The sequence below is a fragment of the Octopus sinensis genome, linkage group LG21 (assembly GCF_006345805.1).
Source record: "Octopus sinensis linkage group LG21, ASM634580v1, whole genome shotgun sequence".
NCBI lineage: Eukaryota > Metazoa > Mollusca > Cephalopoda > Octopoda > Octopodidae > Octopus > Octopus sinensis.
In genome coordinates, this window is record NC_043017.1 from 16589671 (window position 1) to 16661759 (window position 72089).

General features: G+C 40.3%; 2 protein-coding genes across 3 annotated transcripts; one reads left to right on the forward strand and one right to left on the reverse strand.

Moving 5' to 3' along the window:
- Positions 1-6035: 6035 nt before the first annotated feature.
- On the reverse strand, positions 6036-6936 carry LOC115222886. The gene has a single exon (XM_029793269.2). It carries the CDS (start codon positions 6901-6903, stop codon positions 6226-6228), a length of 678 nt encoding a protein of 225 aa, XP_029649129.1. The 5' UTR covers positions 6904-6936; the 3' UTR covers positions 6036-6225.
- On the forward strand, positions 6901-35077 carry LOC115222885 (queuine tRNA-ribosyltransferase accessory subunit 2). Of its 2 annotated transcripts, XM_029793268.2 has the most exons (12): positions 6901-7028; positions 8831-8973; positions 11612-11693; positions 13416-13479; positions 16112-16216; positions 17392-17562; positions 24640-24739; positions 26359-26447; positions 28323-28423; positions 30733-30858; positions 33937-34062; positions 34914-35077. In XM_029793268.2, exons 2-12 carry the CDS (start codon positions 8850-8852, stop codon positions 35032-35034), a joined length of 1209 nt encoding a protein of 402 aa, XP_029649128.1. In that variant the 5' UTR covers positions 6901-7028; positions 8831-8849; the 3' UTR covers positions 35035-35077. The 2 variants fall into 2 exon arrangements, with proteins under 2 accessions (XP_029649128.1, XP_036367769.1); XM_036511876.1 differs by lacking the exon at positions 11612-11693.
- The last annotated feature ends 37012 nt before the right edge of the window (positions 35078-72089 follow it).

A 72089-nucleotide genomic window follows, 5' to 3' on the forward strand; every position in this document is an offset into this window, starting at 1 on the left:
GCTTACGCATATCCTCAGCAGTCACGGCCCAAGTTTCACTACCATGTAGCATGGCTGTTCGTACACATGCATCATACAGTCTGCTTTTATTCTGAGCGAGAGGCCTTTTGTCACCAGCAGAGGTAAGAGCTCTCTGAACTTTGCCCAGGCTATTCTTACTCTAGCAGTTACACTTTCAGCACCACCCACCCCCCGCTACTGACTTGGTCACCTAGGTAACAGAAGCTATCAACTACTTCTAGTTTTTCTCCCTGGAATGTGGTAGAAGTTGGTCTCTGCACATTTTCAGTGTTTATTGCTCCTGAGCATCTGCCACAAACAAGGACTATTTTCCTAGTTAGCCTTCCTTTGACATTGCTGCACCTCTTATGTGTCCATAGCTTACACTTGGTGCATCTTATAGAGTTTCTAAAAAACGAAAAATTTTATCATATGCACAATGGTGTTCTGGAAGAAGTTTAGGCTCATGTTCATTCACAAATGCAACCAACTCTGTAATGTCATAATTTGTCTCTCTTGCTATGTCACTAATTTGACAGTTTCTTTTTGGCAGTCCAGAGCCAGACTCTTGCAAGATTTTGCCTCCCACAGCCAAAACCTGATCCTCAATTTCAATCAGTGCTTAGTTAAAAAGTATTTCAGAGAACTGAATATTGATATCTGGGTTTGCCTGTTGAATTGCATACTTTAAGTCCTCAGCCATCTCCTCACGATATTTCATCCAAAGCTGTAGGGGACTGCCAAGTTGACACACGTTCAGTATAATTGCTAAAAGGTTTCGGAGTTTCCTTGGAGAATCTGATACTGATGCTTCAGTCAATGCAAGGTCCCATTGCTCATCATTTTCTAAATAAAAAAACCTTGTTGATAGCATGCTTCCCTATAACTTTCACACACGCAACCGTTTACCCTCCTCGAATCTTGGAATGGTTTGGGACCACATACTTCATGCAAAAGGAGCCGTAAGTAGTAGCATTCTGCTTGGCTCTTGCAAGAGCATCAGCTCCACATTTCCTCTTGTGCCTTTTATTGTTTCTCCAGGTGTAATACTTGGGTAATTGTGGGTAAAGGAGTTTTCTTGCATCTTCATCTTCTTGACACAACTTTAAAAATGACAGTAAGGGTAGTTTCCTTTGGTGAAGGTGCTCGTTGCAAGGCTGTTTGTTTTGTGAAGATAACCCTGTGGCCATTCTTTAGATGGACACCCAGATGAATGATGGCTGGGTGCCTCTCAAGAATGGGAAAATCGAAGATGCGCCAAAAAGGCCTCATTGGTACTCATTGGTATCTTCCTCTGTCATACTGCACAAGATTGTATGTTGCAGCATCTAAACCTTTGTTTATATATTTGCAAACATTAACTCAGGCTACCTGAACTCGTCTTCACTTCCCTGTAGAATACTGATCATCTACATTTACCTCGACTCCTCTTGTAAAATGTGAGAAAAATGTCTTAGGAAACTTTTTCGAAAATTAAAATGGGGATTAAATGAAAAATGAGTTCCGTGAATATCTTCACAGGAGTGATTGAAATAAATGGCAATTGTGGAACGCACACAGTATCAAACATCAGATGAAATGGATGTGTGTGTGTGAGAGAGAGAAAGAGAATGTCACTTAGACATTTCCCTTTTTCATACGCACACATACATACAAAACAGACGAATACATATGTATTTATGTATGTACGTATACATAACACACCCCTTCACTGACTGACTGACTCTCTCTCTCTCACAAACACACATTCATAAATGTATACAAACATACAAAAACACACGTGTGTGACAGAGACGGAGAGCGAGAAGGTTGCAAACAATGAATGGAAAACATTAAATGAAAAAATCGTATAAATCAAAGCTCTTGTACCGTATATTTAAATTTATGAACTTAGTCAATATTTCTTTCAGTAATTTATATTTCTTTACAAGGACAGACAAATGGATTGAATCGATTACATCGACCCCAGTAAATACCTGGTACTTAATTTATCGACCCCGAAAGGATGAAAGGCAAAGTCGACCTCAGCGGAATTCGAACTCACAACGTAACGACAGACGAAATACCGCTAAGCATTTCGCCCGGTGTGCTAACCACTCTGCCATTATGTATTTATCGTAGTTGTTTGCAAATAAATTAAAACTTGAAATAAAATCATCAAAATAGAGATTAAGAAACTTTACAAATGAAAACAGAAAATTTTGCTGTTGCTACGTCAATACCGGAAGTTGACACTGAGAAACCACTTTAAAGGAGCGAATCACATATAAAGCAATGCTATTTATTTTTACTAAAAAAAAAAACAACTGAAGACCCTATAATATATCCGAGGTCAAATCATTCAGGCGATCTTTCGTCTCTAGTAGTTTAGTTTTTACAGTATGTTCTATCTCTGTCTTTCCAGTACACACACACACAGTTTTTATTTTTACATAGACCTGTGTATATTCGCTTTTCACGCGAAAAGGGCTGCACGAATTGCTTCCATTCTTGGAATGAATGAATGATGGCAATCTTTCGTCTCTAGTAGACCTTTCCGTCGATTTCCGTAAATTTTTTTTTTTTTACACATGGGCTTGCGGGAACTTTTGAAGTAATGAGAGCGAAAGAGACTAAGAGAAAGCGATTTTATGACGAGGGAAGTTCTTTTGAAGTTACCGTCCAGGGGAAGCATTGATGTACATGTGCGTGTGTGTCTGTCTGTTTGATTGGGTGTGGGAGACAGACAGTATGTTGTGTAAGTGAAGTGCTTCTGTTAGTGTGTGTGTGAAGAGACAGAGTATTGTGTGAAAGAAAGAGATAACTGAAATTTTTTACTCGGTGTATGTGTATATGTATGTATATTACTTCAAAAGTTCCCGCAAGCCCATATGTAAAAAAAAATATTTTTTTAAAGAAATCGACGGAAAGGTCTACTAGAGACGAAAGATCGCCATAAAAGGCAAAGTAATTTTATAAATCGAAATTCACTTATTGTATCAAGTATTGGGGAATGAAGACTTTAGCTGAGGCTGCCTGTTGCAGTCGACTATGTCCGTGTGTTGCTAATAGAAGCTGGCTTCAGTCGCCGCGCCACTCTGCTACTAATAGCGCAGGTTCCCCCAAGACTTTAGCTGAGGCTGCCTGTTGCAGTCGACTATGTCCGTGTGTTGCTAATTGAAGCTGGCTTCAGTCGCCGCGCCACTCTGCTACTAATAGCGCAGGTTCCCCCCTAGTTTTGTGACCAAAGATGACAGACACTACCAACAACACGAAATCAATCAGAAGAAGCACACTAAAACACCCGAGGTACTCAGAAATGGTCATTGCTGCTATATCAAACCAAGACAAGAACAGGTGCTCCAGAAGGGAAATCATCAAATACATCGTATCGAACTACAACGTGGGAGACAAAATCCAGTTAATTAAACTCCACGTGAAGCGTGCCTTGAACGTTTGGGTGACGAAAGGGATACTTTCGGAAACCAGGCGATGCTCAGGCCATGTCAGCACCAACAAACGGAAACTGATGCACAAAATGAAGAAAACTGGGAAAGTGACGCCTTCAAAGTTGGATAATTTGAAAACAACAGAAACTTAATAAAATTTGATTATAACATAAAAAGGCCCTTTTAAGGGCCACCAACGCCATTTTGATTTTATACTCCTACAAAATGAATGCGATCTCTTGAATGTTGGACTCATTCTTTCCTCTGTGTATAAATGCTTAGAATTGAAGTCTTTGTAAAGTAATTTTTTTTATTTTGCTTTTAAATCTTCCCGTTTTTTTTTGTTTGTTTGGATAATATTTTATTTATCTATCTTCGTTGTATGAGTTCACTTTCTCAAGTTCGCATGGTGTAACATCTTCCAATTTCTGTGGGGAAACAATTTGAAAACATGTTTTTTTTAAATCTAGGTTGTTAAATTTGACATTTATTTTACTAGCAACAAAGATTTCAACAGTCATGAATTAGTTGACACGTTTCTTTTAGTGAAATACTAATAAAATTAATATTTGCCGATTTTGTTCTTAGACACATATCAACCGTGGATCTGCGGACCCATGTTTAAGGGCGTCCCAAATAATGACCATCCCTTTTTTTGGCATTCTTTCGATATAACTCGACAAAATCAAAACATTTCACTTGGGGTATTTCCGTGGAAGCAAATGACAGTTTGGTTCTGTTTTCTGATTGGAAATTTGCGGATTTTATAAACACACATGAAACAGACAAGAACAAATATGCAAGACTTTTTTTTTTCTTCAAGTTTAAAAATAAGACATTGCTGGCATAATTTCGTTATATCTCAACTCCACAACCCACGGAGATACCCAAAGTGAAATGTTTTGATTTTGTCGAGTTATATCGAAGGAATGCCTTCTCCCCCCCTTCCTACATCAGCCATATTATACGAAAGACTTAGATTATTCAATGGATCCTTGATTACACCATTATTATTAATTTATTTTGCTCGGGTCAAACCCTTTAGTTTGACCGATATGGTAATTAACTTTATCTTGTCCTGGACTACATATCTTCGCTTGTCTTTTTTTTCTAAGTCAGTAGCGTTCCGTTTGAGGGAGATTTGGGTGCTATTTCTAACAGGCTCAACGAGTGAGTACAGGTTGATGTCCGCCGATTCTTTTATTTTTTAGCTCGAAAGTAGCGTTGCTACTTATTCCAGGATAGCAGACATGCTGTAGACCAAAGGCTAAAACCTTCAGGAATCGTGTACTCCGCATATTATTTTGGTATATCCTCTCATAAAACGGTAGTGTGTGATTTGAGACATATGGCTGCTATTTCTAGCAGATTGAACGATCAAGTAGAAACACTTTGTCTAACAAGGTGACAGTGAAAGGTTGTGCAGCGAAAAAAGGTGTATGGGGGAGACGATCGACTGACATGCGGTATCTTGTGAACCCTATTGGCAAATGACCTCATATTTTCGAAATATTGTTTGGTTATCAATCACCCCATGTCCAACGAATAAGGGTACTTGGGTACTTGTTGATCAGAATTTTTTTTAGGGTAGTTGTGGAAATATTGGACAACCATATCTCGGCTGAGTTAGTTCCAAACATCAAAGTCGACAACTTTTTAGCAGAGTAACCCTGGCAGGATCGTTCGTACGCTGGATGAAATGCTTAGCGGTATTTCGCACGTCGCTACGTTCTGAGTTCAAATTCCGCCGAGGTCGACTTTGCCTTTCATCCTTCCGGGGTCGATGAAATCGAATATCCCGCTCCCCCAAATTTCAGGCCTTGAGCCCTATAGTAGAAAAGAAAGAGTGGCCGGTGCTCGTTGAAATAATTTCACTAAATAAAAGAAAAATAATAAAGATAATTCGGCGCACCTGCTAGGAATAACAGCCAAATCTCACAAACACTTTGTTTCCTTTTAACATTTAGAAAAATGGATATCTTTAGTATATATTCGACATATACGCTGCGATAAAATAATGAAATATGTAATCAATCTACTATCTACACATGTATATATACGTTTATATATATACGAAAGAATTCTAAATTGCTTATAACCATGTTCATCATCAACAGAGTAGTTGACATCATCACGTCATCATTAGCATTATCTGCAGTGGTTATTTTCGTGTTGTTATATTCAGGAACATCTTCACAAAAAATATATAAATCATCATCATCTAACATCCATGTACCTCGCAGAACTACAAATCCTGTAGAGAGGGAATGATCTGAGGAGGGGCGGTAGTGCAGGTTTTTGTAGAGGACCAGTGTGGTTACTAATATCTACTAAGGAAAAAGGGTAAAGATCCCTTTTGGTCATCATTAACCATGAGATTGCACCTAGAAAGTTCCGCTCCAAGGTACAAATCCGGGCAAATTTGTTTATGGAAAACCGACAGTCACCCATGCATACCACAAGTATAGTTTATTTCATACGTTTACTTAATAATTACAAATTAAGAAGCTTTTTTTTAAAATGAGTTCATAAAAGATAGAATTTAACAAGCCAGACTTCAGTTCAACTCTTAATCACTGCATTTCTGAAGCAAAAATACAATACAAATTGGAGTGTAACAATTGAATAGGTTTATTTAACAAGTTTTAAGGGAATAAAATGTTTTATGATATTCATTTTAAGTTTTGAATTACAATTCAAAATTGTCTTTTGATAGAAAAAGTGTTTATATTGAAATCACTGACCTTTTAAATAGGAAAAGAACAAGAGAAAATCACACCATGATTATATATGTAATTTAATACCAATGTGAATCCGATGTCCTATTCTTACTGTATCGATATTCTTTCCCATCCTGGTTATATTTGTAGACATATCTGGCAGGAAAATATTCCATGTTTAAGCGATAATGGCGAAGATGTAGAAGCATGTGTCTTTCAAGAGTCTTTTTGTCCATCACTATCCTCTGTTTCTCCGCTGGCACCGTTTCAGGTAGGACATTCTTCTCAATCGGTTGTATTTCTTTGCGAATTACGAACTCACCATTGTCTTTGAGTAAACAGTGTTCAAAGTCTTTCTCTTCAGGATAACCATTTGGGAAGGTTATCGGTGTTATCTTTATCAGATGTTTTACTTTACTTAACATTTGGTTAATGCTTGGTATGTTCTTCAGCACAACCTTTTCGTTTTGACGACCAGTGAGGTTGAGGGCGAACATCGTGGCCTTTTCCCTCTGGGGTCTGCCCTTCAAAGTCTTCACTCGACTCACCATGTGTAACATTGAAGGTTCTTCAAGAGCACCTGTTTCACACTTGTTCGACACCAGATCTTCTCGTAAAGGCTTTGCCCATTTCATGGCCTTGCTTGCCATTTTCTCCTTTTTGCCTACCAGCCTGAATCGAACTGAAGAATACATGACGGGGCTTTGATTCAAAAGACCGCATCGAAATATTGCAAAAAGATTCTGGGACGCCATTTCCGCAAATCAATTCAAGGGCAAATAACCCTGCTCTGATTATCTCCCCTGAATTAAATCGCACCCGCGTGGAAGGGTCACGCCTCGTTTCTAACAACCTTTAAATAAACTCATTCATTCTTTTGGTAAGTTCCAGCTGTTTTTATTTTTGCGATTCCTCTTGTTTGTACACAACCGATTTTCATCTATCTAAATTGTCCGATTCCTTTTGATATATCTGCTAGTAATGGACCAAACTTTACACAGCTCTTGTGATTCATTCCTGATCAAACATATCCGTTAGCTAAAGGTACTCCAGCATGGTCACCCTATCTTTTTTGCTTTTCAGGTACTAAAATCTTGTTTGCCAAGTGTCGTTTATATATGACGGTAGGGTGTGATTTTAAGGAGAATTGGTTAGCAATTCGCAGACCGAGCCGCTATTCCATTAGTTCGCGCCAAAGGTAAACATGAAGAATGTTGTGTACTACTTGAGAACAGTGATCCCGGTGCGCGTAGTCGCGCATCCGTGCTAGATAGTCTGGTCTAGTGGATCCTACAACGACTTACCTAGCAAAGTAAATAAAACAAAATAAATAATTTTTGTTAAACAAAGTAAATAAAACACAAAGTAAAGGATCTTTTCGGTTTGAACGGCAGATTTTTCTAGCGGTGTCATATGAAATTGTCACCCATAATTATGATCCTAGAATCGATCTATTGCATTTCAATGTTTTAGGGTTAGGGTTAGGGGTGGGGGAAGGGTATCTTTTTTCTTCAGAAATGTAAATAAACCCAATCTGTTTCTTAAACGAGGGACATATTCATACGGCACAGAATTTTTTCACCTCAATAGACGTCATTGATTGGTTGAAATTGCAGAAATTTCCAAACCATAGAATTTTCTCAATAAAGCCAAGGAAAAAAGATGTTTATTGAGAAAATTCTATAGTTTGTAAGATATTTGTTGTTTTTTTTCTTCAATTCCTTCGAAACTGGTATTCTATATTGTTGCTCCCTTATTAAACCATATTGATTATGTTCTAATCACTCTTATGGGGGCAAACCATCATTCATTATTGGTGAATAACCCCTTCAACACCCGAATAACTAATTAGCTAAGCTGGTCTCTGTAAAGTTTGCACACTGAGAATGATGCATTCAGTTTCTAGTGACCAAGTCCTTGCCTATGAAGCCTGTCTATATCCCTACAGTCTGAGGAACCAATGACTGAATTGAGGACACCCTATGCTATTCCTGTTTATTGGCACACAAAACACTCTATGCATCATTTGAAGTGTCAATGCATACATAAATGATTTCGATTACTATACTTTATTTCAGGAGTGGCTGTGTGGGCAAGTGTCTTCTCCTATAGCCTCGGGCCGACCAAAGCCTTGTGAATGGATTTGGTAGACAGAAACTGAAAGAAGCCCATCATGTATATATGTATATATATATATATATATATATATATATATATATATATATATATGTATATATGTATATATATATATATATATATATGTATATATGTATATATATATATATATATATATATATATATGTATATATGTATATATATATATATATATATATTTATATATATATATATATATATATATATATATATATGTATATATATATATATGTATGTATGTGTATGCTTGTGTGTCTGTGTTTGTCCCCCTAGCATTGCTTGACAACCGATGCTGGTGTGTTTATGTCCCCGTTACTTAGCGGTTTGGCAAAAGAGACCGATAGGATAAGTACTGGGCTTGAGTTGCTCGATTAAAGGCGGTGCTCCAGCATGGCCGCAGTCAAATGACTGAAACAAGTAAAAGAGTAAAAGAGAGTATTCTTAAATTAATTTTTTATTCAGAAATATGTATACAAATAATTTTTAAAATGCTTAACTTTCTTTAATATAATCAAATTTCTTTTTTAGATTTTTTTAAAATCAAAGAATGATGAAATTCGTTATTCAAAAAGTTTGTCATGGTTCAGCTCGATGTGGAGTTTTAAGTCAGTTTGGCCAAAATGCTGAACAAATTCTCGAAACCCCATTATGTATGTTGTATACTCGAGGAGGTAAGTTTAATTTTTAGGGGTCTTAATCAAACAACAAACGTTTTTACTCATGTGCAGTCAGTGAAGAACAGAGTTCTCTGAAGAGAGTCACAGAAGGTATTGAGAAGAGATATTGTTTGTTATGTGTTGTTTCTGATTGACGTTTGTATTGTTGTAACCTTGCTGCTCTAACCACATGGCCTAGTGGTTAGAGCAGAGGACTCGCAGTCGAGGGATCGCAGGTTCGAATCTCAGACCGGGTGATGTGTGTGGTTATGAGCAAAACACCTAAGCTCCACGCGGCTCCGGCAGAAGGTAATGGCGAAACTTCTGCTGACTCTTTCGCCACAACATTCTCTCAGTCTTTCCTCTTGCATCTTGCAGCTCACCTGTGATGGACCGGCGTCCCATCCAGGTGAGGATACTATATGCTAAGGAAACCGGGAAACCGGCCCTTATGAGCCAGGCATGGCTCAAGAAGGAACAAACAACAACATTGTTGTAACCTTGTTATAAGTCCGTGTTATAAAGTGGCATATACAGTGAGTTCAAAGAAGCAGATAATAGTGTCGACGAGACACATTTCCTATACATCAATAGCCTACTTGCTGTTACCTCCAACAATGCCAACTCATGTGCAGAAAATATCCCTTCATTCCTCTCTCTAACCTTCTGCATCCAAGTATTATCCACCTGCAACCAAGACACTTTATGCCAAACCTTCGATGTCTTCTCGAAGAGAAAAATCAAAAACGTTCTCCAGTGGATTCTTGTTAATCTTGTCCCATTTGACAGCACAGACACCATCAAAACATGCCAAAAACACAATATCGTGCCTCACCTCATAAACAACTTGCAGCTAGAATTCTCAAGGTACATTAAAAATACTAGGCTCCACCATTGTTAGCAATCTCTCCCTGGCCATCACAAAGACCAACCTTCTTCACTGTCAGAATTTACTTCATTTCACTGTAATCTGTACAATATTTTTTGTCATGGGTTTCTAATAGGCTGGTCCCTGGTTAACCCTAACCCTAATGCAGTGCAGAATGATTACAAATGATTTTTGTTTGAAGAGCACTTTTTAAAAAATTGTTTCAATCTTGTTTACATCCTTTATCAACATACATTAGTGAAAGATGTATGCAAGTATGTATACACACACTTACAACAATCTTTCACACAGTTCTTACCTACTGAATTCCACTTGTCAGGTACAGGTCAGTCCAAGGCTGTGGTAAGAAATGCCCAAAATGTCCTGCTGTAGGATTGAATCCTGAACCAGTCGTGCCATTTTCTACATTTTGTCATCTGCACTTGAAGACTCCTTCAAAAGTGACACAATTACAAAACCACTTACATATTATCTGCACTTGTTTTTTTTTTATTTTCTTTGATGTTTGCTCATTATTTTATTCCTAATATTTGAAGTCATGGCTGCTGGAACTTGTAGTCAGTATGAAGTTGGTTAAAAAAAATTATTCTTATAATGGAAATTGTAGTTGTGATACCAGTGCCAGTGGCATGTAAAAGAACCATTCGAACATGGCCATTGCCAGCGCTGCCTTGACTGGCTTCCATGGCATGTAAAAAGCACCAACCCATCGTGGCCGTTGCCAGCCCCGCCTGGCACCTGTGCCGGTGGTACGTAAAAAGCACCCACTACACTCATGGAGTGGTTGGCGTTAGGAAGGGCATCAAGCTGTAGAAACACTGCCAGATCAGACTGGGCCTGGTGCAGCCTTCTGGCTTCCCAGACCCTGGTCGAATTGTCCAACCCATGCTAGCATGGAAAGCGGATGTTAAATGATGATGATGATGATGATGATGATGATGCTAAAAATAAAAAAATAAAAATTAGAATCCAAGAAAATAATGTTTTAGAAAATGAGTCAATGGTTGAGCAGGCTGCTAGAAGTTGCAGCAAAGTTTTCCTCAAATCATTCCCTTCTGTAATGATACATAAAATATGTAATACTAGATATACATTGTCAGAAAAATACACGGTCAATGTCTTTTGATCATAAAGTTGCTTGATGGTGGTAAACAGCAACAATAGTTAAGAAAATCTGTAAAATGTGATAAGATTTTGTGCTGTGAAGTTGGGGGTCTAACATTTTAAACAGGGCCCATCTTTCAAGAAGAAAATCTATCAGTAGGCGCAGGAGTGGCTGTGAGGTAAGTAGCTTGCTAACCAACCACATGGTTCCGGGTTCAGTCCTACTGTGTGGCATCTTGGGCAAGTGTCTTCTGCTATAGCCCCGGGCTGACCAATGCCTTGTGAGTGGATTTGGTAGACGGAAACTGAAAGAAGCCTGTCGTATATATGTATATATATATATGTATGTGTGCATGTGTTTGTGTGTCTGCGTTTGTCCCCCTAGCATTGCTTGACAACCGATGCTGGTGTGTTTACGTCCCCGTCACTTAGCGGTTCGGCAAAAGAGACCGATAGAATAAGTACTGGCTTACAAAGAATAAGTCCCGGGGTCGATTTGCTTGACTAAAGGCGGTGCTCCAGCATGGCCGCAGTCAAATGACTGAAACAAGTAAAAGAGTAAAAGAGAGAGAGTATAGTGTAATATTTTTTTTTTTGCTATAAATATTTTTCCTTCAGCTTGTTGTCTTTTAAAATGGTTTAGAAATTATTTTTTTAAAGGTAGCACACCTCACATTTCTGGAGATATTTTAAATCACATGAAGAACATTCCTGGATTAATCCAAGTCCCTTTCAGTCACTTGTAAGTTTTTGCCTCGTTTTCCAAACCACTGTTTTTTTCTTTTCCATACTTATGCTGTGAGTGTGTCATCAGATGTAAATAATTTTGTTTCCCCAATACAAAATATTGAAGAGATTAAACAGAGTATATCAAACTTGATATGTAAATAGTAGGCAAATTTCATCTTCTATGTTTATGAATTTTGTTCTGTTTTTAAGTTACTGATACAGATTCAGTGCAGTAGCGACTAATGCTACAGGCTGTATGGCAAGGATGCGAATTTACCTCTGAATTAAACCCTTTAGTGTTTAAAGTGGCCAAATCCGGCCCAATATATTTCACATGTTTCATATTCAAACTTGCCATATCCAGCCTCTCACACCTAACCTACATTGACATTCTAAAAATAAACAATCACATCATTGAAACCTCAAAGCTATAAGGTAATGCATGATTAATTCAAAACAATTTAAATAAAAAAGCATTACATTTAACAGTGTAATCTGAACACTAAAGGGTTAAGATGTCCCTGTAACATAGTAGTTTAGCAAAAGCGAATAAGTACTGGGCTTAAAAAAAGTCTTTGGATTGATCTGTTCACCTAAAACCCTTCAAGGCAATGCTCCAGCATGGCCACAATCAGATGACTGAAACAAGTAAAAAGTGAAAAAAAAATTTTTCAGTAATTAGTCCAGTAGTTGTGAATAAGTAATATGGAGAAAGATACACATCTCTAATGTGAATAGTGGGAGCACTATATAATTGCCGAGTATTCTATTAGCTTGCTGTGCTGCCCTCAGCTTAATAAAAAGACTCAAACGTTATACAGTTACAGGGTGTTCTGGTTAAATATGATGGTTTTTTTAATGCTTTCCTTTTGTCAGGAACAGTTTGATATATTGGTGAACAGTCAAGAGTGTTGGAAAACCTAAAGACTAAAGTTGTAGTTGAAAAAAAAAATTAGCAGACATGGAAGACTGGAAGCCATGTGAATACTGGAGAAGAGTTGCCTGTATCAAGATGATTCACAAAATGTCAACATTATGACTGCTGCTCAGTACTCTGTGAACCCTGTAAAGGTTGTAAGATGTGATATAAAGAGCTGCAATGGAAACTATGAAGCTGTGGCCAGCAGGAAGGGACACAGTAAGCATTCTGACTGTGTCCACATACCTAAATCTATCCCCACATCTTTGAACAGGGCCTCAGTCTCAATTCAGATATTTATGTGAAGCTGCTGGAGACTGTGGTCAATCCCCAGTTGGAGAGGGTTGTGTGGAAGCAGGATGCAGCTCCTTGCAATACTTCTGGAAAGAGTCAAAGGGGGTTGTCAGGGAATCTCTACAACTTCATCAGCCCCAATTTCCAGCCCCCTAATTCCCTGAATTGTTATCCCATGGATTACTTTGTGTGGGGCACAGTTGAGAAAGATACCAACTGCTCTGCCTGCAACACCAAGGCTGAGCTGGTGGCCAAGATCAAGGAATTGTTCAAAGATCTTCCAAGGACACAGTGAGGAATGAATGCACCAAATTCTGGAGTCACCTTGAGGTCATAGTGAAACCGAGGATGGCTACTTTGAGTAAACTGTTATCTCCCAGCCATAATCTTGTTGATATTTTTGGATGGAATTTTGTGTTTTCTTTTCCTTTTATGCAAACTGTCAAATTTAGCCTGAAAACTGTCTTTTAGTTTATCACTAATAATTTTAACTTAATTTGTTATTTCTTTGTTTTGTATTAGTGTTGAACATCAGGAAACATTGGAATATTTTGGCAAAGGCATAAAACAGTTTGCTTCACTGAAAGTAAGTTTTTCCCACTTAATCTTTTTTTTTTTCTTAAAAGAAAAAAGAAAAAGATAAAAAATCAATCAGGAATTTAAATTTGTAAAAGTTTATAGTCTTGGTGGTTTGAAAGTTTTTTTTATTATTATTTAAAGAAAGATATTTTCAAATCTGTGTTGTTGAGGATATGGGAGTATGGGGGTTGTAAAATGTGCCTTAATACTGTAGCAACATTTATGATAAATGTATTTTTAATTAGTAATATAATGGTTCTATTTTTATTTATATACATTTTAAGTTAGTTTCAAAATTTGAAATTGACCAAACTAAAGAACCAACTAGAAGTTAGCTGGAGTTGGATTGTTGAGAGCTAAAGTCTTGGTCCTGAATAGAATATGGTGGCATTGATGAGTATAAACTACTGTTATTTTTGTTGGCCTTGCATTCTATGTTCATCCATCTGTAATCTCAGGAAAATTAGGATATGCTTTGTTGACTATGCTTAATTGTGGTAAATAAAAGGATCTGAGGAAACTAAGTAAGCATTCTGACTGTGTCCACATATCTAAATCTATCCCCATATCTTTGAACAGGGCCTTAGGCTCAATTCAGATATTTATGTGAAGCTGCTGGAGACTGTGGTGAATCCCCAGTTGTCATCAAAAATAAACTGCTGAAAAGTCGATTAAATTAATTTGGCATAACGAAGGCAGAAAGTCCAATATTTCATTAAGTACTGATTGTCAGCAGGTCCTGCCAAAATATTAGGGTTTTTTTTTCCTGTCGTTGCAAACCAATTTATGCTTAAACATGTTGACCCATCATACAGTGAATTTTGTTCACCAATATTCTTTATTAATTCTTGCATGATGGCTGTGAAGTTGCAATGCTGCTGTATTAATCATATAGTCATGAATTCACTACTGTCATTCTGTTGTAGCTCTGAACAAATTATCTACATTTGCTCACTTCATTTTACCTGACTGAATAAAAGCAGGTTCTACTCCTACTTTATGATTGAGTGACGGAGGCCATGAAGAATTTTCAGTCGTAGAAGCAGTTGCTCTTTCAAATGAAACATCCAGCCTCTGAGCCAGCAGATACCTCTGCTTGGTTGCTTAACATGATAAGAATAATTCTCAAGCCATATGCTCCTATTTTAAAAGCAGAAGGACACATTGGATATTGTAGTCCAAGATATATTATGGCCAAACTAAGACAGGATGGCTACGACTGGATCACCTGTAATTGTTGCTTGGCTGGAACAGGGCTGACTTTGAGTTAAACAACAACAGTCCACATATGCAACATGGAAAAATAGATGCAATACTAAGAAAGGAAATTCTTTATCTCTCTCTATATAAACGGCAGTTTGTCTGTCTGCGTGTCTGTGTGTCTGTTAGGTTGTACCCTCACCCTGACCACGGCTTTCAACCGATTCTGATGAAACTTGACACACACATAGCCCAATGTCATAATTCAAAACTAACGCAGCGAAAATTTTGAAAAGTTCCCCCAGTTCTGAAAAAAATCGATAAATTCGACATGGGGTCGAGAATCAGAAACACAAACCACAGACTGTCTAGGGGACGCAACTCGACCTTTTTAACTCTCAAAAAAATTTACCATAATTTTTTTTCCATTTTTTGCTATTTTTTGGCTATAACTCTCTAAAAATGCTTTATAGTTATTTCCCTTACAAACCTGAGCAACATCGGGCGATACTGCTAGTTTACAATAAATAGCAAGTAAAGTGATCTAAGTTTGTATACTGAAACTCAAGCAATTACACTGTTGAAAGAGCCATTTTAACAAACTAAAAAAAAAAAAAATTTCATCACACCACTGTGGCCTGATTATGATATGTGCAGCTGTGGAATCGTTTCGGTGAATAAGGTTGCTATAATGTAACAAATCTTTTGGATACTTCATAGAATAAATGGAAAGTGAATATAGTGGGTTTTGTGTAATTCTAAATGGTGAGAATAGTTTTTCTATATTTATATATTGTTACTCCTGAATAGAATTAGACTCAAGCTAAGCAAACTATAGAAACCCTTCAAAATCTCAGAATTATGTCTCATTCATTAATATAATTTGTGAATTAAAACAATTAATCTGTGCATTATTTACATAGTTTCATTCAAGCTAGAAGAATTCTTGGAGCATCGGAAAACTGCTGTACAGTATTTCTTTCACTTTTTTATGTGCTGAGTTCAAATCCCACCAAGACCAACTTTGCCTTTTATTCTTTTGGGTGGGATAACATAAAATAACTGTCAAGGCTTTAGGATCAATGATATTAACTAATCCCTCAAAATGCAGATTTCATGCCTGGATTAAAAACAATTACTTTATAATTATACTTATAAAAGGAACCACTCTTCTCTTCACTCCACTCCACTTGGTTATATTTGGCATTTTGGAAACATTTTTGTCATGTTCAGTTGCTATTCAATGTTGCTCTCCATTAGCAATTTGCCAAACAGAGCCCATAGCTAAATCTTGTCTTGTTTTTAGGTATTCTTCTGAGGATACTACAGTTTAAGGCCTTACCCTGCCAAAATCTAACCCTATTTAATGTGTATTACTTTTTTTTTACAAACTGAACAAAGCAAAGCATCATTCTTCCATCTCTTTTTTTGTTTTACAGAATGGTTTCATATACACTTCAGTTCAAGATCCTGCTGCAGAAGTTCCATCTGGTTACAATGATAAAAATGGTGTAGCAGTTTGGAGTAAAGGTGGAAAAACAATGGTATCCCATAACCAGATTTTTGTTATCTTCCTCTGAATCAGACTTAATTGCATCATTTGCTTTAATGCCACCACCTGGTCAGGACATTGAGAGTGATTGTGTGCAGGTAGGCATGTGAGGCCGAGCGGATGGCATTCAGCAGGTAGGGAATATGGGTGAGGGAAGATGGGTTGTAGGGAGTTTTGACTGAGGAAGACAGACAGATTGTGTGTTTGTGTTTCCAGTGGGTGGGGGTGGGGCATAGATTTAAAGGACATGGTTGTATGGCCATGATTCTACTTAGCTTGGCATGTCTTCTTAAGCAGAGTAAATTGCCAGATGCCTCAGTCATTTGTCACCTCCTCAATGAGGCTCAACATCTGAAGATCTTCTCACTACTTCATCCCAAGTCTTCCTCTTCCACAGGTTCCCTCCACAATCAGGGATCAACACTTCTTTATGCAGTTGTCCTCATCCACAAGCATTACCTGACCATACCAGATGCCTCTTACATGCATTTTTTTTCTTAAGACATTTATGCACACTGACATTCAGGAGAGCATGCTGGCTTCATTTCTTTCAAGCTTACACATGTCCTCTGTTGTCACAGCCCCTTTTTTCACTGCCATGTATCATAGCTGTCCATACAGTCATACAATCTGCTTTTCATTCAGAGGGCACATAAAAGCCAGTGGCACGTAAAAGCACCCACTACACTCTCGGAGTGGTTGGCGTTACGAAGGGCATCCAGCTGTAGAAACTGCCAGATCAAGATTGGAGCCTGGTGCAGCCATCTAGTTTGCCAGTCCTCAGTCGAATTATCCAACCCATGCTAGCATGGAAAGTGGACGTTAAATGATGATGATGATAAAATTTTCACATCTTTGAAACAAATGAATTTGTCTGTACAATGTTGCTCTTGTGTCAGGGCGAGATTTTATATAATCTAAAGAATCTTTACTTTATGACTTCAGTACTTCAAGGGACCTCTCTTAATATGTTAAAATTTATATCTTGTTCAGTCTACTAAAAATAGCAGCTAAATCATCTTCAATTTGTGAAACAGTTTCAATTCTCAGTTGAAATTTGGTTCACTTTAGTTGCACTACATATGCCCATATACTCTCTTGACTATTTGCCTCCTTAAAAACAACTGAAACAAATCAATAGTTAATGTGTTTATATTGTATTTACAGGCTGATGTTGAGCTTTTCATGAAATCAATGGAAGCTATGATGCCAGATTTTTACCAAGCCCTCAGTGATGGTGACACTGAACAGAGTAGCACAGCTAAGCGCACCAAGAAATCTGTGGATAGAACTTTGGATTTTTTAGATGAAATCTTACAAATACACAACAAGTCACCAGTAAGTGTTCACAGTTTCTTTTTCTGACACTTTTCTTTTTCTGTTATTTTATGAAAAATTCTCTGGCTGAAAGTAAATGTCTCTATATAGATCTGGTGGTGGAACTAAAGATATAGATGCAGGCATGATTGTGTAGTTGAGGAATTTGCTTAACAAATATATCATTCTAGATTTGGTTTGATATGGTTCTTTGTGCAAATGTTTATTACTATAATCTTATGTTAACCAATACTTTCTGAGTGGAATACATGTGTGTATGTTTGTGTAAACTGGAGGAAATGTATCCCTATAAATCTGCAAGTCATAAGGTGTACTTAGCTGTTTGACAGATAGAAATTGATAACTATTAGGATTAAGATTAACTAAGAGAAAAAAGATCCTGAAAGGCACTGCCTCAGCATGGCCAGAGCTCAGTAACTTAAACCAGTGTAAGGATAAGAGTAAAAGAAGGTAAGCATTAATGTGGATGAATATCATACAAAAAAAAGTAATTAATTAAAACAAACTGGCAGACATAGAAAGAAATTGTCTAAGGGTGACAGATAGGTGCAGGAGTGGCTGTGTGGTAAGTAGCTTGCTTACCAACCACATGGTTCCGGGTTCAGTCCCACTGCATGGCATCTTGGGCAAGTGTCTTCTGCTATAGCCCCGGGCCGACCAATACCTTGTGAGTGGATTTGGTAGACGGAAACTGAAAGAAGCCTGTCGTATATATGTATATATATTTGTGTGTCTGTGTTTGTCCCCCAACATCGCTTGACAACCGATGCTGGTGTGTTTACGTCCCCGTAACTTAGTGATTTGGCAAAAGACCTCAGAAATAATAGTCTCACTGTAACCACACTTTCAATAAGAACCAGAGCCCTTCAGATTGCTCCAAACTTGTGCAATTTAAATTCTCAGCAGGATGGTGTACCAGATTTATGAATAGATATGGATTGACAAATACGCTAAAAAACTCATATCACTCAAAAACTGCCAAAAAAATTTTGATGAAAAAATTCATAATTTTGCAAAGTTTGTTCTGAAGGAGCTTAAAATGTCTGAGTTCTCCCTAGAAAATATTGGAAATATGGATGAAACTCCCATGTATTTTGAAATGTCAGGAAAAACTGCTGTAGACAGAGTGGGAAACAAAACTGTTAAAGTAAAAACTTCAGGGCATGAGAAACAATGTTTTAGTGTTGTGCTGGTCTGTCAAGCTGATGGAAAAAGCTTTGTTCAATGGTTATCTTCAAAAGGAAGAATATGCCAAAGGATTCCTTTCCACCAGATGTTATTATGAAAGTACATCCTAAGGGACGAAAGCTTAACAAATGTTTGGTTGGATGAAGTTTGGATGTAAAGACCAGGGGCCTTACTCAAACCCAGAAGTCTTCTTACATGTTTAACTCACACTGCCGTGAGTCCATGAAGGTGTAAATTGAAGGAATATGAACAAGGCAAGCGGTCATTCCCGGTGGTTGCACTTCTCTTTGGCAGCCACTTGATGTTTCAGTGAATAAATTGTGGACGTCTTGGATGATATCTGGTGAAAAGGAATTTTCTAAAGGTGGCCTGGATTGAAAAGACCTGGATTGAGATCAGTAGTAGAATGGGTGAAGAAAACCTGGGACAGTATCCCTGAAGAAAAAATGTGGCATCTCAAATGCTATGGATGGCATTGAAGACGATGTGACGTATGAGGGTTTGGCTGAATCAAGCACAGAAAAAACAGAGAATGAGGATGGAGATGAACATACTACAACTGATGATGAGCTGAACGACTATTATGACCTGGCCACTGATGACCACCACACAGGAACTGATGGACAAACGAAAAGACTGTTTGACAGGGATAATGATAGAGAAGAAGTTTTGGGTTTCAATTTTGATAGCACCATCCGAGTGTGATCGTTGCCAGAGCGGCTATCTGGCCTCTGTGCCAGTGGCACATAAAAGACACCATCCGAGTGTGATCGTTGCCAGAGCGGCTATCTGGCCTCTGTGCCAGTGGCACATAAAAGACACCATCCGAGTGTGATCGTTGCCAGAGCGGCTATCTGGCCTCTGTGCCAGTGGCACATAAAAGACACCATCCGAGTGTGATCGTTGCCAGAGCGGCTATCTGGCCTCTGTGCCAGTGGCACATAAAAGACACCATCCGAGTGTGATCGTTGCCAGAGCGGCTATCTGGCCTCTGTGCTGGTGGCACGTAAAAGACACCATTCGAGTGTGATCGTTGCCAGAGCGGCTATCTGGCCTCTGTGCCAGTGGCACGTAAAAGACACCATCCGAGCGTGATCGTTGCCAGAGCGGCTATCTGGCCTCTGTGCCAGTGGCACATAAAAGACACCATCCGAGCGTGATCGTTGCCAGAGCGGCTATCTGGCCTCTGTGCTGGTGGCACGTAAAAGACACCATTCGAGTGTGATCGTTGCCAGAGCGGCTATCTGGCCTCTGTGCCAGTGGCACGTAAAAGACACCATCCGAGCGTGATCGTTGCCAGAGCGGCTATCTGGCCTCTGTGCCAGTGGCACATAAAAGACACCATCCGAGCGTGATCGTTGCCAGAGCGGCTATCTGGCCTCTGTGCTGGTGGCACGTAAAAGACACCATTCGAGTGTGATCGTTGCCAGAGCGGCTATCTGGCCTCCGTGCCAGTGGCACGTAAAAGACACCATCCGAGCGTGATCGTTGCCAGAGCGGCTATCTGGCCTCCGTGCCAGTGGCACGTAAAAGACACCATCCGAGCGTGATCGTTGCCAGAGCGGCTATCTGGCCTCCGTGCCAGTGGCACGTAAAAGACACCATCCGAGTGTGATCGTTGCCAGAGCGGCTATCTGGCCTCTGTGCCAGTGGCACATAAAAGACACCATCCGAGCGTGATCGTTGCCAGAGCGGCTATCTGGCCTCCGTGCCAGTGGCACGTAAAAGACACCATCCGAGTGTGATCGTTGCCAGAGCGGCTATCTGGCCTCTGTGCCAGTGGCACATAAAAGACACCATCCGAGTGTGATCGTTGCCAGAGCGGCTATCTGGCCTCTGTGCCAGTGGCACGTAAAAGACACCATCCGAGCGTGATCATTGCCAGAGCGGCTATCTGGCCTCTGTGCCAGTGGCACGTAAAAGACACCATCCGAGCGTGATCGTTGCCAGAGCGGCTATCTGGCCTCTGTGCCAGTGGCACGTAAAAGACACCATCCGAGCGTGATCGTTGCCAGAGCGGCTATCTGGCCTCTGTGCCAGTGGCACATAAAAGACACCATCCGAGTGTGATCGTTGCCAGAGCGGCTATCTGGCCTCTGTGCTGGTGGCACGTAAAAGACACCATCCGAGTGTGATCGTTGCCAGAGCGGCTATCTGGCCTCTGTGCTGGTGGCACGTAAAAGACACCATCCGAGCGTGATCGTTGCCAGAGCGGCTATCTGGCCTCTGTGCCAGTGGCACGTAAAAGACACCATTCGAGTGTGATCGTTGCCAGAGCGGCTATCTGGCCTCTGTGCCAGTGGCACGTAAAAGACACCATCCGAGCGTGATCGTTGCCAGAGCGGCTATCTGGCCTCTGTGCCAGTGGCACGTAAAAGACACCATTCGAGTGTGATCGTTGCCAGAGCGGCTATCTGGCCTCTGTGCCAGTGGCACGTAAAAGACACCATTCGAGTGTGATCGTTGCCAGAGCGGCTATCTGACCTCTGTGCCAGTGGCACGTAAAAGACACCATTCGAGTGTGATCGTTGCCAGAGCGGCTATCTGGCCTCTGTGCCAGTGGCACGTAAAAGACACCATTCGAGTGTGATCGTTGCCAGAGCGGCTATCTGGCCTCTGTGCTGGTGGCACGTAAAAGACACCATTCGAGTGTGATCGTTGCCAGAGCGGCTATCTGGCCTCTGTGCCAGTGGCACGTAAAAGACACCATTCGAGTGTGATCGTTGCCAGAGCGGCTATCTGGCCTCTGTGCTGGTGGCACGTAAAAGACACCATTCGAGTGTGATCGTTGCCAGAGCGGCTATCTGGCCTCTGTGCCAGTGGCACGTAAAAGACACCATTCGAGTGTGATCGTTGCCAGAGCGGCTATCTGACCTCTGTGCCAGTGGCACGTAAAAGACACCATCCGAGCGTGATCGTTGCCAGAGCGGCTATCTGGCCTCTGTGCCAGTGGAACGTAAAAGACACCATTCGAGTGTGATCGTTGCCAGAGCGGCTATCTGGCCTCTGTGCCAGTGGCACGTAAAAGACACCATTCGAGTGTGATCGTTGCCAGAGCGGCTATCTGACCTCTGTGCCAGTGGCACGTAAAAGACACCATCCGAGCGTGATCGTTGCCAGAGCGGCTATCTGGCCTCTGTGCCAGTGGCACGTAAAAGACACCATCCGAGCGTGATCGTTGCCAGAGCGGCTATCTGGCCTCTGTGCCAGTGGCACGTAAAAGACACCATTCGAGTGTGATCGTTGCCAGAGCGGCTATCTGACCTCTGTGCCAGTGGCACGTAAAAGACACCATTCGAGTGTGATCGTTGCCAGAGCGGCTATCTGGCCTCTGTGCCAGTGGCACGTAAAAGACACCATCCGAGCGTGATCGTTGCCAGAGCGGCTATCTGGCCTCTGTGCCAGTGGCACGTAAAAGACACCATTCGAGTGTGATCGTTGCCAGAGCGGCTATCTGGCCTCTGTGCCAGTGGCACATAAAAGGCACCATTCGAGTGTGATCGTTGCCAGAGCGGCTATCTGGCCTCTGTGCCAGTGGCACGTAAAAGACACCATTCGAGTGTGATCGTTGCCAGAGCGGCTATCTGGCCTCTGTGCCAGTGGCACATAAAAGACACCATCCGAGCGTGATCGTTGCCAGAGCGGCTATCTGGCCTCTGTGCCAGTGGCACGTAAAAGACACCATCCGAGCGTGATCGTTGCCAGAGCGGCTATCTGGCCTCTGTGCCAGTGGCACGTAAAAGACACCATTCGAGTGTGATCGTTGCCAGAGCGGCTATCTGGCCTCTGTGCCAGTGGCACATAAAAGGCACCATTCGAGTGTGATCGTTGCCAGAGCGGCTATCTGGCCTCTGTGCCAGTGGCACGTAAAAGACACCATTCGAGTGTGATCGTTGCCAGAGCGGCTATCTGGCCTCTGTGCCAGTGGCACATAAAAGACACCATCCGAGCGTGATCGTTGCCAGAGCGGCTATCTGGCCTCTGTGCCAGTGGCACGTAAAAGACACCATTCGAGTGTGATCGTTGCCAGAGCGGCTATCTGGCCTCTGTGCCAGTGGCACATAAAAGGCACCATTCGAGTGTGATCGTTGCCAGAGCGGCTATCTGGCCTCTGTGCCAGTGGCACGTAAAAGACACCATTCGAGTGTGATCGTTGCCAGAGCGGCTATCTGGCCTCTGTGCCAGTGGCACGTAAAAGACACCATTCGAGTGTGATCGTTCCCAGAGCGGCTATCTGGCCTCTGTGCCAGTGGCACATAAAAGGCACCATTCGAGTGTGATCGTTGCCAGAGCGGCTATCTGACCTCTGTGCCAGTGGCACGTAAAAGACACCATTCGAGTGTGATCGTTGCCAGAGCGGCTATCTGGCCTCTGTGCTGGTGGCACGTAAAAGACACCATCCGAGTGTGATCGTTGCCAGAGCGGCTATCTGGCCTCTGTGCTGGTGGCACGTAAAAGACACCATCCGAGTGTGATCGTTGCCAGAGCGGCTATCTGGCCTCTGTGCAGGTGGCACGTAAAAGACACCATCAGAGTGTGATCGTTGCCAGAGCGGCTATCTGGCCTCTGTGCCAGTGGCACGTAAAAGACACCATCCGAGCGTGATCGTTGCCAGAGCGGCTATCTGACCTCTGTGCCAGTGGCACGTAAAAGACACCATTCGAGTGTGATCGTTGCCAGAGCGGCTATCTGGCCTCTGTGCCAGTGGCACGTAAAAGACACCATCCGAGCGTGATCGTTGCCAGAGCGGCTATCTGGCCTCTGTGCCAGTGGCACGTAAAAGACACCATTCGAGTGTGATCGTTGCCAGAGCGGCTATCTGACCTCTGTGCTGGTGGCACGTAAAAGACACCATTCGAGTGTGATCGTTGCCAGAGCGGCTATCTGGCCTCTGTGCCAGTGGCACGTAAAAGACACCATTCGAGTGTGATCGTTGCCAGAGCGGCTATCTGGCCTCTGTGCTGGTGGCACGTAAAAGACACCATTCGAGCGTGATCGTTACCAGCATTGCCTTACTGGCACCTGTGCCAGTGGCATGTGTAAAAGATTCGAGCGAGGTCACTGCCAGTACCGCCTGACAGGCCCCTGTGCCAGTGGCACATAAAAGCACCCACTACACTCTCGGAGTGGTTGGCGTTAGGAAGGGCATCCAGCCGTAGAAACTCTGCCAGATCAGATTGGAGTCTGGTTCGCCAGTCCTCAGTCAATCGTCCAACCCATGCTAGCATGGAAAGCGGGCGTTAAACGATGATGATGAAACACTTTTCTTATGTAACGTATTTTTCTGTTCTGTTTGTAATTCTAGACATTTTTCTCGTTAAGTTGATACTTATTGATTTTTTTTGTGGATTTAATTTATCAATTAGACTACTTTCATGAAGTCACTTCCACAAAATGTTTTAATATTTGTAAGCAAAGTTTTGAAATAAAGGTTAATATTTGATAATATTTAACAAATATTAGTTATATTTGCATTAAAAAAGGGCAATAAAACTCGCCAGATTAGAGTTTTGCCTATTTGTGAGTCAACTGCAAATACCTACTTTGACAACCCAAACTAAGGGTGTAGCCTACCCACTGGTGTGACCTATTTGCAAGTATATACAGTACAGGAAATTAAGAAATGATCTCTTAAAGTTAATTTACCTTTTTAGAGGGAAAAAGCTGATCTTTTTGCAGGCCATAGTGAAATTTTCTATGGACATAGAAAATTAACAGAACCAAATCTAGTCTGAAGAGGATTATATTCTCTTTTTTGAGAATTTTTCAACTGTAGAATTTTTTTGCAACTCTTCACAAGATTTAATGTTTGAAAAAATACATAAAAGAAAAACAGCTTAATTAAGAAAATATATATACTAATGTATTTTAATCCTTATTCAATTTCAGAAATTGAAAAATACAGCTGTTTTTGGTGTAGTTGAGGGTGGCTTTTTGAAGAGGGAACGAGAAAGGTCAGCAAAAAATACAGCAGCCAGAGCTGTTCAAGGTAAGAAAAAGAATTAGCAGTAATGTGGTGGTGGTGGTGGTGGTAGCAGGGAAGGGTATCAGACTGCCGGAAGGGAAGCTTGGAGGCAGGTTTATTTAGCCAGAGGGGAAGCAGATAAGAAAAAATTTGCCAATGTTCTGTGTCATGAAGACCAAAGACTTGAGGTATTTCGTGTTGCAAGACAGTGTGTGAGAGAGAATCGTGACGTGGTAGGAGGGAAATGTGTTCGCATGGATGATGGTTCACTTGCGCTAAATGAGGATGCAAAGAGAGAAGTTTGGAGAAGCCACTATGAAAGGTTGCTAAATAAAGAAAATGAATGGGATAAAGAGAGTCTGCCGAATGTCGACCCAACAGAGGGAGCAGCTATCCGAGTTGACAGTACCTTGGTAGATAAGGCAATTAGAAGTATGAAGACAGGGAAAGCCCCACGTCCATCGGGAATCACTGCAGAGATGCTCAAAATATCTGGTAGTGTCAGCTATAGCCTAGTCACCTGTATAGTTAACCAGGTGATACACGAAGGAGTCATTCCCAATGACTGGTATAGCAGCATAATAGTCAACTGCTACAAAGGTAAAGGTGACGCTTTAGATACAAATAATTACAGAAGTATCAAGCTGTTGGATCAGGTAATGAAGGTTATGGAGAGGGTCATAGACCAACTGATTAGGGAGAGAGTCAGCTTGGATGAGATGCAGTTTGGTTTCGTGCCAGGGAAAAGCACCACTGATACCATATTTCTGGTAAGACAGCTGCAGGAGAAATACCTAGCCAAAGATAAGCCCCTGTACCTGGCTTTCGTTGGCATTGAGAAAGCCTTTGACAGGGTCCCCCGATCCTTTATCTGGTGGTCATTGAGGAAACTAGGGATAGATGAATGGTTAGTGAGAGCTGTGCAAGCCATGTACAGGGACGCTGTAAGTAAGGTGAGGGTTGGCAACGAGTACGCTGAAGAATTCAGGGTAGGGGTAGGGGTCCGCCAAGGTTCAGTCCTCAGCTCCCTCCTATTTATCATAGTCCTCCAGGCAATAGCAGTGGAATTCAAGACAGGATGCCCCTGAGAGCTCCTCTATGCTGATGACCTTGCTCTGATTGCTGAGTCGCTATCAGAACTAGAGGAGAAGTTTCAAGTGTGGAAACAAGGATTAGAATCGAAGGGCTTTAGAGTCAACCTAGCTAAAACCAAAGTCCTAATAAGTAGGAAGGCAGGCAAACCACAAATCCCTTCAGGGATTTGTTTAACCAAGTAATAATACACAATTACAACATATGAATAAATAATAGATAAAAAAAATGTGAAAACCACTAAAAAATATTCTCTAATGCCAATACATGACCATCTAAATTAAAAAAGTATGGAAGACCCTACATACAAAAAAAAAACAATTTTGTACATACAAAGAATTAGAAAATGCCTTGTACTATATATATTCTATAATCTTTCTTGCAAGGGAGGTCATTCAACTATTTGGCTGCATAGACCACTACAATAGCAACCATTGAGTTGTGCTGCCTTCCTTCTTTTCTTGAAAATAATCAAGAGTGTTGCTTTCCTCCTTTGCCGAAGCGAAGTAAATATATTTTTCTAATTGGATTTGTTGTATTTTCATTTACAGGTTTTGTGATCGAAGGGCTGCATCGCTCCGGTGTCACATCCGAAAGTGTTACAACCGAGAAAATGAACGAAGTGTTAAGTCATGTGATTGTGAGACCCTCATTTTTTGACCCTGTATATTAGGGGGTGGGTGGGGGTGGGGGGAAACCCCATCACTCATGCATGGAATTTCAGCCATATTCAAATTTGAAATCACCAACTGATGAGATTTAAAATACATAGGAAAAAAATAAGAAGAAAGATTTAAAACAATAAGAGTAATTTAACAGACGTTTGCACTTGTAATTGAATTCTCCTACTAAAATGGTTCCCCTACCTTTGCTTCTGTGGCTAGTGGTTGTTTTATCACCAGTTAGCTCCGATCAAGTAGATCTATGATTAGAATGTTCCACAAATGACTATTCTCTCTTTTATTTAGGCCAAATATGGTGTATCTAAAAGGGTAAAGGAAAACGGTGTATCTAGTACTTCATTATTCAATCTTTTATCTATTATTTGTTTCGGTCATTAGACTGTAGCCATGCTGAGGAATTGCTTTGAAGACTTTCATCATCATCATCATCATCATCATCATCGTTTAACGTCTGCTTTCCATGCTGGCATGGGTTGGACGATTTTGACTGAGGACTGGCGAACCAGATAACTGCACCAGGCTCCAATCTTGATCTGGCAGAGTTTCTACAGCTTGATGCCCTTCCTAACGCCAACCACTCCGAGAGTGTAGTGGGTGCTTTTTACGTGCCATTGGCACAGGGGCCAGTCAGGTGCTACTGGCAACGACCTCACTCAAATCTTTTTACACATGCCACTGGCACAGGTGCCAGTAAGGGGACGTTGGTAACGATCACGCTCGAATGGTGCGGGGGCCAGTCAGGCAGTACTAGCAATGACCTCGCTCGAATCTTTTTACACATGCCACCGGCACAGGTGCCAGTAAGGCAACGTTGGTAATGATCACGCTCGGATGGTGCCCTTTTACGTACCACCGGCATGGAAGGCCAAACTTTAGCGCTCATGTTATTTAAATGTCCTGGAAACTATGTCAAAGATGCAGAATAACATATTTTCTCAAATTATGAAAATGTGCCACCAGTGGCGCATACAGTGGTTGAGTGAAGATTGTGATGAACCACTGGTGGCACATGTGGCAGTTAACATCTTTATAATTTATTGGGATTGTTTTTTTTTTTTTTAAGAATAATTTTTCAACCATTTCCCTATGTTTGGATGGGTGTAGATATGTTCTGGATTTTTGTTGCCTAGCCTTTACTAATCTATGATTATAGGCAATCCAACCATGACTATCCCATGACTCTAGATTTTGTGCATCCATAAAGAGACCGATAGAATAAGTACTGGGCTTACAAAGAATAAGTCCCGGGGTCGAGTTGCTCGATTAAAGGCGGTGCTCCAGCATGGCCGCAGTCAAATGACTGAAACAAGTAAAAGAGTAAAAGAGAAAGATGTCATCTAGTGTGTCTTTCTTTTTTTTTTTTTAAGGTGGTATGGTATTATTTGAGGTGGTTATCCCTAATTAATTGAGTGATCACCCAAAGGGCCCCACAGCGGATCATTCTAATGTTTGTTATCCTGGGTTGTCATTTGTTTTATAAATAGATAGGACTGTACCCATTATTTTTATGGGCTGTCCCAGACTGGGGATGTGGTTGATCCCATTCTTGAATATCTACAGATCATGTCTGTATAAAAAAATACGAGATAGGGAGGGACGCAGAGCCTTAGTCCAGATGCTTGCTACAGAATGAACTCTGTCAAAGAACCTGATGACCAGGTTGTAATTGGTGCTCAGTGAAGCCTGCTATTTACTGGGCATGTCCTCAATATAACAGATTTCTGTTCTTTAGCTCCGTTAATTCATAAATTTTATTTTTCTTCCTATTGGTTTAAAAAAAAATTTATTGTAAATTATTTCAATGGTGTGTCTTTTTTTATGTCTTTTAACAGAGCAATTTACCTGAAGACAAACCTCGCCTAATGCAGTCATTGTGGACACCTGCGAAAGTGTTAGAAGCTGTTGAACAAGGAATTGATATATTCGACAGTTCATATCCTTTTTTTAACCTTATAAAGAATTATTCAGCTTCTGTGATCATTCTAATCTTTGTGTATTTTACATGGTTCTATAAATAGCTTTTGTCCAGTATCCACTGCCTTTACGCTTTTACACTTTTACTTGTTTCAGTCATTTGACTGTGGCCATGCTGGAGCACCGCCTTCATTTAAAAAAAAAATTATTTGGAAATATATTGTCTGTAAATTGAATGTCCTGGACTACAAACTGTATAATCATAAGTTCATATCTCACTACTGTCTTTGTGGTGTTATGCTGTTCTAGATATTTCTAGTTAGTTTTTTAATTTTCCCTGAATTAAATACGTACCATAATGTGTTAACTGTAGTTTTCATAAAGATGGCATCTCTAAATTATTTAATTTCTTAACAATTCTATTTTTTCTACATCAACAATCATACCATCTTATACTTAGTGAAGTTTATGTTTTGCTGATGAGGCTGTAATAAAGTATTTTCTAGAAAATGAAAACATTATTTATTGACTTATGTTTTTTTCCTTGCCATAGGTGCAAGAGTGTCTGTGCAGTAAGTAGCTTGCTTACCAACCATATGGTTCCAAGTTCAGTCCCACTGCATGGCACCTTGGGCAAGTATCTTCTACTATAGCCTCGGGCCGACCCAAAGCCTTGTGAGTGGATTTTTGATAGACAGAAACCTGTTGTATGTATATATATATATATATATATATGTATATATATATTACTGTGTGTCTGTGTTTGTCCCCCATCATTGCTTGACAACTGATGTTGGTGTGTTTATGTCCCTTTAAGTTAGCCGTTTGGCAAAGGAGACTGATAGAATAAGTACTAGGCTTACAAAGAATAAGTCCTGGGGTCAATTTGACTAAAAGCAGTGCTCCAGCATGGCTGCAGTCAAATGACTGAAACAAACAAATAAAGTCTATTTATTTCCATTTAGCTTTTTTTTAATGTTCCTAATTTCTGTTCCAACATCCAACAGGTTTTATTGCTACGTCATGGTTGAGTGGTCATCAATAAGAATGGCCCATCCATTACAGCAGAATCGATGTCCTAAAACCACTCAGTTATGCTTGGACATATGTAGCCCTGTCCCTTCCTCCTCTCTCCCCTGTCTCTAACACATTGGGCACATCCCCCACCCCACTTTTCACATTATCTACTCTTATTTTTCTTAATTTCTGAGGGTAATGTGTCATTTGATGAAGATCTGGCTGTTGTTTCTAGCAGGTCAAATAGTCACATAGAGGCTTCCTCAAAACTTTTTTATGCAGTAAAGAGCACAGAATGTGTGTGTGGTGTTGCAATCATTTAGTCCTAGATCAGTAGACCTGTGATTAAAGACATTCCAAACATGACGAGCCCATCTTTTCTTTTGACAACGTCTAGTATTATAGAAGGCAGCGTTAGCACGCTGGGCGAAATGCTTAGCTGTTATGTTCTGAGTTCAAATTCCGGCGAGGTCAACTTTGCCTTTCATCATTTCGGGGTCGATTAAATAAGTACCAGTTACACACTGGGGTCGATATAATCGACTTAATCCGTTTGTCTGTCCTTGTTTGTCTTCTCTGTGTTTAGCCCCTTGTGGATAGTAAAGAAATAAGTATTTTGTCTTTACATTAGGAGTTCAAATTCCGCCAAGGTTGACTTTGCCTTTTGGGGTTGATAAATTACGTACCAGTTGTGTACTGGTGTCAATCTAATCAACTGGCCCCCTCCCCCAAAATTTCAGGCCTTGTGCCTAGAGTAGAAAAGAATGTCTAGTATTATTATTATTATCTATTGTGTCCTTTTATTGGTAAAGATGGTAGGGAACAATTTGAAGGAGATTTGGCTAAAATTTGTTACAACTCAAGCAACCGCAAAGAGGTTCTTTTGCTGGTTTGTGTGTACAGAGTTGTTGCAAGAGGTACAACAAGTGGGTGTTTTGTGTTGGCATCTGCAGAGAAAGCTGTGTAGTTGTAATTCTATTATAATTATAGTTCTGGATCAATATCTTTTTTTTTTCAGTTAAAGAAATTTGAAATAATTTTTTTTTTTAACCCTTTAGCATTCAGGATCAATCTGTCAAATGTAAAGCCTGTTTAATCACATTGTTTTAAATTAATTGTACAGCATCTTGTAACTCTGAGATTTTGATGACGTCCCTGTTTATTTTTAGAATGACTTTGTAGGGTAAGTGTGAGAGGTCAGAGCTGGCTGGTTTGAGCATAAAACAGGAAAACAATTTTGGCCTGGTATGGCCGGTTTAAACACTAAAGGGTTAAAGCAAAAATTATAAATATTCCTTAATAGCCTCCCAGATATCCATATCTTGCCACAGAAAGGGGAGCAGCCTTGGTTTTCAGTTTTCAGTCTACTAAATCTTTGAAAGAGTCTAACAACAGAACTGGTTTGAGACCATTTGAAATAGCTCTTTCAGACCCAGAGTAAGTAAACCTATTTTTATTATTAAATTACTAGTGTGTTACTTGTTAAAGGACAAATAATTTTGGTAGTATACTGTTGCCATTATGGGTAATATCAGGAAATGACATGGAAATACAAAATGATGAAATGAATACTAATCTTCAACATAAAAATATTTATTGCTTTAAAATAAAATTTCTCATTTGTATAGTGGCCGTTGCTAGCCTTGCCTGGCACTTGTGCCTGTGGCACGTAAAAAGCACCCACTACACTCATGGAGTGGTTGGCGTTAGGAAGGGCATCCAGCTGTAGAAACACTGCCAGATCAGACTGGTGCCTGGTGCAGCCTCCTGGCTTCCCAGACCCTGGTCGAACTGTCCAACCCATGCTAGCATGGAAAACGGACGTTAAATGATGATGATGATGATGATGATGATGATGATGATGATGATGATGATGATGATGATATATTTGCAATTATGCTACTTTAAAATTTTTTTTATCCACATAATTGCAATCTATTTCCATGAAAAACCTGTCTCTGCTAAGTTTCATTTCGAAAGTGTGTATTTTTCAGAAAGTTATTAGAACTCTTATCTCTTATATTAATTCTCTCTACATGAGATAAAGCATGATTTAGGAAATAACCGATCAACAAACATGTATATTGGTTATTATGATAAAGGAATTGTCACTTTGGTTACAATCTAGTTTCCTAAGGAAGCTTCTATAGTTGTTGTTGTATAAGCTCATGTTGGCTTTGATCAAAAAGAACTACAATTAAAGGCATTCAAATTGTGACCAAACTCTTTTTTTTTCAGTCATAATGTACCTGGAAATACATTATTCAAAGCATCTGTTTAGGTGTGACTTCAGTGAGATTTGGCATGTCCAGCAACCAATGATCCCTCTGGATAGAGCTCTTACTGGTTTATGCAATTTACGTAACTGAACCCCAAAAGGATGAAAAACAAAATTTATGTTATTTGGACAAGGAAAAGTAACCAGATGGGGCGGACGCATATCTTTATGGCAGTTACACCAAATCTATTCTCACTACTAGCCAATGGGGGTGGGGTGGGGTAACACTTCAACAGATTCTCCTTGTTGAGTGCTAAGCAACAACTGTCAAATTCACTGCTTTAGTTCTTAGTAATGTTATTTGATTAGTGATTTAGTTTATTAATCAACAATGTCTACCCTTTTCATTAACATGCAAATTTTCTGTGCTGTTGAGTGAACCATTTTCCGCAGTCTTTGTCAAATTTTGGCTGAGTCATTCTCTACGCACATACATGTACTCACACACATACATACGCACATGCATACATGCGCATATACATACATACATACGCACATGCGTACGTACGTGCATACTCACATACATACATACATACACACACACATACGTATATATATATATATATATATATAACCTGAACTAACTAGATGTAAGGGAGAAAAGAAAAAAAAAAGTAATAGTAAAACAAAAGTTTTGTGATATAGAGATAAATGTCTGATAATAGGTTTTAGAGTTTTGTTTTGGGGGTGAGGGTCGTAAATCACTTCCTAGTTTCCACGGTGGGGAGGTTGAAATTTGATATTGTTGTGATGAGTGGTCAGTCTACATCTATCCATCACTACAGGTTTATAGCTTTAAGTTTATAGTGTGTGTGCGCGTGCATATACACACATACATACACATAGCGTACATACGTATATACATACATGCATGCATGCATTAGTGCGTGCATACACACACACATACGTACATATATATAACGAACTAACTGTTACTTTCTCAGATGCAGCACGGATTTTTGTCAGTGAATGAGAGTTCTAATAACTTTCTGAAAAATACACACTTTTGAAATGAAACTTAGCAGAGACAGGTTTTGATGGAATTAGATTGGCAAATATATCATCATCATCATCATCGTTTAACATCTATTTTCCATGCTAGCATAGGTTGGACGGTTCGACCAGTCTCAAAGCGATGAAAATATTTTGACAAATTAAACTTAAATGTTGAAGTGAATCTAACGGTTTTTGTGTGTTTCTTAAATCTATATATATAAAACTGTAGTTGTGTGAGTGTCTGTCCCCTTCAATTTAGATTCCTAACTACTCCCACATTTTGCGGTGCAGTTTAACCAAATTCGGGTATCTTATAGTCGTGATTCATATCGAGCCCGTCTGAGTATTAGCGCGCGTCTACGATGAGTCTACGATTTTAAAAATAATTTAACATCATTTTTTATTCCATTTTAATGCATAATTTTTCGTGTGTCGATGGCTGCGGAGTTGGCGTCCATGGTCACACCTGCACCTGTTTGCTTCTCCCCCTTCTTCCCTCCATCGTGAAGCTGTGGGGAAAGGAGTGTAAGGAAATCAACGTCGTAAAGCATCGTCAAGGAGACCAGCGTTCTTTTAGAACAACGACTTCATGGCTTGAAGACACCAAAACAGAAATGGCTAAGAAAACCCGAATTGGCATCTATAAGGGAAGTAACTCTCTAAAAATGCTTATATAGTTATTTCCCTTACAAACCCGAGCAACGCCGGGCGATACTGCTAGTGGCTTATAAACATCTTCAACGCTGTAATTGTTTTCGTTTCGGCACACGATCTCAGATCAAATCACTTGCTATGCAAGTACATCTCTGTAATATAAATTTGTTCTTTTTATTCTAATTTTTAAGTCTTAATACTTAGTTGTTTGTATCTTCATTAATAAATAATATAAAAAAAAGGGCCTCAGTGGCATAACCTTTAAATTCAGATTTCAACAAGTTAGTGCTAGAAAGTAGCTTGATCATTCACATTGGCCATTGGCCTGTATGTCACAGTATAAGAAATATGTGATCAGTCAAATTACAAATAGTCACAGATTTTGTGTGCTGACTCCACAGCCTTTACTAAAAGTTAGGAAAATAGCAAACATAAGGATAATACTTCAAATATATTGAAATGTTAGCATTGTTCTTGTTGGTCATAAGTTGAAATCTCATACTGTATTCTCCCCCCGAATCAGTCTTATTCCAGTTGACATGACTGAAAAAACGAGTTTGTTTTGTATAACTTTTTTTTTTTTCCAGTTATGCTGAAGATTTCTCACCAATCTTGGACAATTGCACCTGTTATTCATGTACCAATTTTACAAGAGCCTACATCAATCACCTCTTAAAGACTTCTGAAATACTAGCTCGTGTTCTGCTCATGCTGTATGTGTATCAGAATATACTTTTTCTTTTGTTGTTTGATTTTAAAGATACTTTGTATTATTTTTGTATATTGTTTTCTGTCATAATCCCAAATTGATCAATATTCCCCGAGTGAAAAGTTGGCTGATGGAAACCCACCAGAAACCGGATTAGTAGATTTCTCTCTACATTCTGAATTCAAATCCCACTGGGGTCAACTTTAATGAATAAAATGCAAACCCTTGCACTGGAGTCTTCCTTTTGTCTGACTGTCTCTTCTGGAAGAAACAGTCTGTAGAGAGGGATGGACTTCACCAGCTCTCAAAGTACCTAAGACATGCTGTTTGTCTCAGGTACTCTACAACTCCATCAAGGAACTGAAGACCCAAAGCATAAACGACTTACTCTCTTAGTCAATCAATCATCAATCAATCTATCTATCCATCCACCCGTCCGTCTGTCTGTCTGTCTATCTATCTATCTATCTATCTATCTATCTATCTATCTATTTAACGATCTGTCTGTCTGTCTGCCTGTCTGTCTGTCTGCCTGCCTGTCCGTCCGTCCGTCTGCCCGTCCGTCTATCCATCCATCCATCCATCCATCTATCTATCTATCTGTCTGTCTATCTATATCCAACCCTCTGCCTTTTACACCTTTTGTGTTATTTTTTCTGTGCTAAGTTTATCTCACACAGCAGACTAGAGACTGTCCCGTTAGAAACCTTATTACAAATGCTACAAATGTCCACCAATTATGATACAAATACATTCTCCACTGTTTAGCAAATGTACTTCTTCATCTTATGTGACATCAAAATGTTAGTCACTTTTTCCATTTGGTGTATTTGACCATTGTTCCTTCTGTTGCAGCCACAACTTCAGTCATTATTTCAGCTACTTTGAGGCAATACGTCAGGCTCTAAAAGACAATACATTTCTTCAGCTCAAAGCACTCATCCAAGAACAGGCATCAATGTTAGACAAAGAATAAACCAAATTATGTTAAATAAATATTTTGTTCTTCAAATACCTGATTTCTTTCTTTTTGTTTGTTTGTTTGTTTCAAGCATTTTTCTATCATTTTATGTATAAAAGATTTCATAGAAAGGATTTTGGTTATTTTTTTCAAAGAACACAATAAAACAACCGTTTAGTTCAGGAGTGGGGCCAGTGAATCTTGAAAATATTTGGTCTTCAACATAGTCAACGAACAGGCTCGCAAAGAGGGGTCCTATTCCCGTTCGCATGGTCACTTCCAAGACCTGTTGGTAAAACTCCCCTGCAAACGAGAAGCAGTTGAAAGAGAGAACAAGTTCGGCCAAGGCGAAGTGTGGAGGTGTCAGGTTGGGGGTTGGGTCGGAGGTCTAGGAAGTGTTTGAGGCAGGAAGTCCTGGTTTGGTGTTGTCTTGCAATAAGATAGGAGTTGGTCTGTTGACTAATTTAGGCTGTTTTTCTGTAAGTTTCTGCATCGTTTGGTCCAGTTGGCTGTAGTTATACTTCGGTCGTGATTGATGAGCCGGGTTTAATGAAATTATAATGGATCATACCTGCGCCAGACCACCAAAGACTCACCACAGCTTCTTTTGATGAATTTTGCTTTGGGGACTGTGTTTTGGTGGCTTGTCTTTGTATCATTTCTGTAGTTATCTTTCGGCCAAGGCGAAGTGAGGAGATATTAGGTTGACGGTTGGGTCGGAGGTCTAGGAAGTGTTTGAGGGCAGGAAGTCCTTCGATGTGTGGGATCCCCGTATATAGTCTCTTGATATCAAAAGTGCATCTACGATGAGTCTACGATTTTAAAAATAATTTAACATCATTTTTTATTCCATTTTAATGCATAATTTTTCGTGTGTCGATGGCAGCGGAGTTGGCGTCCATGCTCAAACACCTGCACCTGTGTTTGCTTCTCCCCCTTCTTCCCTCCCTCGTGAAGCTGTGGGGAAGGGAGTTTAAGGAAATCAACGTCGTAAAGCGTTGTCAAGGAGACCAGCGTTCTTTTAGAACAACGGCTTCATGGCTTGAAGACACCAAAACAGAAATGGCTAAGAAAGCCCAAATTGGCATCTATAAGGGAAGTAACTCTCTAAAAATGCTTATATAGTTATTTCCCTTACAAACCCGAGCAACGCCGGGCGATACTGCTAGTTTCTTTATAAACAACTAGCAGTATCGCTCAGCGTTGCTCGGGTTTGTAAGGGAAATAACTATATAAGCATTTTTAGAGATGTAAAGTATAATAGCCATCTCAATATGGCTAACCACAAAGGGGGCGGGTTACTGTAGCTTTTTACGTTCTGAGATTTAATAATACATTTTTAGAGAGTTACTTCTCTTATGTATGCCAAAAATGCATTAAAAATGGGAAAAATTGATGGTAAATTTTTTTTTAAATCGTAGACTCATCATATACGCGCGCTAATACCCAGAAGGGCTCGATATGAATCACGACTATAAGATACCCGGTTTTGGTTAAACTGCACCGCAAAATGTGGGAGTAGTTAGGAATCTAAATCGTAGGAGACAGACAGCACACAACCTCACTTTTATATATAAAGATATTTTAAAATTTTATTTCGGGGTGCATAAGGAAAAAGATTTGCTTTTGCTTCCACACGCACAAACATAAACATACACAAAAAATTACGTACATATAGAGAGATATATTGATAGCGCGTTGGATGGATAGATAGATGGATGGATGGATAGATGAATGGGTAGATAGATAGATAGATGAATAGATAGATGGATGGATGGATAGATAGATAGATAAGAGACACATTTGATTTAATAAAGTATCTTTACTGAAAGAGCAAAGAAATAAAACAAATTCTTGTGTGTGTGTGTGTGTGTGAAGGTAGATACCGAGACAGTTTATTAAATCGAAGAGCGTTGAGCGCGTGGAAAGCTGGAACGTCGGTCATTAATGCAGTTGCTATAGTTGCAATGAGCCCCGCTTGAAATCCGCTGATAATCCGATATCTTATTGACCGCAAATTATAGTCCTTAATGATTTACTACTGATGCAACAATGATAAATATAAATCAATGATTGCCATCTGCTTATAGGTGTAAGGGAACAAAGATGGCTTAGACCATACGGTCAATCAGTCAAAAAGATCGGTTATTTTGTGCTGCAATGCGTATGATTGTTGCATTGACACTCAACGATCTATAAAGCATTCATTGCTGCACAATTTTCTTTCTGTATTTTAATTTGAAGTATTGTGTTCAGTTATTCCTTCATCAGAAACAAAAAAACATCAGCGTGATCTTCTCATTCTGTAGTATATATGCTGCCAAGCATTTTGTTCGGCGCGCTCACGATGTTGCTAGGTCACTGCATTATTTATCTTCTGTATATATATAAAATTGAATTTCTGTCTGTTTGCTTGTTTGTCTGTCAGAATGAAAGTAAAGACAGCAAATCCGTAGAAGTAGTCTCACCCTGGTTCAAATTCAAAACTGAATATTTCAATTCTCTTTGGGAATATGGCCTGTCGATTTAAAGAATACCAATTAGGGAGACATATAAGCAGTAATGAGGCCTTTTGGCGCATATTTGGATTCTCAATCCACGAAAGGCTCCCAGTCGTTCAACAACATTTAGAAAATGGTCAAATGGTTTACTTCACTGCTGTGACAGCTGCAAATCAAGTTTCAGATGCAAAGGATACCACTTTAACAATCCTTTTCAATCTTTGTCGGGGGGACAATTTGGCAAAACGCTAGTATATCACGAGGTTCCTTCTTATTATACATGGAGTAATAATAAATGGAATAGACGCAAAATAGGTACATCCTGGGATTACGTTTGGCACAACAATTGGTAGAGTATATACTGTGCATTCTAACGAAAGCGAATGCTTCATATAAAAAAAGGGGCCGACTTCATGGGAAAGCTTGAAAGAAGTTTGTCAAGAAAATAAAATAGCTTAAGCTACTTGCTGGGATTGCAGCAACATTACCACCCGGAGGTCGGACTACCCATTCAATATTTAAGTTACATTTAGATTTATCTAACAAAGAAGATCCAGTGTGTAATATACCTAAAAATTCTGAAATGGGTGAACTAATACAAAAATGCTACTTAATTGTCTGGGACGAATGTACCATGGCTCACAAAAATGGTTTTGAAGCTGTGGACAGAACATCATGTGACATTGGAAATTTTAATTCCAGGAAACTTCTGACAAACACTACAAGTTGTTCCAAGGGGAATAAAAGTGGACGAGCTCGATGCTTCCATATTCTGTATCATGGCACCATGTAAAAACACTTCAGCTTTCGACAAATATGAGATCGAAGCTTTCAAGAGATCAATCAGCCGAACTATTTGCAGAGCAGCTTTTGAAACTCGGTGAAGGGAAATTTAGAATTGATGAAGAACAGTTTCTTACGCTCAATCCAGTATATGTAATTCAGCTGATTCCATCGATGATTTGGTGAAATCTTTCCGAATCTTTTTCATAATTACAACAATACAGGTTGGATCCGTGAGCAAGCTATTCTGGCTCCAGTAAATGTTGCCGTAAATAGCAAAATTGAATAAACTTCCGGGAGAAATATTCACTTATAACTCAATTGAGAGTGTTAACTACCTCATCGAAGTTCTGAACTCACTAGAACCACCAGATATTGGTCATCAGCTGAAAAAAGTACTCCTATTATGCAATGGTACAAGACTGATTGTGCAAAAACGTATGAGGAACTGCACTGAGGCAAATATTCTCACTGGTTGTGGTAAAGGTGAGATCGTTTACATTCTCCGCATACCAGTTATACCATCTGATGTCCCATTCCAGTTTAAGCGGTTACAGTTTCCTATCCGAGTTTCTTTTGCCATGAGCATTAATAACACTCAGGGCCAAACACTAAAAATTGTTGGATTACAACTTGAACAACCATGCTTTTCACATTGTCAACTTTATATAGAGGCATCACGCGTGGAAGCAAAAGCAAATCCTTTTGCTTATGCACCCCGAAATAAAACAAAAAATATTGTTTATAAAGAAATATTCACTCTTAATGCAATATGAATACGTCAATAACTTAATCTTCCATTGCTCCCATTATATTCAAGAATCGGTAAATTGCCTTTTTGAATGATGCGTATTATATATAATTGCCGTTAGTGTATTAATAAATAAAATAACACATACAACTCGTTTGTTATTGTCAAACAGAATAAACAAACAGATAAAACAACAGACTTTAAGGTTGCAGGAAGTCATTCCGCGATAGAGCACATACACACGGGCTGACATGTACATTCGTATACAATCAAACCTACCGACCTCGACCGTGTCCACCCCCTACCCCCACTTGTGGCTTCCTCCCCTCCCATATCCACGACACTAACCATGCTCTCCGGCTCTGCAACTCTTTCTCCTTCCCTCTCGGCCCCTCTAAATTTCCCTTCACTTTTGATATCAAGAGACTATATACGGGGATCCCACACATCGAAGGACTTCCTGCCCTCAAACACTTCCTAGACCTCCGACCCAACCGCCAACCTGACACCTCCTCACTTCGCCTTGGCCGAAAGATAACTACAGAAATGATACAAAGACAAGCCACCAAAACACAGTCCCCAAAGCAAAATTCATCAAAAGAAGCTGTGGTGAGTCTTTGGTGGTCTGGCGCAGGTATGATCCATTATAATTTCATTAAACCCGGCTCATCAATCACGACCGAAGTATAACTACAGCCAACTGGACCAAACGATGCAGAAACTTACAGAAAAACAGCCTAAATTAGTCAACAGACCAACTCCTATCTTATTGCAAGACAACACCAAACCATACATCGCAAAAATGACATTGGTGAAATTACAGGAGTTGGAGGTGGAAGTTCTCCATCCACCATCCTCAAAAGCATTCTATAGGGGATTAGTGGAGGGGAGGTACGACGATGATCTCGGGGCGAACCTGGGCGTCGACGAGGATTACCTGACCCGCTTGTTCAGGAGACTTTCAGGCCGGGACCTATGGACAACTTCCAGAGAACCCTGGCCTGGCAGTGCTATCGAGAACCGCTACTCGTTCGGGATAAGCTCTACAGACACGGCTCAAGGGGCCGACCTGCCCGAGATGCGGTCAGAGCGACGAAACAGTTCTGCACGCACTCGTGCAGTGTCCAACCATTTCCGACCTGTGGGCTTATGTCGAACAATTGCTCTCACGTGTGGGACGAGTCGGTTTATCAGCCGAGTCTATCGTCAATATCGTCACGCTTCCTTCCTTCAAATGGGAAGGAAGAGCTATTTTCATCATCCTTGTGGCTATGACGAAAGAATGTATCTGGTGGACGCGTCTGAAAGGATTGGCGACAAACACTTTCCTCTCTGGTCAATCTCTTATCAATGTCTTCAAGTATCACTTGAAAAGGAAAGTGAGAGTAGAGAGACAAGTTTTGTCTAGCGAATGTTTAAAAAAAAAGATGGGTGAATGTAGCAAGGAAGCCACCTTGAGCATAATCCTATGAACCCGGAAAAAAATTAAAATAGAGAGTTACTTACTTGCAAATAAATGTGTTAACATGTGACATTATTGACTGAGGTTACCGTGGTCTTTTCCGTAGGCTTTTCTTTCCACGGATAAACTTTATCTGCTTCCTCCTTTACACTTTACATCATACCATTTCTGTGATACATGATTCCTATTGATCGTTTTTTTCACAATCCCTTTTAATCGAAAACCTACCCCATCTTTTTTTTCTTTCTCCCTAAAAAGAAAAGCTCTACTTTGTAATTTGTCCCGTCTGTGTTCAGCCATGTGTGGCTAATAAAGAAACATTATCTATCCATCCATCCAATCTATCTATCTATCTATCTATCTATCTATCTATCTATCTATCTATCTATCTATCTATCTATCTATCTATCTATCTATCTATCTATCTATCTATCTATCTATCTGTCTGTCTGTCTGTCTGTCTGTCTGTCCGTCCGTCCGTCCGTCCGTCCGTCCATCTATCTATCTATCTATCTATCTATCTATCTATCTATCTATCTATCTATCTATCTATCTATCTATCGACGGACGTGATGTCAGTTCGGCTCCGAAGGTAATCGTTTATTTTGACTATCTATAGCCCATATTTTGTGTACATTTTTGTAAATAAGGTGTGTAAGGCACCCAACTTTCGTTTGAGTGCTTTTCCAAGGGAGGAATTCGCCCCTAGGGGCAGTTTCAACCCTATTTAATTTGTGTAATTTCCTTTTCGACATTTTGAAAATGTCGAGAAATTGTATTGTAGAACGATGGTCGCGTTCCTCTATCGACCATCATTTTCCTAGTCTGGAAACGCTCGGAGAAAAAAAGAACTTATGCACGCAAAGTGCAAACATAAATGATTTTGGAATAAACGCTGCAACCACTTGTAGTAACAGCCCTGTCACCACCACCACCACCACCACCACCATCAGCAACAAATACAAACAAAGGTCGCAAGGCCAAGCACCGTCAACACCACCAGGGAGTCCACCACCAACACCGACAACAACACCATGGCAGCATCTGCTACTAAAACTGCTATCCCTGCTAAAGACATCGCCATCAATAACAATACCAACATCACCATCACCGCCACCAAAGACCGTGCCGTCAATGCTACTAATACCACCAACACCACCGCCGTCACCAAGAACGACAATAACAACAACAACAACAACAACAACGACAACAACAATTCCCTTCAACCACTGCTCACTCCATCACCAACAAGTGAAAAAATAACAACGACAACCAAACGAAATGCCGAAATTTGCGCTAATGCAGGACCAAATTACGCAGACAATTTTCCACCCCTTGCTAGTTGCATAATCAGCAACCACAAACCTACAACCCACACCCCTGCCATCAACACCAACACCACCGGCAGTAACAACAATAACAAAACAACAACAAACTTTGCCGAGGCGATAAAAGAAAAAGTAACAAGAGTATCGTTTACTGCACAACAAATAAAAGATTGCAGAAACCTTATCACCAATGAAAACGGCAAAATACTCTTACACATACCACAACACATACTGAATGAGGAAAAAAAGAAAACCATTGTTTATAAAATAACAAATAAAACAACTAAAAGTCCAGAAAAGGCAAGCACGGACAAAATAGAAAAGTGCCTATCTGGGGATACAAGGATTATGTGACTTGGGCGAACAAGTTCGCCCACGTACAGGTGGTTTTTAAGAATGAAGAGTTGGCGAAGAAATTCTCAACGATAACCCTTCATTCTGATGAACTAACGATGACACCGAATTACCTTGGCCAGAAGGTGACGAAGGTCATTATCAGTGGTGTCCCCCAAGTAACTACAACACTGTGGATAACATCCGCCATAACATCCGAAATGGAGAACTTAAACATCCTGGATATCGCTGTTTCGAAAAACAAGGACTGGCTGGGAAAGAGAATGGAGTTCCTCTTCCACATAAGTCAAGACGACATTAACAAAATTCCCACCCACGTACATCTTGCGGATGGCCGCAAGTTGTACGTAGTAGTCGAGGGCAGAAGGCCACGATGCTATACATGTGGCAGTGAGGCACACCTCAAAAAGGAGTGCAAATCTGCCGCTAAATTACAACAACAACAACAGCCACAGGAAAAACCACAAAAGCCAGCATTATTGCCCACACCACAATATGGACGGCTAATCAAGAAGCTGTATGCAGAAATGCATGAAAAACAACAAAGAACAAGCCAACCCAACCAAACAACACCAACACCAGCGCTAAGAACAGAATCATCACCACCAACAACAACTAAACCAATTCCAACACCGAGAATAACAACGAAGAAGACAAGCACCAAGGATGTAGGAGAGACAATAACCACAACAAACTCACCAGCAACACCCTCCCCGCGCACCACAACAATATCTACAACCTCACAAACAGACCCAGACGCTTTACCCTTACCCCCTGCTGATTCGTCAGACTTTTCATCTAACGATGAAAGTTCGACAGAATGGCAAATAGCCACAGGGGGTAAAAGAAAAAGATAAAAAAAAACCAAACAAGAAATCGCAACCAAAGCAGGGAGATACCTGAACCCTGAAAACTCCATACACAACCAAACAAGTACCAACACCACAAAAATACACACAATGCTATCAGCGATAGACACCAAAGACTCCAAACTAATGGAGTACATCACAGGCCACACAAACATTTGTGAAGATGACTTTAAAAATAGCAATCATCCACGCACTACACCACCCAAACACATCAAAATACTACACATCACACAAACACAACACCACAAACTCAAAGCCCTCTTCCCAAATGCTGTAGGGGGTTTCCAAAAATATCTCTCCCAAAAACTTTATAAAAACCTCCTCGAAGACACATCAAAGAACGAGGAAGCCAAGACTTTCGACAAAAGTAAGTAACTCTCTGTACTTTCCTTTTTGTGTTTTAAAGCACACACCCTAATAGAATCATGGTCAAGATTGGTTGTGTGAATGCGCGTGGCTTGGGGTCTCCTTGGAAACAAGGATACCTCCTAAATGACATCAAGTCACATGATTTGGGAATCATAGCCATAAGTGAGACCAGACTCCACGAGCCACGGGCCCTAAAGTCCATGTTTGGCGGACAGTTTAACATTTATTTTGCTCCCTGTCTGCCGAGGATGGGCGGTAGTGGCACCGTGGTACTTTTTCACAAGAGCCTGGATGTCGAAGTCAAGACGATATTCGTAGACCCGGAGGATAGACTGATCGTTCTGGATGTCGACGGCAGCAATGGGTGCGCTTTTCGACTCGTATCAGTCTACGCACCGCCTTTAACAGGTCGGCCGGATTTCTTTCGACGTCTAGAAGTATTCCTGGGAACGTCTCGTCCTTTACTTTTAGTGGGGGATTGGAATGCTAGCTTGGACACACATCTAGACTATGTGGGGAGAGACAAAAACAGAAGGGGATGCAAATGTCTCAGAGACCTGCTCATACGATTCCAACTGTCTGACAGGTACCGACTCGACCACCCAAATGCACCAACGTGGACATGGAGCAACCGCAGTGGGTCGTCGAGATCGTATCTAGATAGGATACTGTGTAGGACAGTAGACAAGGATAACTTAGGATGTCCACAATTCCACACAGTCAGCTACACGGATCACAAATTCGTGACGTGTACACTAGACTTAGATAAGGCACATAGACAGGGTCCTGGGTACTGGAAACTGAACGCATCATTCCCGTCCAGACAAGTTTTCAGAGACAGAATCAACATGTTAGTAAAAAGGGCTTTAACGGGAGCCATTGTCAACAACAAATGGTGGTTCGCCCTCAAGAGAGCAGTAAAAGCGGAAGCAATTAGATATAGCAAGGCACTAGCCGTAGATAGAAATAGAGTAGAGGGTGAGTTAGTTAAGAAGTTAGAAGAGGCAATAAGAAGTGGCATCACGTCCGACGTTTTAGCGGCGAGGTTGGCCCTTGAACAACACTTCAACGCCAAACACGAAGGGTGTGCTGTCAGGGCTAGGATGCGTGCTCTAAGGATGGAAGGTGTTGGAGCCGCGAGGGAGGCCCGGGTGGCGGAGGCGCAGCAGGGCAACAAAGCCACCATTCGGTCTCTGGTAGATGAACAGGGGCGCGAATTGCTCGAGCCCAGCAAGATGTGCGAGACATTTCAGCGGCACTTTGCCCGACTGTACGGGACGAGTGGTGAGCGTGAACGCAGGGTGGACTTCAGTGCCTACCTGCACAGCCTACCACGACTCTCGGCAAGAGAGGCAGAGTGCTGCGAAGGTGCCATCACGGCGGCGGATGTGCGGGACGCGATGGCAGAATGCTCGAGAGACAAATCGCCGGGTTTGGATGGTCTGCCCTACGAGTTTACAATTATATGCCAGACTTGTTTGGAGACGTCTTGGCAGCGGTATACTGCAACTGGCAGCAAAACGGGAGCATACCCGGTTTTGTGAGTCGAGGAGCTGTAACTCTGCTGAAGAAAGATCCAAACAAGGGGAACATTATAGATAACTTTAGACCAATCACTCTGCTCAATGCAGACCTGAAAATTTTGACAAAGGTGTTAGCCAAGAGGTTGGCGCTTGTCATCGAGAAACTGGTCGACAACGCACAAACGTGTGCCGTGCCCAGCCGGAGCATCCATGACAACCTCCATCTGATGCGCTACATCATAGACAGGGTAGTTAACGAACCTGGCATGGGTGGGGCCCTGATCAACTTGGATCAATCGAAAGCCTTCGATAGGGTAGACCATCGATACTTGGAGGCAGTCCTGAGAGCGGCTGGTTTGGGTCCCGTCTTCCGCGGCTGGATAGCTGCCTTGTACAGAGGCATCCGTTCGGTAATTTGCGTAAATGGACATCTATCGAGACCTTTCGACATTGCACGTTCGGTTCGTCAGGGATGCCCCCTTTCGGCGCTTCTATACGTATTGACTCTTGAGCCACTACTGCGGAAGCTGGCAACTCTGAGGGGCATCCCGCGAAAATTGGGATGCGGGACGAGCGTGTCTGCATACGCGGACGACGTCACCGTCATAGTGTCAAGCCACGAGCACATCGAGCGGGTCGGCGAGACACTGAAAGACTACGAAGCGGTGACAGGAGCAAAAATCAACCGGGAAAAATCAGTGGGTTTGCGGGTCGGCACCTGGAGAAGCAAACCCATGCCGTCCACCAGTACCTCCGTCGTGGGACGCTGTACAGACGGCCCGGTTAAGTTGCTCGGGGTCTGGTTCGGTCCGGACCTCCAAATGGAGAAGAACTGGAACGAGATAACGAGTAAGGTGGTCACTCTCGCCCAGCAATGGGCCGAGAGGAAACTGTCCCTAAAAGGTCGGGCGGAGGTGGCGAACGCGTACATCGCGTCCATCATCTACTACCGCCTGACCATCGTACCTTGTCCCGACCCTACCATCACCAAACTAGAACGCATTCTCTTCCGCTTCTTGTGGAAAGGATGCGTCCCGATGGTCAGGCGATCCATTTGCTGTCAACACCCGTTAAAAGGAGGGCTGGGCATGCCGTGGTTGATGATGCGCAGACACGCGCTGAGACTGCGACATCTCCGGCTCTATGTAGACGACAGTGAACAGGTGTGGTCGCCGTTTGTACAGCGCGCTTTCTCGCAGCTCATCTCCATGGCCGAGCTGCAGTCGTGGATCAAGAAGAGGCTAAAGAAGGGCGAATGGCACCGCGAGTGTCGCGTTGCTCTCAAGCAACTCTGCCGTCCCGGGTCGACCTTGAGTGACTTCAACACAACCAAAGCATTCTATAGGGGATTAGTGGAGGGGAGGTACGACGACGATCTTGGGGCAAACCTGGGCGTCGATGAGGAATACCTGACCCGCCTGTTTCAAACGACTTTCGGCCCGGGACCTATGGATAACTTCCAGAGATCCCTGGCCTGGCGGTACTACCGTGAAGCGCTACTCGTTCGGGATAAGCTTTATAGGCATGGCTCGAGAAACACGGGGCCGACCTGCCCGAGATGCGGGCAGAGCGACGAAACCGCTCTGCACGCAATCGTGCAGTGTCCAGCAATTTCCGACCTGTGGACTTATGTCGAACGACTGCTGTCACGTGTGGGACGTGTCGGTTTATCAGCCGAGTCTATCGTTAATATTGTCACGCCTCCTTCCTTCAAACGGGAAGGAAGAGCTATTTTTATCATACTTGTGGCTATGGCGAAAGAATGTATCTGGTGGACGCGCCTGAAAGGATTAGAGACAAACACTTTCCTCTCTGGTCAATCTCTCATCAACTTCTTCAAGTATCACTTGAAGAGGAAAGTGAGAGTAGAGAGGCAAGATGGATGAATGTAGCAAGGATGGCACGTATGAATGACGAAACCACCTTGACTATGATTCTATGAACCGTAAAAATTAATACAGAGAGTTGCTTATTTGCAAAAGAAAAAAAAGAAAGAAATATAACATGTGACTTCATTGACCGAGGGTACCGTGGTCTTTTCCGTAGGCTTTTCTTTCCACGGGTAAACCTCACCTGTCCTCCCCTTTACACTTCATATTGACATTTCTGTGATAACGACCCCTATTGATTTCATTTTTTTCCCTTCCCCCCCACCTTTTTTTGTTTTGCTTTAATTATATCCGCCCCCCTTATTTTGTCCTTCTTTCCATTTCGATCCCTTTTGACCCCTTTCTTTTACACCCAAAAGAAAAGCTCTACCTTGTAATTTTGTCCTGTCTGTGTGCAGCCCTGTGTGGCTAATAAAGAAGCATATCTATCTATCTATCTATCTATCTATCTATCTATCTATCTATCTATCTATCTATCTATCTCTCTCTCTCTCTCTCTCTCTCTCTCTCTCTCTCTATCTATCTGTCTATCTATCTATCGCCCGCGACAACCTCGGCTTCGTTGTTGCGTGATTGAGTGTATGTGTCGTGTGTTTGTGTGTGTTTATTTGGATGGGTGTATGTGTGTGTATGATTGACTGAAGAACGCACCTCTCCGAATGACATCCTTTGTAAAGTCACCAGCCCTCTACCACTTCACTTAGCAACACTCCTTTACCAAATTCTTCTCATCCTTCTGTTTATCTGTTACCAACCCTCTACCACTTCCCTTAGCTATCCGCCTCACACCAGTCCTCTTACTGCCGCCTCTCTTCCTTCGAAAGTTGTCCATCCGTCCATTACAATTTTATAAGTTCTATGATAAAAGAATATATTTCTTTACTACCCACATGGGGCTAAACACAGAAGGGACAAACAAGGACAGACAAAGGGATCAAGTCGATTACATCGACTCCAGTGCGTAACTGGTACTTAATTTATCGACCCCGAAAGGATGAAAGGCAAAGTCGATCTCGGCGGAATTTGAACTCACAACGTAGCAGCAGACGAAATACCTATTTCTTTATTACCCACAAGGGGCTAAACACAGAGGGGACAAACAAGGACAGACAAACGGATAAGTCGATTACATCGACCCCAGTGCGTAACTGGTACTTAATTTATCGACCCCGAAAGGATGAAAGGCGAAGTCGACCTCGGCGGAATTTGAACCCAGAACGTAACGGCAGACGAAATACGGCTACGCATTTCGCCCGGTGTGCTAACGATTCTACCAGCTCGCCAAAGAATATAGATATGTGCTAAGTAATGCGCATGGCACTAGCAGAAACGCATCTGGCCACTGACATAGTCCACGCCGAAATACGTTTATCAAAGTAGGTTTTATTTCGTACTAACTGGAGTGAAAGAACTCGTAGTGGAGTTACCATTTCCATTACTCATTAGTTTGTGACATTTCTGCACACCAAGAATACTCAAGGAATGGTCTTATGTAAAAAAACTCTTCTCAGTTCAGTAATACCGTTCTTATCTCCCAAATCCACTCTGCTCTCAATTTTCCCCTTCACCTCACCCTCCTCCACTCCCTCTTTCCCCCCCTTTCCTTCTGCTTCATCAAGTTCCTCTCTCTCTCTACACGCAGGAATCTCACGTGGTCCTTGCGTTCCTCATGAGTTGGAGTCAGTTTTTCTAACACGTAAAACTCTGTTCTCTTTTCACTCCTGTCACTTTTTTTACCTGGAAAAAGAGCTGGATTTTGCACTTTTGACGGCAAGTTCACTGATTTTATCGATTTTACTACACACACGCGCACGCACACACACTCACACACACACACACACACACACACACACACACACACACACACACACACGCACGCACACACACACTCACACACACTTGCAAGCGTAGGAGTGCATATGTGTGTGCATATGTTTGAGTCAGTGTGCAAAATTTTATGCATGCTTTTGTGAAGGAATGTATATGTATATCTGTATGTGTGTGTGTGTGTGTCTGTGTGTGTGTGTATGTATGTGTGTGCGTGTGTGTGTGTGTGTGTATGTCTGTAGACACATTGTAAAAATATGCCAAACCGCGTGTCTCAGTGGTAAACAGTAACTCTTATTTAAATGCGGTGTTCATAAATGATATTCATCTCACAGTTTGAACTACATTTTTGTCGTTGATTCTACCTTAACGAATATATATATATATATATATATATACTAGCAGTATCGCCCGGCGTTGCTCGGGTTTGTAAGGGAAATAACTATATAAGCATTTTTAGAGATGTAAAGTATAATAGCCATCTCAATATGGTTAACCACAAAGGGGGGTGTTACTGTAGCTTTTTACGTTCTGAGATTTAATAAATTTTTAGAGAGTTACTTCCCTTATGTATGCCAAAAATGCATTAAAAATGGGAAAAATTGATTGTAAATTTTTTAAAAATCGTAGACTCATCGTAGACGCGCGCTAATACCCAGAAGGGCTCGATATGAATCACGACTATAAGATACCCGGTTTTGGTTAAACTGCACCGCAAAATGTGGGAGTAGTTAGGAATCTAAATCGTAGGAGACAGACAGCACACAACCTCACTTTTATATATAAAGATATATATATATATATATATATATATATATATATATATATATATATATATATATATATATACACACACATTCAATTCTCTTTTGCACGGTTTTGAAACAACACGGTCCAACAAAAAACACCGATTATTTTTTTTGCACTGTTTTTTCTTTATTACTTTAACGCGGTTCGAACACCTGTCCTTGTGTGACCACGGAATTTATTGCAAGTGGCAAGTAAACCATTAAGTAACATCAATGAATTATAATTTACAAAACGCCAAAACTCTACGTAACATGGTTAAGTAACAATTTAGCGAAGTAAAATAGAATCGAATCCATTTTTTCTTCCGTATAGCGATCCACCACTATCCGGTGTGGGCGGGACCTGTGCACCGTACATACCCCTGGCTGCGGAGGCAGTCTTTAGCGTCGGGTCTAAGACGAAAGACGCGTCACGTGCTTCATCTTCTGCTATATTTTTTTATTTGCGATCGTTATAGTGATAACCTATCCCAAAATATCGGTTGACACATCTAAAAAAAGAATAAAGGAGCATCAATTTCTTTGGAGACAAAGATCATTATTTTGGATCGCCTTCGTGAGGGTGAAAGCGAGCTTTCTGCCTGAACGAAGCTATCACTCTCACGAAGGCGATCCAAAATAATGATCTTGGTCTCCAAAGAAATTGATGCTCCTTTATTCTTTTTTTAGATGTGTCAACCGATATTTTGGGATAGGTTATCACTATAACGATCGCAAATAAAAAAATATAGCAGAAGATGAAGCACGTGACGCGTCTTTGGTCTTATTCAGTAAATTACCAGTTCATCGGATGACAGCAGAAATACTTACTAACTGGTTTAACAACTTCTTCGTTCTTGAAGTAAGAAGACATAAGATATATTGTAGATGAACTAGAAAAAAGATGGTACACTTTCAATCTTTCAAGCATGGAAAAAAATTTACTATAATTAATTGTGTTAATTATGCTGCCCTGGCTTTATCCAAATTAAAGGCATCCACCTTAATTGCATGCTGGAGATCACTTTGGCTAGAATGTGTAAAGTCTAAAAATCTCGTATCTAAATAGGAACGAATTAGATTCTAATATCATCAATTTGTCACATCAGATTGACAGAGAAGGTTTTGAAGAATTAACAATTGACGAAGCTACTAATGAAGAACAAATTATAGAGAGTATTCCAGAGAATGTATATGAGTCCACGTTAATTTATAGTAGTGATGATGAAGAAGGGGTCCCACTATCTGCAAGTACAATCCAAGAAGGACTCCAAATAGCCTATAAACTTGGAAATCATTTTCTTACAAATAATAACAATGTTGAACGAGCCGTGCAATTCCAACGTAATTTGAAAGTTATTATGGCACGTTACGAAGAATCATCTAAAGAACTAACAAAAACAAATTCACAGCGTTTGATAACCGAATTCGTATTTAAAACCAGTGAAACAAAAGAAGCCCAAGATGTTAATTTTATTCAAGACGCACATGAAGATATATCGCCATTAAATATTTCCAGTGTGTGTGTGTGTGTATCTCTCTCTATATATAAAGCTGAAGTTGTCTGTGTATCGCAGGTTTGGTAGCCTTCAACTAACACTATCTTCTCCGAGACCCTATGGTGCAAGTTGACCAAAATTGAGAGTATGATAGAAGAAGGCTTGCTCTTCCTTCCGTAGAAGAAAAAATTCAAATCGGGCCATGTTAATACCAAAAATTATTTACAACACAAAGGTGCTTTTTTTCTATGAAAATCCCTATTTTTTACGATTTTTTGACTGCTGTGTCGCCATTTTTCGGTGTATTTCACCCAGAAAAATGTTCACTTAAAGAGAATAACAAGCTACATAATGCAACATTTTTACTTTTCGAAAATTCCAATTCTAAAGGGTCGAAACAAACCCGAGCAACGCCGGGCGATACTGCTAGTAGATATACACACACACACACACACACACACACACACACACACACACACATATATATATATATATTATATAGAGGGCACTATTACACATTACACATAGATGCCGCACGCTAGGAGGGACTTTTAAAGTCAAAACTACCAAAATAAACAAATTGTACCGAATGCAATCTTCGAAGCGAGTCATTTAAAAACAGAATTTAGTTACATATCACCTGTGATTTCGCAATCAATGCAGAATATGCATTCTATGCCCCTCAGTGCAACGAACTCAAGATATATATGAATGAACAAACACAACATATACGAAGCATCCACCATCTCTCCAACTTAAACTTTCATAAAGCAAACTGGAAGTTGATTGGCCTAAATGTCTCTCCACACCGGACATTAACGTGAAACACAAACACTTCATGTCCATAATACAAGCCATATGTGACAAATATGTCCCAGTGTACAGGGCCAACACACATAAAAACAAAAACAGGATCCCCAGAGAAAGGAGGATTCTTATGAGACGACGGACAAGGATTGCGAACCGCCTGAGCAAGCACACCAAAAGTGGTGAGAAGTCTCGGCTCGAGAGAATGCTAATGGAAATTGAGAAAAGTCTGCATCAATCTCATGAAAAGGAGAGAGCAGATAAAGAAGTTTGGGTAATAGGAAATATAAAATCAAACCCTAAAGCTTTCTTTAAGTTTGCAAAAGAGAACAGTGCACCAGAGAATAGGACCTCTCTTCCAAAAAGATGGCTCTCTCACAGGAAATCCCACGAGGATAAGTGAAATACAGAACGAACAATTCCAAAGTGAGTTCACTACACCTCTGGGACACAGGCAAGTAAACAACCCAGAAGAATTCTTTGCCACTTTACCTGCGGCCAAAGAGGCAAAAATTGAGTACATCAACATTGAAGATGATGATATCACACTAGCCATAGATGAGATTGACACAAACTCAGCTGCTGGACCTGATGGATTTCCAGCGATCCTTCTCAAATCGTGCAAACGAGCCCTTGCAAAACCGCTACAGCTTCTTTTTCAGAGCTTTCTTGCAAGTGGTAAGCTCCCAGTCAAATTGAAAGAGGGGGTAATATGCAGATGCTAAAAATTATAGGCCTATCTCTCTGACCTCACACATCAGCAAAGTCATGGAACGAATAGTCCGCAAGAAACTAATCATGTTCCTTGAAGAAAATGACTTGCTGTCTGACACCCAGCATGGATTTCGACCAGGTAGAAGCTGCCTAACACAGCTCCTGCAAAACTATGACTGGGTGTTAAAACAGCTACTAAATGGCTCAAATGTGGATGTAATATATCTCAACTTTGCAAAAGCCTTTGATAAAGTCGACCATGGTATGATCTGTCACAAACTGCGTGGTCTCGGCATAGGCGGAAAACTTGGAGAGTGGCTGCACAACTTCCTAAAAGACAGAAGACAGGCAGTTGTGAGCAATGGAGCCACCCCCAAGGAAACACAAATAACAAGCGGTGTTCCACAGGGCACTGTCTTGGGGCCACTGCTGTTCATAGTGGCCCTTTCAGACATGCCCTCAGTTGCTAAGATGGCCACCCTTGCCAGCTATGCAGATGACACAAAAGTCACCCACACAATGCAAAACATTGGGAATATTGCACATCTGCAACAGGAGTTGGATACAATATACAGGTGGGCGGAGGACAACAACATGCAGTTTAATGCAGGTAAATTCCAGGCCCTGCGCTACCGGCACACAAAGGTAAACGACGTGCAGACTGGATACACTGGCCCGGGAAGAATTGCAATCCCTGAGTCAAAATCAGTGCATGACCTGGGCATTGACATGAGCAATGATGCATCTTTCCAAGTGCATATTACTAATCTGATGATAAAATGCAGACGGCTAGCTGGATGGATTCTCCGAACTTTCAGAACAAGAGAGAAGGAGACACTGATGGTCCTCTGGAAAACATTCGTCCTCAGCCGCTTGGACTACTGCTCCCAATATAAACTACTGCTCACCACACAATATAAAACTAACAGCAGAACTCGAAGCAATTCAGCTACACAGAAGATCGTCTCAATGCAAAATATCAGCTACTGGGAAAGACTGAAAGTATTAAACCTCTTCTCCCTAGAGCGGAGGCGGGAGAGATAAGCGGTGATATACATCTGGAAAATCCTGGAGGGTCTTGTCCCAAACTTTGGCATTCAAAGTTACTCCAACCGCAGAACGGGGCGCCACTGCATGGTGCCAAAGATTCCAACATCACCATCAAAATACAGGACCAGATACTGCAACAGCTTGGGTTTCAGAGGACCACAGCTCTTTAACATCCTCCCTAAATGCCTGAGAGACTTACATGGTGTGGATGTGGGTTTCTTTAAAACTAAACTGGATCTCTTCTTGTCGGGAGTCCCAGATGAACCTACCTCACGACAGGAGACGCAGATGCGGGCAGCAGCATCGAACTCCCTTGTTGATCAAGTGCCACGTATCAGAGGTGGATTCACATATTCGTGTAGCTCATTCAGCGGTGGTGCCCCAGCATGGCCGCGGCCTACGGGCTAAAACATTTTTAAGGATTTATATATATATATATATATATATATATATATATATATATATATATATATATATATATATATATATATATATATATATATATGTGCATATATATATAGATTGGTAGACAGATAGACAGACAGATAGTTAGACAGACAGATAGCTAGATAAATAGATAGATAACTTCTTTATTGGCCACGCAGGGCTGAACATAGAGGGGACAAATACAATGTAGAGTTTTTATTTTCGCGGGGGTGGGGGAATAAAAAATAGGGAAAACGATCAAAAAGGGAATCAAAATCGTTTGGGATGTACAAAAGTCGAAATAGTACAAAAAGTGGGGAGGTTTATCCGTGGAAAGAAAACCCTACGAAAAGACTACGGTAACCTCGGGCAATAATGTCATACAATAACACATTTACAAGTAGGTAACTCTCTTTTTACCTTTGTTTTTTATGGTTTATAGGATCATGTTCAAGGTGGCTCCGTCATTCACACGTGCCATCCTTGCTACATTCGCTAGACAAAACTTCCCTCTCTACTCTCACCTTCCTCAAGTGATGAAAGAATGATCAGAGAGGAAAGTGTTTGTCTCTAGTCCTTTCAGACGCGTCCATCACACACATTCACTCGCTATAACCACAAGTACGATGAAAATGGCTCTTCCTTCCCGTTTGAAGGAAGGAGGCGTGACAATATTGACGATAGACTCGGCTGATAAACCGACTCGTCCCACAATTGACAGCAGTCGTTCGACAGAAGTCCACAGATTGGAAATGGTAGACACTGCACGAGTGCGTGCAGAACGGTTTCGTCCCTCTCACCGCATCTCGGACAGGTCGGCCTGGTGTTCCTCGAGCCATGCTTGTAGAGCTTATCCCGAACGGGTAGCGCTTCTCGATAGCATTGCCAGGCCAGGGATCTCTGGAAGTTGTCCATAGGTCCCGGTAATCCTCGTCGGGTCAGGTAATCCTCGTCGATGCCCAGGTTCGTCCCGAGATCATCGTCGTACCTCCCCTCCACTAATTCCCTATAGAATGCTTTGGTTATGATGCAGTCGATCAAGGTCGATCCGGACGGCATAGTTGCTTGAGAGCAACGCGACACTCGCGGTGCCATTCGCCCTTCTTTAGCCTCTTCTTGATCCACGACTGCAGCTCGGCCATGGAGATGAGCTGCGAGAAAGCGCGCTGTACAAACGGCGACTACACCTGTCCACCATCGTCTACGTAGAGCTGGAGATGTCGCAGTTTCAGCGCATATCAACCACGGCATGTCCAGCCCTCTTTTTAACGGGTGTTGGCAGCAAATGGCTCGCCTGACTATCAGAACACTTCCTTTCCACAGGAAGCGGAAGAGGATACGTTCTAGTTTGGTGAGGGTAGGGTCGGGATAAGGCATGACAGTCAGGCGGTAGTAGATGACGGACGCGATGTACACGTTCGCCACCTCTGCCCAACCTTTTAGGGACAGCTTCCTCTCGGCCCATTGCCGGGAGAGAGTGGTCACTCTACTCGTTATTCCGTCCAAGCTCTTCTCCGTTTGGAGGTTCCGACCAAACCTGACCCGAAGCAACTTGACCGGACTGTCGGTTCATCGCCCCACGACGGAGGCGCTGCTGGACGGCATGTACTTGCTAGACACTATGACGGTGACGTCGTCCGCATACGCGAACACGCTCGTCCCGCATCCCAGTTCCCGCGGGAATCCCCTCAGCGTCGCCAGCTTCCGTAGTAATGGCTCGAGAGTTAATGCGTACAGAAGTGACGTGACGGACCGAACGTGCAATGTCGAAAGGTCTCGATAGATGCCCATTCACGCGAATTACCGAACGATACCTCTCTATAGGGCAGCTATCCAGCCGCGGAAGACGGGACCGAAACCGGCTGCTATGAGGACAGCCTACAAGTATCGATGGTCTACCCTATCGAAAGCTTTGGATTGATCCAAATTGATCAGGGCCCCACTCATACCAGGTTCCTTAACTACCCTGTCTATGATGTAGCGCATCAGATCGAGGTTGTCATGGATGCTCCGGCTCGGCACAGCACACGTTTGCGCCTTGTCGACCAGGTTCTCGATGACAAGCGCCAACCTCTTAGCTAACACCTTGGCCAAAATTTTCAAATCTGCATTGAGCATAGTGATGGGCCTAAATTTATCTATTACGTCCCCCTTATTTGGAAGAAGATTCTTTGATAAGAGAAAAGATAGGAGAGGAGACAGATAGAAATGCGTCTGGACTGCGCAACAGACTGAAGGAAAAGAAAGATGATCACGTGAGGAAAGGAAAGATGGACGCAGTGTTCGCTACCTTACCTCGTCTGAACCTAACGGCCCTCCCTATTTGTATTTGTTTGGTTTGGTTTGTTGTATATCCTGTTTTATTACCAAATTTCACTCTCCACAAATCCCAAATTTTATTTTGGTTCGCGGGAGCAACTACCTTCAAAGTCTTATCTTGTCGTTCTTTGCCCGGAATAAGGAGCAGAAGGTCAGCCGCCAACTGATGGAGGGTCGTTTTTTATGTTACTTGTCTTGTTTCCATTTGTTTCTCTCGTTCTTTGCGTATGGGTAAGACGGTTGACAAGAGCCGGCCAGACTACCCCAGACTACTGTTTCTGCGTTGGCAGGATTTTTACGGCTGGATGCCCTTCCTAACACCAACCACTCTGTAGAGTGGACTCAGTGCTTTTTACGTGGCTCTAGCACAAGCAAGGTTAATTTTGGCAAAAGTTTTACAGATGGATGTTCTTGCAAATGCCAACCACTTTATAGTGTGGACTGGATGCTTTTTACATGGCACCAGCACTGGTTGAGTCACCAAGTAACTCGCAAGAAAAAGAATCTTGAGAGGGGCAGGGAAATGTGAGGAGGGAAAGTTGTGTCAGTGGATGAAAGGTTAGACTGTGGCAGAGAGACAGAGAAACAGAAACAGGGGTCTTGCTATGGCGGAGGGGACATTGGAGGAGGTGATCCTGTCTCAAATGATGAAAGGTTTAGAGTGTAACAGAGAAATAGATAGGCAGAAATAAGTGTCTTGCTATAGAGGAGGTACAGGGTTACCCAGTGAGAGAGAGAGAGAGAGAGAGAGAGAGAGAGAAGAGGAGGAGAGGGACAAGAAGAGAGAGGTACAAGAATGCGGGCAGAGATAGGCGTGCTACCCAGTCAGAGGGAAGAGCAAGGGAAAGAGAGAGAGAGAGAGTAGGAAACAGTAAAAGTGCAAGGGAGAGCAGGAGAGAGATGATGAAGTGCCAGGGTATACTCACAAGTCACAAGAATCGGAGTAAGGAAGAGAGAGGTACGAAGATCACAATATACAATACAGTGAGCAGCGATATATTGAGGGCAGGAAAAACTTAACCAACCTATTTTTAACTCTTTGTAATTTTTAGTTAGAAACATTTTGAAGGAAGAGTAGACAACCATCACAGTATAGACATCCATTGACGTTTGGGAGTTGGTCAGCCATCTCATAAAGGATATATATATATATATATGCCGACCGAATCAGCAATTTGTGCTGAGACAGAACTTCCCATCGTGACAGCAAAACTATCAGACGTATCTTTACGGACCCATAGCTTATTTTCAAATTTAATGATTGATTTTCTGGCAGCTAACACCATCCCGGGTGGGACCTGCTTTGCTGTGTGCAAACCAGAGTGCTTTGTTAAGTACAATTGGATTAATGGAAGAATAGTAACTAGAAACGTCGGACTGGATAAACTTAGTCACTTCCTGTTATTAATAGAATTAAACAAGTCGACCACTTGGAACGAATTACACCATAAGTTAAGCTTTAATGTTTGAACTAAAGAAAGAATATATTTATCTAGAATATTTTTACTAAGTACATCGATATCAGAGCTAGAAGGACACACACACATATATATATATATATGTGTGTGTGTGTGTGTGTGGTGTGTGTGTGTGTGTGTGTGTGTGTATGTGTGTGTGATTGTGTATATGTATGTATGTATAAGTTCAATAATAATAAAAGGGTAAAATTAATTAATTAATTAATCAATTAATTAATTAATAATTAATAATTTTACCAAGTAGTCAGTACGTTAAAATAACCATTTTAGATAAAATTATGCAAATACTCTATAATTATAATCAAGGGCTCAGCTAATTGCTTCGTAAGTAAGTAAATATAAATAAGTAAATATAACTTTACTTTAATCTCGAAACGTGTATGTAGCTAATCTGAGTCGTGGGATTCATTATTTTTTCTGTTTGCCCACGTAAAAAAAGTGTGTTACTGTCTGGGAGATCTTTATGACAGGCATTTAGCTCCTATTTCTAAATCAGTGCGTGGCGAAGCAATTAGCTGGTCCCTTGATTATAATTATGTATATAATCATAGAATATTTGCATATATATATATATATATATAACATTATTGGTGAATTGAAGAAATGGAGCTGAACGCAGATTGAACAGAAATCGTTTTATTTCATTCTACACGTGTTTCGAAAGGCACAAATTACCAAAATCCGATTGAATAATGGGACCATATTGTGTCTTTCTCTTCAGGAAGAAAAAAGGAAATCCGTTGGAAAAACAAAAACAGAACAGAGGCGGAGCAAAAAAACAAATCGAACTGTGCTCCTAAGAGCCCATGGCGAAACTGTTTATCATTGTATGTTGAGAACCGGTGGCTGAAGAATTCAACGGGTCAGGATCGGTCAATCATGTGGGTGAGGGTGTATAGATGTTCTTTGTGACCGAGAATAAAGTTCTGACTATTTAAGGAATATTGGATGTTTTTATGAGGGGCGAGAAAAAATCTACTTAGAGACGTGTGTGTGTGTATACTGTTCTATATATGTGTGTGTTGGCGTAGGGGTAGAAAACATTTTTTGTGTATGTGTGTGCGTTTGATCGTTCGGCCGATAAAACATCCAATATTCCTTAAATAGTCAGAACTTTATTCTCGGTCACAAAGAACATCTATACACCCTCACCCACATGATTGACCGATGCCTGACCCGTTGAATTCTTCAGCCACCGGTTCTCAACATACAATGATAAACAGTTTCGCCATGGGCTCTTAGGAGCACAGTTCGATTTGTTTTTTGCTCCGCCTCTGTTCTGTTTTTGTTTTTCCAACGGATTTCCTTTTTTCTTCCTGAAGAGAAAGACACAATATGGTCCCATTATTCAATCGGATTTTGGTAATTTGTGCCTTTCGAAACACGTGTAGAATGAAATAAAACGATTTCTGTTCAATCTGCGTTCAGCTCCATTTCTTCAATTCACCAATAATGTTTTAATTTCAATTATCCGCACCAACGCACGGTTGCAACGCCAGATGGTTGTACCTCCAACCGTGCTGTTTACTGCTGTGATTTTTGCTACTAAGGTATCGGTTTAAACTTTTGATTAATCTACTACAAGATTATTCATCTTTCTATTTCACATAATATATATATATATATATATTATATATATATATATATATATATATAGAATATTGTATATATATAGTTAATCCAAACATGAAAAACACCAAGAGAAAACACAACAACGCGAGGACGTGGAACAAGTATAGTGTTATTGGACGCTCAGGAAAGGAAAGAAAGAAGGACCATATAACTTTTCGAGCGGAGCTCTTCGTCAGAAACATAGAAAAAGGAAAGATCCAAGGAAGGGAAGACGGAAGAAAAAAAAATCGCCAACGATACATACGCGATATATATATATATATATATATTTATATATATATATATCTTTTACTCTTTTACTCTTTTACTTGTTTCAGTCATTTGACTGCGGCCATGCTGGAGCACCGCCTTTTAATCGAGCAACTCGACCCCGGGACTTATTCTTTTGTAAGCCCAAGTAAAAGAGAGAGAGAGAGAGAGAGAGAGAGAGAGAGGAGAGAGAAGAGAGAGAGAGAGAGAGAGAGAGAGAGGAGAGAGAGAGAGAGAGAGAGAGAGAGAGAGTTATTTATTTATATATTATTATATTATTAAACGTCGGACTTTATATATCTGTTCTGTAGATATAAATGAATATATGAATATATGTATGTGTTTGATCTTTCTATGGATTTTAGTAATGTTCCTTTTCTTTACCTTTAGTTACTGTTCGTATTGCCTCCGCTCAGATTAATAAGTATATATATATTTATATGTATGTATATAACAAACTCTCCTGTCGAAGACGATGTATGCCGAACGACCTGCACAAATGATTTGTTCATAATGATCAAATGTGTGCCGTAATTTGTCATATAATATGTGACAATTATTCGGTTGCCATAAATCTCCGTGCAGGTTTCCGCCCCGACGTCCGAAACTCGGAGTTTTATCATGGCGACCGTATAATTATCACATATATTACAAATAAATTCCTTTGTTTACATAATATCGAGGTCTCTTTCATTCTTTTGTTGTCTTGCCATTACTTAATATATATATATATATATATATATATATATATATATATATATATATATATATACTAGCAGTATCGCCCGGCGTTGCGCGGGTTGTAAAGGAAATAACTATATAAGGATTTTTAGAGAGTTATAGCCAAAAAATAGCAAAAAAATGCAGTAAAAATGGAAAAAAAATTAAGGTAAATTTTTTTTAAAATCGTTGACACATCGTAGATATTTTAGAGAGTTACTTCCTTATATAATAGCGATTAAAAATGCATATTAAAATGGAAAATATGATGGTAATTTTTTTTTAAATCGTAGACTCATCGTAGAGCACGCTAATACCCAGAAGGGCTCGATATGAATCACGACTATAAGATACCCGGTTTTTGTTACACTGCACCGCAAAATGTGGGGGAGTAGTTAGGAATCTAAATCGTAGGAGACAGACACACAACTTCACTTTTATATATAAAGATATAAGCCACGTAGTTATATACACATACTTTGTTATTACACATTCTCAAAAGAAAATGTTATTTTGAACACAAAACATTTATAAAGAATAAAATATTTTTTGGTTTTTCTTTTAAACGGAATGCATACATTTATTAATAACTATTATATAAGTGTCGTCTGTTTATACATAAACACTGTTTCATACTGCAAGCTCGGCTCGCCAATTAATACTACCAAAATTTAACGACAGAAAGTAAAATAAAAACCAATTTACCTTCTGTATTGTTATAGCAATTCGACCGTCCGTGTGTCTTTGCAAAGTGTTGGAATGAGAAGCGAGTTGTGTTTGGGCCTTTTTTTACTAATAACAAACACAACGTGTTGTATGTAGTTGTTTGAAAAGTTGGTGTTTGTCACTGTCTATATGTATGTGTATGCGTGTGTGTGAGGAATGACACACACACACTCACGCACGCACACATGTACATCAATGCTTTCGGAGTGGAGTAAAGAAATGTTAAAATATTGAGTTTTCTCGAATTTTGTCTTAATTGGGGGTAAAAATTGAAGAAAATTTTGTATGGCATGACCCATGAAGAAGTACTTTGCAAAATCATGGGTAAACTCTAATTGAAGAAATTGCTGTGGAGGAGAAAATCGTTATGTATTTATTTGTTTTGTTTGCTGGTGTTTTTTTTTTTTAGTAGTGGTTTAAGGTACACTCTTCTTTTTATCGAAATAGTTTCACTTTAAACGTTGCAAACTTGCAAAGAGAAGTCGTAGAAATTAGAGTGGAGGTGATAGAGTGAGGAATCAGATCGCTCCCTTTTTGTGTTGTGGTGTGTGCGTGTGCTATAGCCCACACTAAGAAAAGCACTTGACTCACACACCACAATGTGAGTTTTCTCTAAATTTGCTAATTGGGGTTGAAATTTTAAAAACTGGACCTGGCACGACCCGATGCATTCTACTCTTAAAAATGCTAGGTAAATTGTAATTGAAGAAATCCTATATTGTAGATTTCTAAAAGAGACAAAGGGAGGCAGATAAAATGATTGCACTGAATTATGATGATTATTCAGGCAAATATTGATATAAGCTTACGGTGGGAGATAAGGACTTAACGATCAAACGTGTGCCATTGCATTGTTTTGGGGGAACCAAATTTCTGATGAGCATTATAGGGGCACCAACTTTAAGTTTGAGAAAGTGTGGTGGTAGTCCGGGGTGCTCAAAGGAATTGAGTACCTCTATTGGATAGTTGATGACGTCCTCTGTGTCAGGAGTTGTATCGATAGACTGATATACATAGACTTCCCAGGGAATGAGTTTAGCATTTCATCATTAATATGGTGAACAGTTTTTATTCCTCGGGGCCAGTATAGCCTTTTGCCAATCCAATCCATATTCTGATAATTAGCTTGTAGATCTGGGAACACTGCATCTCTGAGATCAGAAGGCGTCTCTTAACAATGGTACAAATGGAATCGATGGCAATATTACCATTTTCATCATCTTGTATTTGCCTTCGCCAAGTGCAAGGAGGGTGGTGGTGTGAGGAAAATGCTGCTGATGTGATATAGTCGCATATGGGCACGCATATTGGTGTGAAGTTTGAGAGTTACTTCCCTTTATTAAAAAAAATATGCATTAAAATGGAAAAAAATGATGGTAAAATTATTTTGTAAAATCATAGACTCATCGTAGACGCGCGTAATACCCAGAAGGGATCGATATGAATCACGACTATAAGATACCGGTTTTGGTTTTAAACTGCATCGCAAAATGTGGGAGTAGTTAGGAATCTAAATCAGGAGAGTAGGAGACAGACACACCAACCTTTCTTTTATATATAATATTTTCGTCCTAAAAAACTTTGTATGGATTGAATGGTTACCTCTATGGAATATATACTCGCACATTATTCATACATGTGTGTATAGATGAATATAAATACATTTAAATATCTATATACACTTTTGAGCGATCTTTCTGTTTCTTAGAGATAACTTTAGATCTTATTTTCGTCCTAAAAATCTTTGTATGGAGTGCATGGTTACCTCTATAGGAAATATATACACAACGTTATACATACATGTGTGCATAGTGAATATATAAAATACATTTATATATTATATACCCTTTGGGCAATCTTTGTGCTACTTAGAGATAACTTTAGATCTTATTTTCGTCCTAAAAAAAATTTGTGCGGAGTGAATGGTTACGTTATGGAAATATATACACACACATTTATACATACATCTGTGTATAGATGAATATATAAATACATTTAAATATCTATATACACTTTGGGCGATCTTTCTGCTACTTGGATATAGGTCTTATATTCGTCCTAAAAAACTTTCCTGTCACACACTCACGCACACGCACACACCACACAGACGCACCCTCACACACACACACACACACACACACACACACACTCACACAAACGCACACACGTTAGCTTACAATTTTATTTATATATTTGCGTGTTCATGTGTGTAAAGAGGAAGTGGCAGAGTGAAAGAGTCACTCACTACAAAAAGTGAATACTTTCACTTTATTCGTTGCACACTGTGTGTGTGCGTGTGCGTGTGGTGTAGGCCACACAAGAAAAGCATTTGACTTACACACACAATGTGAGTTTTCTCTAAATTTGCTTAATTGGGGTTGTGAATTGAAATTTTAAAAACTGGACCTGGCACGACCCGATGCATTCTACTCTTACAAATGCTAGGTAAATTGTAATTGAAGAAATCCTATATTGTAGATTTTATAAGACTACAAAGGGAGCAGTAAAATCTGCCTTTTATAATAAGATAGATTATATATATAAGATATATATATATATATATATATATATATATATATATATATTATATATATATGTATATATATATGAAAGAAGGTTTGAAAATGCAATTTTAAAGATGTTTATTCACTTGACCGGTTTCACTTTTTCAAATGTAAAATGTAAAGCTTTGTATAAGTTTTGTTGTGTTAAGTACTGGTTGTCACAAAAGTATTAAAATACATATATACATTCTTTGATAATAATAATAAGAAAATGTTAAAAACAGTTTACAACAAAAGTATTTAAGAAAATATTCAACAAAAAGTATTAAGAATTCAATAAAAATCATGTTTGTTTGGTAGTATATACACAGAAGGAGATATATTTTCAAAGAATTCGAGAGGAACCAACCTGTCTTTCTGGCATTTTTTTATCTTTTGTGTAGCTAAAGATTGTTTGCTATTTGAAGGGACAGTGTGTGAGGCTGGTTGAGGTGAGGGGAAGGAAGAGCAATGTGGAATTAAAAGGATATTTTTGTTTCTGGGTTAGTCTGTGATGGTTCAGTGGTTTTTGGGACTGGTCTCAGAGGTCAGAATGGTGTGAGTGTGTGTGTCTCAGTGCTCGTCTCTATGTGTGTGTGTGTGTGTGTGTGTGTGGACCGTTTTTGATTGGTCCCCGAGTTTATTGTGGCGTGTGTAAATGGGTTTATGTGTTTTATATTTGGTAGGATGGTGGTGTGTATATGTGTGCACGTTTGTGTGTATATGTGTGTGGTTAATATTTGTTAGGGTTTTGTGTGTGCGCATGTGTGTGTATGTGTTTGTTCGCGTGTGTCTATGTGTGTTTCAGGATTTGTTCCCTATAAACCTGGTGCTTATTCTATCAGCTAAGTTACGGTGACGCAAACACACCAACATCGGTTATCAAACAATGGTGGTGGTGGTGGTAGGAGAAACACAGACACAGCATAATATATATATATATATATATACCCTATATAGAGATATAATATATATATAAGGATATACGTAAGATACATGACACATGTATAGAAGAATCCAGAATACGTAACATATGGAGGGAAACGTGCAGAAGCTAAAGCTATCAGATTGTGAACCACACACGTGGTATGACAAACGACAGTAAATGGTTGGTAACATACAGAGCTAGAGAAGATACATGCATGGATGCTAGGAGGGCAAATGGATGTTAATCTGTTGCCAGACATGGAGACTAGGCTGTATATCTGTATTCTGGACCTTTGTTAAGTGTCCATTTACTGTCCCAGGTCACTGTGTGAAGGGATTGGTGTTAGAATGAATTGCCAGCCATGATTACAATGTCTAAATGGTATAAATGAGCAAGAAGATCCTCAAAACTTCTTCAGCACAGAACTATCGAAAATAGAAAGAGTTGGAGTCTCAAAGAGTGCAGAATCCAAGGCAGCTTGGAAACCAGATGTCAAATGATGATGATGGTGATGAACACCAGTCTATGATTTCTAACATTTTAAGTGATGTTATAACAAGAGATTGAAGAGAATACGTGTCTCAGTAATTTACTCATAATGTCAAATAAATAAAGTGTATACTTTCTCCCTCCCAAAATATATCAGATGGAGATATATATATATATATATATATATATCTGGGGAAAAAAGATTTAGTTAAAGTTTGAATATTAATGGATTAAGAACGTCTTTCTTTATTATCTTATATTTTTTGTAATTTCCTTGTTGAAGAGATTATGGTAAGATCTAAGTCTACGTTGTATATATTTCTGGTTTTGTCAGCCTGTACCCTTCAATTTTTGAAGTTCATTAACTGTGCTTCAAATTACATAGGTGTTTATTCCTGCGAGCGTTTTACTTAATATTTTAAAGTAGTCTCCAGAATTATTTATTAAAACACAACACAGAGGAAAGTTACCTCGCACTAAAGATATATTTATGTAACTATAAGTTTTCTGAATATTTGGAAGTATTCAGATAATTATTCACTGAAGAAATTGAAAAAGTGGGAGAAATTGATGCGATCATCATGAAAAATCCCCGCACAGAATTAACCCATTCTGATAATGAGCTCGTTACTGCTGAGTGTGAACTCGTATGTGTTTAGTCAAGTGGCCTTTTTGAAAAAATGATTTACTACAGATATCACATTGATAAGGTTTCTCTCCTGTATGAGTCCGTATATGACAAGTTAATTCACTACTTGCAAGGAATGATTTACTGCAGATATCACACTGAAATGGTTTCTCTCCTGTATGAGTACGTTTGTGAGCAGTTAAGTGACTGTTTTGAGCAAAGAATTTTCCACAGACATCACAGCGATGTGGTTTATCTCCAGTATGAATACGTTTGTGAGTAGTTAAGTGATGCTTCACAGAAAATGATTTACCACACACATCGCACTCATATGGTTTCTCTCCTGTGTGAATACGTTTATGTTTAGTTAAGAAACTTGGTGAAGGGAATGACTTATTACAGATATCACAGTGATACGGTTTCTCTCTTGTATGAAGTTCTTTATGTATATTTAAAATTGTTGGTGCAGGAAACGATTTACCACAGATGTCACAATGATATGGCCTCTCCTTTGTATGAATATGTTTGTGTCTAGATAAGCTAGAACAATCAGAAAATAATCTTCCACAGATATCACAGTGATATGGCTTTTCTCTGTATGAATACGTTTGTTTACTTAAATCAACAGTTTGGGCAAATAATTTACCACAGATATCACACTGATAATGTTTCTCACCCGTATGAATGCGTTTGTGAGTAACTAGGTTAATTTTTTGAGAGAATGATTTATCACATACATCACACTGATATGGTTTTTCTCCAGTATGAATGCGTTTGTGAGCATTAAGTCACAATTCCTGTGATATGATTATCACATACATCACACTGATATGGTTTTTCTCCTGTATGAATGCGTTTGTGATTCTTTAGATTGCCTTTTTGACAAAATGATTTATCACAGATATCACACTGATTTGGTTTTTCTCCTGTATGAATGCGTATGTGAGTAATTAAATCACAATTCCCATGAAATGATTTACCACAGACATCACAAACATAAGGTTTCTCTCCACTATGAATGCGTTTATGAGTAGTTAAGTTAGACTTTTGAGAGAATGATTTATTACAGATCTCACACTTATATAGTGTCTTTTCTTTCTCTTCCTTTATATCCTCAGGGAAATCAATAATTTGAGACTCTGCTTCACATTTAATCTTTCTCTCTCACACACATTCGTCTTCCATTCTTGTTTCTCTCTCACCACAGTAAATATAAAAGTTCTTCTTCACTTTATTTATATATTTTATTTTGGTTTCTTTGGCTATATTTCTATCAACTGTGATTTTTGTCAATATTCGAAGATGCTGCAAATTCCTTTGTAATTTAGCTTTTATTTCAATACCAAATCATTACAATACAAATTCCAGTCTGTGAGTTTGAGAGCAATTTGTATATAAATTCTATTCAGAGCCAATATTCCACAGTAATTCTACCATGGATTTATATAATGAGGGTTCGTATCTGTTCTGTATGACATCTTCTCTTTGTCATTAAAAGATGATAAATATTGATGGATCTCGAGTATATAATTGTTTTATGCGAACGCCATCTGATGATCTGAAATAAAAGAGAAGCAATATAAAATATTGAGGATGCTTAAACTGAGGACATTCAACAGTGAACTCTTTAAATCGTTACTTCTATATCGATAAACTGTAGATATAAACCTTTACTTGGACATGGAACTCATCCGTTCTTATTTCTCTCTCTCTCTCTGTCTCTTCGCTGAGAAAAACATGTAATATCAGAGCATGCAGTGAAGTAGAGCAGATAATCTTGCTGAAGAGGCATGTCACGCAAACCTCCTTCACTTTCTCAGCAAAACAAAATCAACGTAACACATTCAACAAACCTCAGCTCAACACAAATGTAGTAACGTTTGAGAAAACAAATAAGAAATCACGAATAAAAACAGGTCTCAATGTGAAAAGTCGATGTTTAGTCATTTGTTAGTGTTTGACATAACATTTCCGTTGCTTCTTTCTAATATATCATAGGAATCAGCATAACTACAGATGTCTACTACCCCTGCCAACTTTGTTGCCTCATAACTTCCACAAAAAATGGATACTGTTTAATGAAATTTTCAACAAAAACTCACTTAGAAGCTGTAGATTCAGGGTATTAAGGGATTGTTTCAAAGATTTTCTAAGGATTTGCACAGAGGAGTTTTGGAAAATTCACACAATCCAACACTTTCTCCTTCATAACTTTCAGGAAAACGGGAATCGTTTACTCAAAGTTTACACAAATACCTTCCAAAAGGCACAGATTATGATTATAGACAAATTTGTGGAGAAAATTTTTATCGAGCGGTTGGGGAGAGAAGTTTCGAAAAATATTGCTTTGGATCTGGAAGACCACATATCTTGGAATTTATTCGTTTTAATGAGGATTTTTCCAAATATTTTTATCACAACACCCATCGCAATGATGGGGCAGAGGGGAAAGCATCTTTTTATGGAAAAAAGTTTACAAACTTTTGTTTGATCAGTCCTCATCATCCCACTCGGGACCGATTTTGGCCAATTTCACTTTTAATAAAAAAATTTTTTGCACTTAAAAGCCATGGGAGAGGCCTTCTCGGTTAAAAAAATACTTTCAGTGCAAAGTGTATGATTTAAGGGGGATTTGGATGTTGTTTCTAGCACATCGCAAGACAACCCTCATCGTTTCTTTCTCACTCTCGCGTGTATTGATGTTTTTCAGTATTTTTCTCTCCATAAAAACATTTATACTATAAGTTTATAGTTTTTTTGTCAACCTCGTTCCCTGTCCGCGTTTGTCTCTGTTTATAATTTAAAATATTGGAGAGCCTGAGAAGGTCATTGCTGGCATTTATCCAGTGATTAAAGAAACAGGGAAACAGTATGTAAAGGATAATTCATTTTAATAGCATACTTTTGTTAGAAAATGTTTTTCTTACACATACACACACGGCCTCGCTTGATTGCGGTAGGCATAATAATTTAAATATCCATTTTTATTTCTATTGTTGCGTATATAGCACCAATGAACCACACGTGTGTTACTTCGACATCATCATTCCATAAAACGAGTTTAATGGGAGAAAAATACTGAATCAATATCAAAGCGTGTGAGAGTGAAGACGGAGAAATTACAATTGATGTTGTCTTCCTTATCAGAAACACCGGTTTTTCCAAACTCCTCTCCTCACCCCTTCGGAAATCATTTTCCCCACAAATTTCTTTATAATCATAATCTATGCCGTTTGATAGCTATTTCTATGAACATTCAGTAAAAGACACCCATTTGCCTGAAAGCGATTTAGAGGGAAAAAGTCGGGTCGCGTGAATTTTCACAAACTCCCTTCCCCTCTCTCTTGGAAAATTCTTTGCAACAAATCCTTTTTATTCTGAAGTAACAGCATCTAAGCGGGATTTGTTGAAAATTTCGTGAAAAATGAATCCATTTCTCTGTAAGTTATAGGCAACAAAGTAGCCGAGTGGATACACATCTGTAGTTATGCCGAGGAATCTGCAACTCTCTCACAGATATTACAGTATTTGTTGTTTGCAAAAAACAAAACACTAGACATTCTTTCGAATGCCAAACACGAATTGAAATACAGTGGAATGGAAGAGCTCGGCATTTCCAACGGAAGTTCGGGGAATGTTTTATTAGCAATTTTTGCATTAAGATATGAGGGGGGGGGGATAACGATAATTGAAAAGGAGTGTGGAAAGGAAAACAGTGAAAGTATTAAGACAACAATTAATTAATGTCAGTTAAAGCAAGTTTTTCAACTCACTTCGGTTGGCGATGTGACGACAGCCGACCGGATTAGGATTAAGACCGGATTAGGATTAAGACAACATCGTTACTCGAGTAAATTCTCTTCTCTTTCTTTCCTTAATCTTTGAACACATCAAAGCAAAGAGACATGCTAGGACAAATGACACGACCTATACAATGTAGATGCTGTCTCTATTCATAATACTTACACATTGATTGTCGTAAATCAATTGAAAAGAGGATTTTTCTTCTTCTTCTTCTTCGATTCAAACTTGATTCTTTCCGCCTTTCTTGATCTCAGACTCTTTTATATTCAGGTAAAGACAGCATCCATCCATCCATCCGCAATGTCGTATTTAATACAAAATAGGATTTCCCGAACTCTCATCTGTTATTTACTCTTGCAGAAAAACAATTAATAGAAAAATGTCAAAGGGATCGTTTATGTTTGGCTTCAATTTTTCAAATTTTAAAATTAAGCGAAAATTTCAACTTCTGCATTTTGAACAAGTTTGTCACACTGAATCTCAGGACCCAATCTACTCCTTCCAAAAATATTGTTTCCCGCCTAACCAGAAGCCCCTTCACTGCAGACCAGCTCAGTAGTTAGCCCGCGGGAAAGTTCCTGTCTATAGTTTGCCCGTTGTCATTTTTAACAAAGGGACACTAAAATAACATCTGACTTTTCAGTGTTTAGGGTTATTTGGATAGGATAATTAAAAGTATAATGGGAACAGCTTTTGTCCTGGAACGAGGACACCCGCCCCCTAAAACAGTCTGTGTGTAACTGTGGTAGTAGAATACTTTATAACGAAATAATTATAATCCCATGAAGATGTGAATGACTGACAACGTTCAGAAGGCTCAACAGAACAATAATAACTGTGCAAGGTACTATAGAATGTCTGTATTGGCAGTTTTTTTTCAGCATGTATATTTGGATCTCAGCCTGGGCTCAAACAACACTGTCATTTTGCAGCTTTACTCAATCTGTGTATAGCTGCTTTAACTAGTTCCCACGAACAGGGGTTCCCGGCTACGTCTGATTGTCAGTTGTATCATGTACCCCACCACCCGCTATTGTTCAACCGAGTTCCTTCGATTTGTTTGTAAAGGACTCCCAGCATTCAATTTTCCACTTTCACATTAACGCTGGTCGCTCTCACACAAGAATATTCTTGGTCCACGTGCACCAGCAGATTTGACCAAACTCAATGCTGTTACTGGATGGATGTTGTGTTTACCTCAATATAAAAGAGCATCATCATCGTTTAACGTCTGTTTTCCATGCTAGCATGAGTTGGACAGTCCGACCGGGGTCTGGGAAGCCAGGAGGCTGCACTAGGCTCCAGTCTGATCTGGCAGTGTTTCTACAGCTGGATGCCCTTCCTAACACCAACCACTCTGTGAGTGTAGTGGGTGCTTTTTATGTGTCACTGGCACAGGTGCCAGGGGAGGCTGGCAACGGCAACGATCACTTGGTGCTTTTTATGTGCCACTGGCACGGAAGCCAGTCAAGGTGACGCTGGCATCGGCCACGTTCGGATGGTGCTTTTTTACGTGCCACTGGCACAGGGATCACAACTACAATTTCCATTTAATTTTTATTTTGATGTTGATGTACTTGACTCAATAGGTCTCCTCAAGCACAGTAGGTCGCCCTATGATCCAAGGTAAGCACAGCAGGCCGTCCTGCAATCCAAAGGTACTTTTGATGTCTGGGGCTGCTATGTGAAGCTGGTGCAGGAAACAGCCATGAACTCACGTTTTTTTACCATGAAGCATGGCAGTTCGCACACATGCATCGTACAATCTACCGTTCACTCTGAGCGAGAAACCTTTTTCACCAGTAGGGGTAGAAGCTTTCTAAACATTGCCCAGGCTATTCGTATTCTAGTGGTGACACTCTCTGAGCATCCACCTCCACTACTAACTTGGTCACTTACATAGGGGAAGCTATCAACTACTTCTAGTTTCTCCCACTGGAGTGTGATGGAATCTGTTTTCTGAGTATCTGTGGTGTTTATTGCCCCTGTGCATCTGCTGCACACGAAAGCTATCTTCTCAGTTAATTTTCCTTTGATGGTGCTGCACCTCTTATGTGTCCATAGCTTACACTGGGTACATCTTATGGAGTTTCTACCTACACCTTTTCTACAGATTGAGCAGGGCCACCTACCTGATGGGGTGTGTGATGAGTTCGCCTTCCTACTTACCAGAACTTTGGTCTTTGCTATATTGACTCTAAGGCCTTTTGATTCTAAATCTAGCTTCCACACCCAAAATTTTTTCTAGTTCCGGTTGTGGTTCAGCTATGAGGGCCAGGTCATCAGCTTTATCTACTTGGGAGCTGTCTATTGGGATAGCTGGTCCCTCTACTGGGTCAACATTTGGCAGTCTCTCCTCTTCCCGTCCATTCTCCTCATTCAGTAGTCTTTCATAATGGCTTCCCCAAGCCTCTTTCTTTTCAGAAACATTAAAAGCAAGTGCACCATCATCCATGTGGATGCATTTCTCTCCTGTGACATCATAATTTTCTCTCACACACTGTCTAACAATCCGAAATACCTCAGTTCTTAGGTTCTCACAACGCTGGACATTGGCAAACTTCTTTACCGCTTTGCCCTTGGCTATGTATACCTGCTGCCCAGCCTCCCTTTT

Bases quoted from the DNA above. Each gene is read 5' to 3' on its own strand.
- LOC115222886 (XM_029793269.2), bottom strand. From the start codon at position 6,903: ATGGCGTCCCAGAATCTTTTTGCAATATTTCGATGCGGTCTTTTGAAT.
- LOC115222885 (XM_029793268.2), top strand. From the start codon at position 8,850: ATGATGAAATTCGTTATTCAAAAAGTTTGTCATGGTTCAGCTCGATGT. The intron at 26,448-28,322 runs GTGAGACCCTCA...GTCTTTTAACAG, and splicing joins AAGTGTTAAGTCATGTGATT to AGCAATTTACCTGAAGACAA. The intron at 30,859-33,936 runs GTAAGTAAACCT...TTTTTTTTCCAG, and splicing joins ATAGCTCTTTCAGACCCAGA to TTATGCTGAAGATTTCTCAC.